We start from the raw sequence: 55488 nt of genomic DNA, 5'->3' as shown, positions 1-55488 counted from the left end.
TGAAAGAGTATATTTTTGAGTGCGTTACAGCGCCCACTCTGGGCCCAGTCTGTAATGCTTTAAAGCTTTAGTTGAGTGGTGAAGAGCAAGAGACTAAACTGGGGATCATAAGAGTCAACATCAGTACTGTTGATCATCTCTCTACTCCCGGCAGTCTGGCACTCCAATTTTTCTGCATTTCTCTTCTTGGATCAACAACTCAACTATTCAAAGGAAATAGGTACGCGTTAGCTGCCCTTTGCAATCGAGTTCCACACAATTCTGTCTTTCTTTTGTCATAAACTCACAATATTTTGCTGAAGCGCAGTTAGATTTGTTTCTTTTGCTGTCCTACTTTCATACCAAAAGAAAAAAAAAAAAAAATTACTTTCCTACTTTCTCTCCTTTTGCTTCCTAGTTATTGTTTCATCAATTCAAGTGTTATGTGAATCTTTACTCATACAAGAAGAAAAAAAAATAATATATATATATATATATATCCTGCTGTCGTTTGTAGTTCCTTCCTTCCTTTCTTCAAGTCCTTGTCTTTGCAGTATTCATTCATTTATTCCATTTCTGATCCTTCCTAGTTAGCATCAAAAGCAAAATCGAGTAGACAAATGGCAGATATTGTTATTGCAGTTGTTGGAAAGTTAGCAGAGTACACAGTGGAACCTGTTCTGCGACAATTTGGTTATCTGAGTAACTACAAGAGCAATGTTGAAGATATCACCATGAAGGTTACAACTCTGACTGCTACAAGAGACGGGGTACAGTTACGTGTGGATGGAGCAAAGAGGAACTTGGAGGATATTCTTCCCGAAGTTCAGAACTGGTTGGAACGAGTACAGCAGACCATACAAGAAAAGGAGACATGTTTTGAAGAAGGAAGAGTAGCCAAGGCAACAACATGCTGCAGCTCCAATGGATGGTGTCCAAATCTGAAGGGTCGTCATTCCTTGAGTAGGAAAGCAGCGAAGATGGCTGTAAAGCTTGATAAGCTTATTACAGATGGAAATTTCACCACAATATCATGTCCTGCTCCTCCGCCGAAGCTTGATTATCCTGCCATACCATATTATGAGGATTCCATTGAGGCACCGGTGAAGCCCCATGAAGAGGCTAGCTCCTCCTCAGGAACATCCAATCCTGCTAAAGCACATGTACCCATGGATCTCTCTGACCGTCTGGAATATAGGCTGCCTTATACAAAGGATCTCTTGACGGCTCTGCAAGATGACAAGATCAATATCATTGGCATTTCTGGGACATTCAGAGAGTTGGATACAGTAACAACTAAAGAATTCATCAAAAGAATGAAACACAGAAATCTCTTTGAAGAGGTTGTGATGGCACTTGTGTCTCAGGATCCAGATTTGAAACGAATACAAGATGAGATTGCAGAAATGCTGGACCTCAAATTGGAGAAGGGGAGTTTGGTGGAACGGGCAGAGAGGCTACGTACTGTGTTATTGGCTTCTGATTCTAAGAGGTTTCTTGTGATACTGACTGATGTCTGGAAAATTCTTGATTTGGAAGCAATTGGAATTTATCATGTTGATATCAAGAAAAGCTGCAAGATAATGTTGATTTCACAACTACCAGATGTGTTTGGTGAGATGGGGACACGGAGCAATTTCAGATTGCTATTACATTCCACACCCATAGCAAGACCCGTTGAGTTTGAATCAAGGAATTCTGTCATCAGAGATGTAATGGATGCACTGACAGATGATGAATCCAATCCCATTGTAATATGTGGGATGGGGGGTATCGGCAAAACAACTTTGGTGATGGAGATTGGTGCAAAAGCAGGTGAAGTACAACTATTTGATGAAATTGCAATTGCAGAGTTCACCCAAGAACCTGATCTCATCAAAATTCAAGGTCAAATTGCCAAAGCTCTCCGCTTGGAACTTACAGGAGAAGACGACAGAGCAGCTAAGTTACGTGAAAGATTATCACGGGGTACTAACAATGTCCTTTTAATATTGGACAATGTTTGGACACAATTAAATTTGTGGGAAATAGGGATTCCAATTTCCCGTGATCAAAAATGTTGTAAACTTCTGGTAACATCACGGAACCAAGATATTTTCAAAGAGATGAAAACCAGAAAACATTTCCCCATTGGTGGTTTGCCAAGACATGACGCCTGGAGTTTGTTTAAGAAGGTGGCAGGAGGTTCCATTGAATCTGATCTCGAGCTGTGTCCAATAGCAGAACAAGTTCTTGCTGAATGTGATGGTTTACCAGTTGCAATTTCTACAGTTGGAGGGGCACTACAAGGTAAAAGCATTTCAAGATGGAGAAATGCACTTAGAGAACTAAGAAATGCTTGTCCCGAAAACGTGCCAGGAGTGATAAAGCATGTGTATGGAAAAATAGTGTTCAGCTACGAATGTCTACCAAGCGAGCAAGCCAAATCATGTTTTTTGCTATGTTGTCTATTTCCGGAAAGTGAAGATTTTGATATTGAAATGTTGGTTAGAATTGCGATTGGGCTCGGGCTTTTGAAAGGCATTGATTCAATATCTGAAGGAAGGGATTGCGTAGAAACATTGGTTGACACACTCAAAGATCACTCTTTATTGTTAGACGGTGATGAGAAAGACTCTGTTAGAATGCATGATGTGGTGCGTGATGTAGCCGTGTATATAGCCTCCCAAGAATTTAATCAAAACAAGAATGATAAGTCTGAAAAGAGAATCGTGTTAAGACATGGACCGGAAGTGAACTATTGGCGCAGGTATAATGCTGTCGATGAATCTGGATCTGAGGAATCTGCATATTGTCGTTCACTGACAACCTGTACAAGTTCTACTGAACTTTTACTAATGGGGGTCAAAGATTGGTTAAAGCTGAAGTTGAGGCTGCTGGACACAATTTTCGATGGAATGGAAGACCTTAAGGTTTTATTGATCTCGTGTTCAATCCTTCCATCCCTTCCACTTTTGAAAAATATTCAAACACTTGTTCTAGTGGATTGCCATCTCAATTTTGATGTGATTGGAGAGCTACGGACACTTATGATACTCGATGTAAGTGGGTCTGACATTAAACATTTGCCTGATACATTCAAAAATTTATGCAATCTGAGACTGTTAAATTTGACGGGATGTGATGAGCTTAAAGTAATCTCACCCGGTGTTATATCGAGTTTATCTCGACTAGAAGAATTGTACATGTGGGATAGCTTTCAAGATTGGGTGGTTGAGAAACTGGGCTCAGCAGAATCAACCAATTGGGTCTCTGAATTGGAGGACGGGGATGCCGAACCAGAACAAGTCGACATGTGGAAGAGACTCAACAGGTTGGCGGTTGAGAAACCAGCCTCAACAGAAACAACAACTGATCGGGTGTCTCAACTGGAGGATGACAAAAGCAGCGAACCAGAGGAAGTCAACGACCTTGGATGTCTGTTCCGAGGCTTTGTTTATAAAGTTCATGCTGTAGAAGGGAACTACGACCAGGTCACAAGGTGGGCTAACTCTATGGACTGGAGAGTTGGGTTACTTTCAGAGCTGCTTTCCTTGTCCCGTTTGACTACTTTGGAAGTGGTTTTACCACCTCTTGAGATTCTGCGGACCAGTAAGCTCTTTCATAATCTTGACAGATTTAAGATCTCTATAGGATGGAGGGGTGATGCTTTTTTGTTTGACTTGGACAGTATTCACTTGAGTGTTCAGGATCTAGATCTTGCGGGTACTGGAATCAGCTTGTTGTTAAAGAAAACCCAGAAACTTGAGTTAAAGATGAAGAAATTGACAGATCCTCTCAATGTGTTGAATGTAAACTGTTATGCAAGCTTGAAGTCACTTACCCTTGAAGACTGTGATTCTCTAGAATATCTGATTGACACGACACTTGAGAAACATACTCCACGAAGTGTCTTCCCTGTCTTGGATTATTTGACAATCACCGGAGCAAAGAGGCTAAAAGAGATTTTTCATGGTGAACTGCCACCAGGCTCGCTTCAGAAACTAAAAGGGTTATGGTTAAATCATCTTCCTGAATTGACGACCATTTGGACTATTGAAAGTCAATCTAGATGGATGGGAGATCTACTGGCAGTTCTCGAGTCCATAAAAATAAAGGATTGCCAGTCCGTAGAAGCAATTTTTGGCTTGGAAGGATCGGAACATCATGTCAAAGAGATCAACTTCCTCAGTTTGACAGAGTTGGAACTTGTACGTCTACCATGCTTCACCAGGATCAGCAAAAGTACCTGTAAAGGGCTGAATAGGCAACTGGAAGTCAGCAGTGTCTACCCGGATAGTTTGACTGATGAGCAGTCACTTTTCTCCGACCCCAAGGTATCTGTTCCTTTTCTGAAATAGTTTTCTTTTTACATGCTCACTGTCACATCTCATGTTTAGAAGTAAATTTTCATCTTTCACTTTTTCAAATTACCGGCCAATTGTGATTTGACTATCTGTTGCTAAGGTCATGTCATCCTTCTTTTTTTCGGTTATGTCATTCCTTTTTTTCTTTTTTTTTTCTGTACTTCATATGAAGATGGAGATTTGAATGGTGAACAACATGTATAAATCCAATGTCTACAGTATTTTGCCTTATTTCTAAGTCGCAGTTTAGATTTTAGATTTTTCTTTTCAATTTGAGTCTCAGAATAATAAGAAATTCTCTTCCGTTCTAGTTTTAGAGATTTTTTTACACCGTAACCGAAGACTTTCTCATTGTTCTTTACATATTTATAATTTTAGATGATAGTACCTACGCTTTTTTGTCATTTTCGGTTCAAAAAATTGTTTGCGGACTAAGCTACCATAACATTTTCGGATCTCAAAGATACAATTTTGTTTTTTCGTTTTCTATTTCAAAATTTATTTATGAAAATAATTCTTAAAAACGTTACCAGATAGCTAAAATTCCCATTAACCCTAAAGACTATAAAAGTATGTTTTCAACCTACCCAACCAATCAAACATTCTCTATTTTTTTATTGATTATTTATTTTTGAACCATTTACCCTCACTCTTTAAATAGGGATGGCAAAAGTCCGGTTTCTAGTCGTCAAAATCCTTTCACTGGTCGCCTGAATCCGGTCACCGGCCCTCTATTGACACTTATTGCCGAATAGACCCCTCTATTGTTCAATGGACCATCTCTTTCCCAACAGACCCCGTATTGCCCCCCAAATCCCCAATTGACCTTAGCGTAGAATAGTACTTTGACCCGAATAACCAATCAAAGTACTTGTATAGGGCTGGATGGTCACTTTCTTTTTACTTTGTTACATCTTTGCAAGTAAGTTTCCATCTTTTACGTTTTAAATTACTAATTACGATTTGATTATCTATAACTAAGGTTATATCTTCCGTTTTTTCTTTTTTCTAACTTTGGATGAAGAAAGTGATTTGAATGAACATATATAATGGATTAATTGAATTCTTAAAGTAGTTCAAATGATAGTGGTTGTGTCATTTTAGTGATTTACCTTCTTCTTTTTTTCTAAATAAGAGAGCAAAATCTATTAAAACTAGAAACACTATGGGAAACCAATATTTACAGCATGCATTACCTTATTTCTAAGTTGGAGTTTGGTTTTCCATTTTCCTTTTCAGTTTAATCTCAAAATAATTGAGTAAATTGAGGATCTTTGGACAAGGTTACTGTGTATTGTTTTTAAAATAAAAAATTTCTTAAATATATGTATTTGTTGTTAGTTTGTTACTGTAAACCATTGTACAAGTAAAATTGGGAGACAGTACTATTACTACTATATTATTATTAACTGATCTCAATGTATCTGCAGGTTGTCTTTCCAGTCTTGACAACCCTATCCATTGAACGCTTGGGCGAGTTGAAAAAGATATGGAATGGCCAACTTTCACCCACCTCCTTCTCTAAATTAAAAATTCTCATTGTCAAGCAATGTGACAAACTACTGCATTTGGTACCGACACAAATGCAAAATAGATTGCAGACATTGGAGTACATATGGGTAAATGAATGTTCTTTACTGGAAGGGATTTTTGAAGTGACAAGATTGACCGTCAAAGAAAGGATTGCTTCAGTTTCTCGGTCAGACAAATTACCTTCAAATATTTCCGAACCTGATCAAGGAATGCAAATAAATGATATCATGGGTTGCAAACAATCTTGCCAAGGCTTTCAGAATTTAACCGATGTATATATTAGGTCTTGTGGTAGTTTGAGATACCTGCTCTCTCCTTCGATTGCTAGAGGTCTTGTCAAGCTCCAAAACCTAGATATAGAGAATTGCCAGAAAATGGAAGCAATAATCGCAGCAGATGAGGGTGAAGAAACAGAGAATGAAAGCATGCTCCCTCGGCTAGATAGTTTGGATCTTAAGAATCTACCAAATCTTGGAAGCTTTTCGCAAGGCAGATATACTTTTGATTGGCCACTAGTGAGACGGATCTATATTATCAAGTGCAACAAAATGAACAAATTTTGTTTAGGATCCCTCCGCATGTCAAGGGCAGTACACATAACTGTCTGTAATTCTGGTGAGAGTCTAGAGCGTGAGCTCAAGGATTGCAGGAAAAAAGGCTGACCAGGTATGCAATTTCAATTCGACTGCTGTAGAGTGCAATCATATGTGTTTTGACTTGGCATCAGAATAAATGTGTAATCTGTGCAAATATGTTTCAATGTGGATCGAATTTTGAAGATTAATTTGGGCATGGTGAATATCTGCTTGTGCAGAGTAGCTTGGTATCATGTTGCTTATGTCTACCGCTTTTTCCCCTCGAGCCGACTTCAACCTGAGGAGCGGTGGCGACATAGTTCTATCTAGTTATGTGATAAATAGAAAAGAAAAAAAAATGTAGTTGGTTTACTTTGTAGTTTGAATCCTTGTATCTCAGAGTTTCTGTTATAATTTGGAATGTGGTCAGAATTGGGAAGCTGCTTGAAGACCTTGATGCTTTAGCTGGTACCATTTCTGTCAAGGTAACACTTTTCAGTCTTTCTGTGTTTTGTTGGAGTCTTATCTCTGTGTTTGGATATATGGGTTTTGCTTCAAATGTGGTAACTTGAACTGGAATGTGATCGGTTGTGGATTCATATCATATCAAATGTGTTTTTCTCCGATGCCATTATACCAGTGCATTTATCGAAAATTGGCGATAGTTAGGCTGAACTGCACTTTGAATCAATAAGCCTGAGCTTTCGAACATTCAACAATTGTAGCCTTGGAGAGAATAAATGAGGAATGTGTCTTGTTTGCTGGCTTGTGCGGCTGTGTTCAGTTTTCTTGCTGAGTCTTAAAGTAGTAAGATGGCCGTACGCAATATCCAAAGAAGCAAGAGTTATGCTAACAGACAGTTGCTCCAGTTTATAATCTACTTCAATGACAGAGCACTAAATATGCACCGGTGTTCTCTACCACACAATATTCACTAAATGGAGCTATCCAAGCTATGTGCCATGTTGATACGTATCCTCCATTTCAAATTGAGTCCAGTCAAATCAACTTAAATGTGCTTAGCTATAATTTGCACATAGTATAAGCCTCTAAGGCAACCAAAACAACAGTCTCATCTACTAAAGAGACTTGAGAATGATGAGATGAGTTTCTAGCTTACTATTTGCATGTGCCTTTTGTGTGGTAATCACCTTGAGTTTATGAAATGTTTTTGCTCATGGATTAGCACTGCTATGCTGTTGATACCACAACAAGGCCACTCTTACTAGTCACTGCATCTGTTGACAAAATTGTCCTGAAAAAGCCAATTAGTGTTGACATTGACCTGAAAATTGTTGGTGCTATTGATCATCTTTCAAGTTGATAGAACTTTTTTCCCCAGCATCATCCTCTAAAAAGTGTATGTGATAAAGTAGTATGAGGTTCACATCCAAAATCAATTGGTAATGGGTGAAGAGGCCCAAACTCTTATTAACCCACATGCAATGTCTCATATTTCCGATGTGGGATCTAAAAACAAAACGAAATTAACTGATTGTGGGAACAATAGCCTTGTTACACGAGGAGCGTAGTTGTGGATTGTCAGAACCATAGAACGTTCCATTTTCCATATCAATAACTTACATCAACATAACTGAAATTCAGAAATGAGTCATAGTCTGTAAACTTCATTGATATATAATTTTGATTTTTGGTTTTCACTATCTTTTTAAGTTTATGGTCGTTAGTCTTTAAAAATTGAACATTTTGTTTCCCTAACATGTGAAATGAACTTGGTGGAGTTCAATAAAACCTTCAACTTAGGGACAAGCGTGGCTCGTATATCATTATTATACCGATGCTGTCTCAACTTAACCACTTTTAAGGTGTTGAGTTTTATTCAGAAAATGTCTCGGTACAATAAAGTGTGATCCATTCACTTATAAGTTGTATTTTATATATCCCTTTTCTAATGTGAGATCTTTCCTCTCGAATAAAATAAAAAAAGGATTAAGGTATCACCTTACCCAAGTCTTTCCATTCAAACTCAATATTTTCATAACAAAATAATTTCCAGTAGAGAACTGCTCTCGGGAAATAGAATTTAAACAGAGAACTGTGATCAATCAGATCCGTATACAATATACAACAAAAAGCGGTCATAAAATGAAAGAATCAATGGTAGTAATACAAGTATGTTCAACTGGAAAAAAATTGAAGCTGGCAGCTGCTACTGTTTTCCGGTAGTCTTATGGTACTTGTCCTTGATCCAGTGAAAACCAACATGAGCTCCTGTCTTCACCTTCTTCATCCCACTCGACGCTACCGATTTCGTCTTCTCAAGCCCTTCCCCTGCCTTCTTGGTATACTTAGCCTTTGTACTCGTCTTGGACGGATCGTAGTTAGCCGGATACGGGTCAGGGCCCTCGTCCCATTGATCCGCCCACGAAGTCACCTCGTATGAGTTACTTGCTGCCATTGATGAATCAAACGAAACGAAGATGATCGAAATGGATCGAGTTCTCTTGGAGGTCGATGAAGTTGTGTGTTTACAGGTGAGGAAAGCTTTTGATGTTAGGAGATGTGGAACTCTGCGTCTATATATAATGTGATATAGCCGATGAAAGCGTGGTTCTGATATTCCTTGTGTTGTAAGTATTTTCTATTTGTAAGACCACACACGTTTGTAGAATATCAGACACTATATTCTAGAATAACCTTCCGACGAAGACATAAACAGTCATATTATTCAAACCAAACGAACCTTCTTTCGACGCTGTTAATTAAGAAATGATTACTCTTGAAGCTTCTGGGAACAAAAAAAACTTGTTGCAGCTGTCACTTGTGGACTTGTGGCTTTGTGGAAGATTCCATTTTCCTTGGCCAAAAAACTAGAACATTATAAGCCTACACTGTAACTATTAACGTAATACATGATGTGTATGTCTAACCAAATATGTAATATGCACGCGTTGAATATCCAAAGTTGAGTTTGACTTTAGTTTCTTTGCAGCTAGGAGCTTGCTAATTGCTTGTTAAAGCCATGACCAAGCATATTAGTATAGCCTGGTGTGGTTGTTTTCATACTCTTTTATCCATTGGTTTGAATTTAGATACCCATGTTTGACATTACGTCTTATATTTAGCAGTTTGATTCTGTTTCTTCATACTTGTTTTCATATAGTGATGATGTATATATGATCACACAGTAGTGTTCACATGGTCAGTAATTGACAAAGAGATTCATGATCAGTTACTGTTAGATTTACATCTAAGTGTTGAAAACAAAACAACTTAACTTAAAAATAATTCTCTCCACCATTGGATATAAATCTAACAGTGACCGACCATAAATCTCTTGATCAATTATTGATCTGGTAAACACTACTCTATGATCACATAATTTGTTCCTTATTCAACTGAGTTGTTGGGCTGCTCGACTGCTGGGCCTTATCGTCCAAATCCAATGGGTGAGAGCTCCATTATAGTTTTTTTTTTTTCGTCGAAGTATCAATTTTTTTTTGTTTGAGAGCTACGTACATGGTAGTTGGTAGCTCTTATTTGGTATCAAATGCCAACTAACATTAAACAAGTAGCATCTCCCCAACACTAATAAGAAAGGTTCACATTGTCCTACCAGTTATCCCACATGTGACATGTCATGTGTTATTGTTTGTCTTAAATCTTAGTTCTTATACCAAAAGTCAGATTCAAGATCGTATTCTCTTATGTCTAGACCAACCAATTCTGTTCATCGTTACAATTTGGTTAACAAGAAGGGGCGGCCGCAAGGCAGATAAGGTTTCAATCTCTCTTCCAGGTGGACTACATCCATTGGCTAATTCCCACACGCAAAGATTTCAAACCCCAACTTTGACCGCACATTTCACATACCTCGCAGTCCTCGCTCTTATATATTGTCACTTAGAACCAAAGTTACCTCGTTCTTTATTTGACAAAACAAAACAACCTGCAAATATATCAACTCCATCATGACATCAACTATAATGGTGAAGCCCTATAACAAAAAAAAAAAAAAACTATAATGGTGAAGCAGTCATACCTACAAATCTGTGTGTAACAATTCAATAACATATTATAACCAGATGCATTAAGCGAAGACTAAAATTGTTTGCTAATGTAATTGAACTGTAAATTTCATCTTGCTCTAAAAATATAATCTAGAAAGTGTAGAAAAGTAGAAAGAAACTTCCATCCGATGTAGAAAGAAAAACAAAGTTCAGCACGCATTATCAATTCAATAATGGCATTGACATGGACTTCCATGGCGACTAAATCAAACTCCATGCCGGCTCCTGACTTTCCTACCTGCATTACTTTCCTAATCTCCTCCAACACCTTCCTTACACCTCTTCATCTCATCTTTTCCGAATCCCGACACCTCCTTAAAATCTCACTTTCTAAATCTCCATACCAAGCAAAAGAACCCGCCAAAATTCAACCATGAAGTTCTCCTTTCACCTCTTCACCATCGCCATCTGCCTCACACTTTCACACGCCTCCGCTCGCTTCTTCCCTAACATAACCAACATACCACCGTGGCTCCTCCCTAACGTCACCGTCAATACCACACCCACCACCGCTTGGGACGCCTTTCAGAAGTTCGGTAACTGCCGCCCGGGTGAGAAAGTCGACGGTTTGGCCAAGCTAAAGAAGTACTTCAACTACTTCGGCTACATTCCCAACCTCCCTACCAACTGCACAGACGAATTTGACGATGAGCTTCAGTCGGCTCTCAAGACCTACCAGAAGAACTTCAACCTCAACGTCACCGGCGAGCTCGATGACCAGACCATCAACCACCTCGTGCGTCCCCGCTGCGGCAACCCCGACATCGTCAACGGCACGACCACAATGCACTCCGGCAAGCCGGTGACGTTTAACAACTCCAAGCTCCACACGGTCGGTCACTACTCTTTCTTCCCTGGAACTCCGGTCTGGCCAACAGGCCGGCGTGACTTGACGTTCGCGTTCTTGCCGGACAACGAGCTTTCAGACGAGGCAAAATCCGTGTTCGTCGGCGCCTTTCAAAAATGGTCGACGGTCATTCCTATGACCTTCACCGAGACGACTTCGTACTACTCGGCCGACATTAAGATCGGCTTCTACGTCGGCGACCACGGCGATGGCGAGGCCTTCGACGGCGTTCTGGGGACTCTGGCGCACGCGTTCTCACCCCCGAGCGGGTTGTTCCACCTCGACGGCGACGAGAACTGGGTCATCGGAGGTGACATCAGCACGTCGACGGTGACGTCAGCCATCGACTTGGAGTCAGTAGCGGTTCATGAGATAGGGCACTTATTAGGGTTGGGGCACTCGTCGGTAGAGGAGTCGATCATGTACCCTACCATCACGTCGAAGACAAAGAAAGTTGATCTTGCAAACGACGACGTTGAGGGGATTCAGTCGCTCTACGGCGTCAACCCCAGTTACGACGGCACCACTACGTCGTCTACGCCGTCCACTCAGGCAAGGGAAACGTCGGCAGGTAGGGACCGCAGGGCTTCACGGTGGGGCGTCGGAGGAGGGCTTGTGGCCGTTGGATTAGTGCTGCTGTCGTTTTGATTCTTTTATTGGTTTGGATATATTGGAGTATGGGGTATATTAGTCAGACATTAATCATTGATATTTGTTATTGTTTTGGATTTTAGATTGTAATACATTTGACATTTCTGTATATATACACACGGACGTACACCTTCAGAAATATCTGGTTTCTTCAAGATTTTGAGGTTGTTATTTCTGGTAGAAGAAGGTTTAATTTGTTATTTACAAGACGACACAGTATACTATACAATGCAAATATTAAGAAAAAGACCTAGTCTGGAGGTTATGAAGAACTTAATATATCGAGAAATGGTCTTGAATTAACTTAATTATAAGGTGGACATGATGTTGCTTTCAATATGGGCGTTAGCCTTCAGGTTTGGTTTTACAATCTCTCTTCTTCATATTCTGCCGAGTTAACATCTGGTTTGGACTTTACTATTATCATTTACTATCTTGTTTGCCAAGTTAGAGCAGAGCACTCTTACAACGGGATCGATGGTGAAGCTCGATGGTGAATTTGTGTTTTTGTTAGAAATTACAACATCTAAGATAGACTACAGGCGTTAGTTGTAGAGATTGTGAGCTGCTAAATGTTATAAAATTCGTCTTTTTAAGTTTGGGAACTGATGTCTACTGTCCTCAAATTACTTATCTTTATGCAGAATCTGGTCTAGACCCTTGTGCAAGTCACAGAGCTAGGAAACCTCAAGGGTGCTTGATGAAATGAAGCTTCCCAATACAGTACTGAGCTGAAGTGGTTGTTTGGTTATGCCTTCGATAGCCTTATTGGTTCTAACTTCTAAGTGATTCGTCAAGCTGATGAAAGTCGATCTGTACGTTTCTCACCCATTTGCTTAACATAATCTATTCTTTGAATTATATATGATTCAGTCTGGTCTAATTGGAACCATCAAACTTTTGTGTAGACTGCTTCCAGTTCTTTAAATGTTTGGTAATCAGCAGAAGAGGTAGTGCCTTCAGCGCCTCTTCACCCACTCTTTCCATTTTTGAAGAATTACCGTACTTGCTAGTGCTTCTTTGCACTCAATAAGTCGCTTCAACAAGATATAATGCGATGCAAATCTAGTTTTTGCAACTTTCAATAACTCCAACTTTGATTGAGTTCTAAACATGGCCAAGGCATGTGAGTGGTTCAAGAAGAACTTAACAATAGCTTTTCCAATATTGTAAATATCTTCGAACCACTCAAATTCCTTTGCTAAATCTTTAAAAATAAGATTTAATGTATGCACTACGCAAGGTGGCCAAAATATGTGTTTATGTACCTGTTCAATCGCTCTCCCAGCACTACATTCACAGTTTGCTGCGTTATCAGTGACTATCTGTAGGACATTAGACGATCCCACCTCTTCAATTGCGGCAAGGAGAAAGTCAGCAATCACCTCACCGGTTTTTGGAATCCCAGAAAAATCGTGAGCATACAAAAACATAGCTCCTTTACTGTTTGCAGCAATAATGTTGATAAGTGGTTCATGCTTCACGTTAGACCATCCATCTGATACAATCGAAACCATGTATCTTTCACAGGAGCTAATTCGCTTTCCAAACTTCGTTTACACTCATCAAGCAAAGTAGTCCTTACTTTTTCATAAGATGGAGCCTTGTAACCCTTGGGTCGTCCATTACTTATAGCTGAAATCATCTCATGAGACTGGGGATTTCTTAACACATTGAATGGAATTCCATTAGCACATAATCCTCTCATCACCTTCATATCAACATCTTTTTTCTCCATAATTTTGACCATGTCACCGATAGCACTCGTAGTGGATTTTTGCGGCTGTTGCTTCAAGATTGTTGAGCTTTTCAAAGATGAAGAAACTCCTTTTTTTTTCAGCTTCCATAACCATTATGCGAAGTGCGAACCCTCTTGTACCCCTCCCGATTATTCATCAATGATTGACATCGACGAATCTCTGATTTTTTTTTTCCAGGAATACCACCAAAAAAGTGGAAGTGGATTCGAGTATATGAACTCTTAAACTCACATTTACAATGATTGCAAGACCATGTCTTTGTTCCACCCGGATTTTTTCCTTGTGCTTCGCCTACGATAACAACCTCATTTAGTAATGGCTTTGCATCAGAATTCATCGGAACTTCATGAGATCCTTGAGCTTGTTCGTGGCTGTTTCTACTCGATGATTGCACTGTGTTACTTGTATGTGTTTCTTCAAAAGAATTATTAACTTCGTGCCCACCGACATCATCTTCACAATTTTCTTCCACAACTGATCTTGATGTGTTGGTTTTCTCTTTCCAGACACCATTGCTCAGCTACTCTAAAACTTGTATAATTTAATTTTTGCTTTGTAGTTTGTACGTGCAAAGTCCAGGATTGTTTGCATAGCTCTCCACTCCGATTGTGCCATTCATTGGGTTTCAAAGATTTCGATTTGCCGGGGGTTAGGACGGAATCCGACGGATCTTGATTTTCCATGACCTCCTTGCCAATAATCGAGATCGCTCAAAGTGGCGATCCTGATCGCGAACGCTGGAACGCGGAACGCCGGTAGGTGCAGCGTTTCCGGTAACTAGTCAGCCAGCGCTTCATTTGTTGAAGGTATTGTTTTGAAAGAGCACATCATTGTTTGCAAACGGCAGAAACTCAATAAACACAGAAAATCAATCACACAAAAGAGAGAAAATGAAACACATATACATACAAGAGACGGTGCTCAGAATGAGTATGAATGGATGAGAAGGTTTCTCCTCATGTTAAAATCAGATTAACGAGATTATAATTCTCATCATCATCGCACCTTTAGGCATAGAACTAACAGATACATAGAAGAAAACAAACAGACACAGACACAACAAACATAGAACTATGAAAACAAATAGAGAGATTAGGGTGATGGAGCTGGAAGCCAGGAACTGGGTTATTGTGTCGGCGGAGAAGAATTAGCAGGCGAGCGTGTAAGGGGTATAGGGTTTCAACTGGATACTAGTATTTATAGCCAAAACATACAGAACCCCACCCATTGGGCCAAGCCCATTTTCTGCATCCATATGGACCTTATGTTTATACCACCACCCAAATAAAATACGTAAAAGGACTATTTGAAACTTTAATTTTTTTTTCTCTTTAATTTCCTCATGCTACATCCATATTAAATTCTTCCATGTCTTTCCTCTATATTTTTTTAACTAAATCAGCTCAAAGTTACTACTATGTATTGAGGTTCATATTTATGAGCAATAACAAACCGGATATATTGTTCTTGTATAAAGTTTGAGAAAAGGGTCGGCACTCATGGTAGCAAAGAAAATGTGATCCCGCAGATTGCGGACGGAAGTGGTGTGGTGGACAATGACGAGCGTGACTGGGAGTAAGAGTAGCTACTTCTTTCAAGGCTTTAATTTGAACTCAAATCTCGAATCTCCATAAATGCGTATAACTAGTTAAGATGACTTTCTTTGTGCGGTAACTACTATATTCGGAAAACTTCTACTATGTTACCGCGGCCAGAAGTATTTTTATTTTTGTTAATCAAGATTATTATCAAACATTATTCATATTGTATTAATACATAGATACCGTGATACCAACCTTCACAAATTTATAAGAATAAACGAACAAGTGCCTGAAAAAAAAAATTGTTTGTCTTCATCACACAAATGCCAAATGAATATATTAACTTGTGCAAGGTCAAAACTTATGTCATATTTTGAACCAATCATCTCATGTATTCAATCCGAATCCCATCAATTGTTGTGTTAGTGCATGATTTATTCCTCGGTAGCAATGTGACCAAAATGCTCTCATCTCTATCTGCCTCCAAATCTTCAAGCAATTCTGAAATACCAAACTTCATATTGGTCTTTTGGTCACCATCCATCTTTCCATGACGTATGTGGACAAAGGTTCCGGCAAATTCCTTGAAACCCGGTCCCATTTAGCTCTCATTGACTACATTTATATACACATCAAATTTGACATACTCATCAATTCTCACAGCAATTCCATGAACAACCAAAACCTCTTCCTCGACATCTTTCTCTACCTTTCTTTTGTTAAATTTAGACTTGCTCACCCTCACTGTAATGGAGCTGTTGAGATTCTGACCACACCAAATATGGTGAAGGAGATCAATTAACAACTTGTCAAGAATCACAACTAGAAGGGGTTTTGGGAGATTTGCCCAATCGGAGTGCCGGAGAACTCACCGGTGTCGAGAACAGTCCGACGAACCGTCGTTATTCGATTCGAACTGGAGAGGACCCCGAACGCCTGAACCAAAGTTGGGTTATGGTTGAGGAAGGAGAGAGGGCGCGAATAGTGTGGACTGTGGAGCGAGCTCGAGATGTCGCCGGACGGTGGAGGAAACTCGGCGGCAGCGTGCTAGGGTTTCGATTCTAGTTTCATTCATTCTCGTTCACGGCTGAAGGAGATGGAAAAGGGAACCGACTGAACATTGGAATAGGGTTTTTACCTTTTATACTTGAGAGCAATGGTCCATACGAGGGGAGAATGAGATCTAACGGTTACGATTAAGCTAAATCCATGGCTCCCATGCGGTCGCAAAGTTTATTAATTTTTTGCCACAACTCTATATCGCAGTACGTAAAATCTTTTTTTTTTTTTTGTCACGACAGGAAATTGCCGTCACAAATTGGTTTTAATTTAGTGACTGTTACTTTACCGTCGTAGCTCCGTCGCAAAATTTAGACCAAATGGCCACGACAAATCTATGCCGTGGCAATTTAAAGTGGTTAACTGAATTCTTTTTTATAGTGCAGCCACCAAATTATAAGGATATTCAATCATACTGAAACTTGATGTCGAGCATATGAGACAACATCAATGAAATACACAATCCATTATCACCTATATTTCCTTAGCAGATTGTAAGTAGGATTATGTTTCCATATTTGCTATGGATTCTAAGTATTCTTCTATATATAAAGGCTCCTATTCGTCAGTAAAATACACGTACAACTCGTTACCAAAACATAGGAACCCGCCAAAATTCAACCATGAAGTTTGTCTTTCACCTCTTCACTATCGCCATTTGCCTGCTCACACTTCCACATTGCTCCTCCGCTCGCATGACTCGCTTCTTCCCCAACATAACCAATAATCCACCGTCGCTCCTCCCCAATGTCACCGTTTTCGACGCCTTCCGAAATTTCAGGAACTGCCGCCCCGGCGAGAAGGTCGACGGCTTGGCCAAGCTCTAGAAGTACTTCAACAACTTCGGCTACATTTCCAACCTTCCAACAAACTTCACAGACGATTTTGACGATGAGCTCGAGTCGGCTGTCAAAACCTACCAGAACAACTTCAACCTCAACGTCACCGGCGAGCTTGACGACCAGACCATCAACCTCCTAGCGCGTCCTCGCTGTGGCAACCCGGACATAGTATACGGCAGGACCACAATGAACTCCGGCAAGCCGTTTAACGGCTCCGAGCTCCACACGGTCGGTCACTACTCTTTCCTCCCCTCGGTCTGGCCGAAGCGTGACTTGACGTTCGCGTTCTTGCCGGAAAACGAGCTTTCCGACCAGGTCAAGGCAGTGTTCGTTAGCGCCTTCCGGAAGTGGTCGACTGTGATTCCCATGAACTTCACCGAGGCAACGTCGTACTACTCGGCGGACATCAAGATCGGATTCTACGACGGCGACGACGATCAGGCGTTCGACGGCGTTGGAGGGATTGTGTCTCACTCGGACCCTCCCCCGAGCGGGTTGTTGCACAGTACTGGGTGATCGGAAGTGACATGACCACGTCGACGATGAGCTTAGCCGTCGACCTGGAAACGACAGCGATTCACGAGATAGGTCACGTGTTAGGGTTGGGGCACTCATCACTTGAGGAGTCGGTCATGTACCCTCATTACAGGCCGAACACGAAGAAAGTTGATCTTGCAAACGACGACGTTGAGGGGATTCAGTCGCTCTATGGCGTCAACCGCAGTTACGACGGCACCACTACGTCGTCTACGCCGTCCACTCAGGCAAGGGAATCGCGGTGGGTAATCGAAGTGGTTCTTGCCGTTGGATTAGTGCTTCTGTTGTTTTAATTGAAATCCCACAACAACTAGGAAATTTTGATACTATTAGGACATCTCGATCATGATGAACAAACTTCCTGCCTTGCAAATCAAGTCCAAATCTTTTAGTAGATTCAGTATACTAGCCTTTCTTCCTAAGATCAGTTCTTTGCAAATCCTTATGTTTAATATATAGTTACGTTATAAGTTATAACACCTAGCTTGTGTCTGATGTAATATGATTAGCAATACAATGGATAATCCTGTGTTCTCTCTGTTATCCAATTCATATGTTTATCTGTTTAGTTTCAGTGTGAAAGTAGTTAAACAAATTTCAGAGTTATAAGAGAAACAAACCGGCTGCCATCCATGTAAAGATGTTCATACCGAAACTAAATAACACTTACAAAAGATTGATTATTCTTCCTAAATATGGCGTGCAGTTTCTTTTTGTTTGCAAAAGACAATCATGTATGAATAAACGAAGTTAAGACCTCTAATACGGAAAAGTTAATAAAACTGTAGAAGGAAGCCCTTGCTAAAATGTCAGTGACAATGACAGTGATGTTACTCTGATAAACAATATTCTCAGAATGTTTGTCAAATCCCTTGCTTCATTGGACCCATGCAGACCAAATTATCCAACCCTTTAAACAAGTCAAAGAATAACTAGCTAGCTACATTCCAAATACTTGACACATTCCACCTAAAACTTTTAACTAAATTTCAAAACCCCCTTCCCTGTAAAAGTTAAGAGTGGGTGAATTAGAATCAATGGGTCAATTTCACATTAGGATACATCAGGTAAATGTCTCAACTTATTCAGCTAGTTACATCCATAAATATCAATTTTTCTACCAGCTCCAGGCCCCCAGCTGTATCAGCACCATGATCATGAAGATGCAAGTAGCTAGGAAGCTGTATGAAATCTTATCTTACCCAGAACTTTGGCCCCGCAATCGACACCAGCATCTTTAAGCCAACGCAAAAGCCATTGGGAAAAGGCTGAGGGACTTCACCAACTTGTCACTCCACTAGCCGCTTTGATGGAACAATCTGGCTTTCTCTTGGCATACAAATAATGAAAAGACAGAATGTTCGAGTCACCTAGCCTCTTTCCTCAACCTCAAGTCTTCATTTCTAGGCACACACGGTTTCTCACTTTCTCATCCTCCGCCCATATATATATATAGTCGCTCTCTTTGATTATATAATTGTACTTATTGTACTGCTTTGCATTTCCATAGACATTATCTTAATGGGACTTGTTCCATGTCCTTTGCCCTGCCGCTTACACAGTACAGATTCCGAGTCCAACTCTAGTTACCACCTCCACTCCGATCCTTCATCCTCCTCCTCAATATCTTCCCAGCCAAGCCTTGCCTCTCTTCCTTCAACCTCCTCAATATCTTCCCAACTAAGCCTTGCATCTGTCCCGTCACTATCACAACATGTACTACAACAAACCCCAACAACCCAACTCAACTGCATAGCAATCCTGAAATCCGACTCCTCCTCTGTCTGTTCCCTATTCATCTCCGGAGAGTTCCTCTACACCGGCTCATCCGACGGCGAGATACGATCATGGAGCTGCAGAGACATCTCCTCAAACACTTCCAAGCTGCTAGCCACAACCAACTCCACAGTCAAGTCTCTAGTGATTGTGGGCGACAAAATCTTCAGCGCTCACCAAGACCACAAAATACGAGTTTGGAAATTCGATACAGCCAACCCAAATGACCACAAATCCAAATGCAAATGCATGGCGACCCTGCCGACACTGAAAGACCGTCTCCCACGACTGTTCTCCCCCAAAAGCTACGTCGAAGTCCGGCGGCACAAGAAGTTAACGTGGGTGCATCATGTGGACGCAATATCAGCTCTGGCTGTATCGAAGGACGAGTCTCTTGTCTACTCCGCTTCATGGGACCGCACGTTCAAAATCTGGCGAACCTCCGACTTCAAGTGCTTGGAGTCTGTGAGCAATGCGCATGAAGATGCCATAAACGCAATAGTGGTGAGCAATGACGGATTTGTATACACCGGCTCGGCGGATAAGAAGATCAAGGTGTGGAAGAAGCTCACCGGAGAGAAGTATCACACACTTGTTGAGACACTAGAGAAGCACAAGTCGGCGGTGAACGCCTTGGTTTTTAGCTCCGACGGGGGAGTGTTGTACTCCGGCGCGTGTGATCGGTCGGTTCTGGTCTGGGAAAGAGAGAGTGGTGGTGGTGGGATGGTTGTGATCGGGGCGCTTAGAGGTCATACTAAAGCAATATTGTGTTTGGCGGTGGTGGGGGATTTGGTGTGCAGCGGTTCGGCGGATTGTAGTGTTAGGATTTGGAGGAGAGGGGTTGGTGATGATCGGAGTTACTCGTGTTTGGGAGTGTTGGAAGGTCATAGGCGACCGGTGAAGTGTTTAACGGCGGCGGTGGGTTTTGACGGTGATGATAAAAGTGGTTGTGTTGATTCTTTTGTTGTTTATAGTGGTAGTTTGGACTGTGACACGAAGGTGTGGCAGATACAGGTCCCTTATTTGGTTAATTCGAGTTAAATAATTTTAGTAAGATACTTCTGTTTTTTTTCCGACAAGGTGTTAGATACTTATGTTGATCCGCAATTTGTAGACATATGATGATGCATGCATGTGGGTTTGACTGCTATACACATGTGTATGATATATATCAAGCCGTGTGTATGATATATATCAAGTCGTGAACTGTCTGATCGTTTAGTAATTCAAAATTTAAGATGATCGGACGGCTCACGACGTGATATATGTCATACACATATGTATAGTAGAAAAATCCCATGTACATGAAAATAGTCTTAAACCTTGACACAATTAAGTACTGTTGTTTCTCACATGATTTCCACTATTTGCATACCAACAACACAAGAATAACAACGAAAGTACGAACTAAAGAAAACCCTAGTAGAGCGGTCGGGGACGGCTATGTGCTATAGCCTATACGGCGATCAACGGCGGAAACCAAACCTGTCTTGGTGAAGCAAACCTGTCTTTCAGCTGGAAAATTGATATTTATGAGTGTATTTTTGAAGTTCATTGCCCGTATATGATGGATTCGACAATGGGGATATTGGATCGAGTCGGATCTGGCCCGACCTTGCTTGGGCCAAGACTGTGGGTGGGTTGGGCTTAGATAATCATTCATCTTTCCGAGTTTCCAGAAAGCGGACAAAATAAAGTAATTTAACGACTGCTTTGACATTCTATCTTCTTTACTTTACGTTAGGGCTTCGATCAGCTATCTCTCTCTCACACACCACACAGAACACCAAACTACAGAGACCCATCAACTTACTTTCTAACCTTTAACCCAACATTTTTACTGTACCCCAAATTCATCTGTTTGTCCGAAAATGAGACTTTGAGACCCACCTCAATAACCATCAAGAAAAATTACATGAGAAGCGAAAAGGGCATGAAATCATTGTTTAACACGAATGACTGTTTGCAGGCTAAGGGTAAATAAACAAGGCAAGAACTGTGTTGGACTAAATTGGTGTGTGAACCAAAATGTGGGTCTGTTTGTAGTTTGTACTTTGTACTGATGTACTCTGTGGCTCCTCCGAATTCATGAAAAGAGATACATTTGATTCCAAAGATGAAGTCTTTTCGGGTTGCCCCAGAAAATGGAATCATAATCATTACCAGGCCAAAGTAAATGACTTGACATGATGATCACCCTCTTCTACCTTCGATATAACCATTTTAAAATGAGCAAAGTTACCGCCCGGGGCTACCTGAATTGACTGATTAAGATGAAAAGTTACTGCTGGTTTACTGAAGTGGGTCTTTGCTTTTTGCTGATCAGAAGCACTACGAGCTAGCTAGCTCGGCGGTGAAATCAGTTATCTGCCTTTTGAATCAGGAAGATAGTGAAAGCCGAGCGAAAGTGGAAAAGATTATATAAAGTTCATGTAAAAGTGGAGACCTTAATCCAGCATTTTATCTCAGGGTCAAACATATATAGTTTAGTTTGATATGTATAAAGCTCAAAACGGTGAAACTCATCACTGTGAGCTTTGATCTGCTCGACAAAGAATATACAATATGAATTACAAGACAGAGTTAATTTGTCATTGCGTGCATCAATTTCTTCGGACATCATAATTAACCATGCTTTGCCTCCTTGATAAGACAGAGTAACTTATCTTCCTAATTAAGTTCCTAAGCATCATCATTTTGCAGTTTTAAGTGTTCTGCAACCTTCATCAACATGTCATCATTGGCTTGGCCCCCTAACACATTATCTGATTGATTATATTCTAGGTACATGCAAGGATTTGATCAATTAATTTGTAATTGGCCTCTCCTATTTTTCCTTACTAACCTCATTCCCCTAAAAAAAAGTTCTCGAGTTTAATATCAGAACGTTTTTTGAATTCAAAGGGGCTGCTGTTAGCTATGGGGTAAATGGTTACAGTCAAATCAGAGCATCCATTATATGATCTGGAGCTTGATTATCCAAAAAAAATAAGTTCCTGAGTTTTTTTTTTTTTTTTAACTCAGAAATAAGTTCCTAAGTTCCTGAGTTTAGAACGATGAATTTAGAGTCTGTGGAATAATTTGTGCAAACTTGATTGCCTCGGTTTCAATTTCAAGGTACTTCTTCGAGAAGAAAGAAATTATTTAATTTCTGAATTGAAAAAGCCACTTAATCGTACGTAATTAAAGGATAATTTATACATGCATTTTCCTTCTTTGTTTCCTGGAGAAGAAAAAGAAATTGACTTCGGCAGGTTAGGTTAATTTGGAGTTTAGGACTTTCTGGGAAGAGAGAGAGAGAGAGATAAAAGAGAGAAAGACAATATGATGATGGCAGCTTTATCATGATAATTATAGATCTCCATGTGGTACCTAGCTCCAAGTAAAATTCGACCGTAGCCATCAAATTTTAGCACCTATTGCGAATTTTAGTTTCACTTTCTTCAACGCAAAAAACACAAAACGCAGCTGCACCTTCATCATCATGTCGTCTAATTCTCTCCTCTTCACCTCATCATTATCCTCTCACTCTCCTCATCACCACCACTACTCCTCCTCTTCCTCCTTCTGCTTTTATCACCCACCATGTACTGCACCAAAATCGCTGCTACTCTCGAAGATCATCAAAACAAGAAGAAAGCGAAAGAAGAGATATCGAGAAAGGTTAGAGTAATCAAGATGGGTTTCCTGGAGAAGAAGAAACCCTAGCTGCCAACCTGCCTTTCGTTATTCAGTGATCTGTATGTTCTGATAAATGAAGGCTAGCTAGCTTTGGTGCTTGTTTCTTTGTTCTGTTCGATCTCTTGGGGAATTGAAGCATCGTGGTCCGATTGTTTGCTAGATCTGATAGATCAAGCAAATCTACTAGGCAAGTTTGAGAGCTTTCGTCCATGGATATGCATGATGAACTGCTTTAGAAAATTTGCTGGCATCTTATCATAATTAGTTATTATATGTATAATTAATCTGCAAGACTTTTCAGCGTTCTAGATATGCATGTTTGGGTTTATTTCTTTGTTGATTGAATATATGTAGACATATATGTGCTTCCAGTTATGTAGAGATCCAGATCTAGCTTTCTCTCTCTTTCGGGATCAGTATGAAGTATCCATCGTCGATCTCTGTCATATATGTGTGTGTATTGGTAAATACAAGTCTCGATCTGTACAAATATGAGTATAGCAGTGGCCGGCGCATAAATATATATGTTCCATCCCTACTGAAGGTAAAACTATCTGGATTAATTCCCAGATTTTTTTATTTTTTATTTTACTCAAGAAAAGATTATGTTGAAGAACCTTAATCAGGTTGGGAAGAAGGAGCTAGCTATTTCTGGCTTCATAAGCTATACATGCATGCAAGCAGCAAGCCTGTGGGAAACTCCATTATAAGTACTTGGAGTATGACACACCCGGTGAATATGAGCTAGAACATCTGCGAGCAGATATCTATCGATCATGCACTCTGGCCGGTCTGGTCACGGTGATTCATACCCAGTTTTCATTAGGGTTTGGTCACTTGGTGTTGTTTTGGTCTTCAATTCGTACCCAGTTTTCTCTTTACTTTCTTCTGCTTTCTCCAGGCCTGTCCAAGATTAAAAGCCTATAACTAGCTCAATCCGGGCACATAATTAAGAAATGAAACAGCAGCTGGTATTGACCGGTAGTCAATTAGTGCAATGATCAAACTCGATCCATATTCCATAGCCTCTATCATTGTCTGACTGAGGACATGTTCACGAACTGCGTGTGTTTGTTCTGACAATATTTCGTACATGCAGGTATACAAAATTACAAATCTCCCTGCTTCAACCCGACCAACGTTATCATTTTGGACACAATTTCACATCTGCTGATCAAGTTATGTCATGTCACACTTAGAATGGCTTACTCAAACAAAAAAGATAATTCATCCAAATTGCACCCCATAACCATACTCCATATTACAAAATGAGCCAAGTTAAGTCATATTCCGTTACTCACATAATTTAGATCTAAGCAAAATTGACTGTAATTACGTTTAATCATTTATGAGATAGATAGTCCGAATACTCTCAAAACTAACTTATCTACAATACACATTGATATTTCAAATTTCCAACGCACGTCTTATACATTCTTCAATCTTGTCCACCGCTATCGATTATTCGAACATTACTTGTGACCTGAATCACAAAATTTACACATATGTTGAGACCATTATACATATATATTAGATTCATAGATCTTAATGATCCACATGATGTCATGAATCTACGCATGTGTCGTGTATTTAATTACGACTGTAAAATTGATAATATTTACATTTTCATTGGTTGGGCCTGGCCTTACCTGTGCTTTCTGATCGGGCCTCACATCACAAATTGTCTTTTTGACCTTTCGTTTTAAACAGGGTCAAAAAGTTATATCCACCAATAAAACCAAAAAGAGGTCAAAAGGCTTCAGACTCTCTCCAGTAATCGGACGTCTGAAATCGGCCGATCAAAATAAACACTTCCATTTCATTACAACTCCAAAAAAAAAAAGCTCCCTTTTTTATTTTCCCCTCTTTCTTCTTCTCACCCTACGAGCTTCGCTTTTGGCCGGAATCGCCAATGAGATTAGGGTTCCTCCTCCGGTGATGCCTGGTTTTCCTTCCCTCACTGAAAGCCCTAATTTTTCCGATTGAAAAAAAAAAACTAGGGTTTCCGATTTCGAACATGTCAGGGTCTTCCAGGGGAAACGTCACCATCACTCTTGGGCGCGGCCAGGTATGTACACACCCATCTCATCGATTATATGATTCTGCTGCTAAAAATTGTTACTTTGTTTGGTAAATTTGAAACCCAGTTTGAGTTTTTTCACATTTTACTTGTTGTTACTGAACAAGGTTTAGGCTTTGATCAGTTTGATGGTTTTGGTGGAGGTGAAAGTGATTAACTTGTGTTGATTATGTGACAGGTTGTAAAGAGGTCTGTTACGGGTTCAGGTGCTGAGTCTCTTCCCACAGCCGGGGCGAAGCGGTCGGTTAGAGATAGGTTAGGGAGTAATGCAGATAGCTCTGTGTCGAATGGGAGTTCACGCAGCAGCAACAAACGGTGTGTTCTTGTTTACTTATGTTTTTGGTGTGTGGATAGCTACTGTAGCTTTGAATGTTGTAATGTGTGTGCCGTAGGAGATTGTAGTGTTGATTCGATTAAGTTATGTGTTTATGCTATGTGTGAGTGTTATAGTTTGCTGACAAAGAGTTAAACAGTTTACTTCCTATGTGCATGAACTTCTCGCACAAATCATACTAATGATCTTATATTACCTTTTCTGCAGGCAGCGTGGACATGGTGGTATGTCAAGTATGAACTCCAATGGTTTTGATGGTAATAAGCTTACTGTGGAGCAATTGCATTGTCACTACCTTACTGTATTAAATTTCTAAGTTCTAACCTCTGCCTTTAAATCCACAAGATGCGCGCATTGGTAAAGATGACCTCCGGTTTAAACTCATGCAAAAAAATGCATTTAGACGAGCTTTGAGTGATGATGATGATGATCAGAGGCATGGAGATCTTCGTGAGAAGCTGACAAAGGCAGTTCAGCGTCCTGTTCCTAGTGTTGAATCACGGGCACAGCAGCGCCTGCCTGAACCTCAAGAGAGTGGTTTCTTTAGTCGAGTTTCTTCTACGAGAAGTGCCGATGATTTGCCTCATATGGACTCGTTGAGAAATTCTTATTCTCCTTGGACACTGGACCATTTACGACGAAGATCCCCAGAGAGAGTTCAAGTCACTTATAGGGGTCTCTCCCCTCAGAGGAATGTAGAAGACTTGCAGAGAAGGCCATTAAATAGGACATATGATGATGTCAGATCTGTTCCATATATGAAAAAAGATGTTTTAGATGCTACAAGGCCTGCGACTACTGCACCTTTCATGTCTAATACTGCATTGCCTCCTGGACCTGCAAAGCATATGGCACCCGTCCCGCCCCATATGAACCAAGTTCCTCCGCTGAGTAGCACTGTACAGAAACCTCCATACGTGGTAAATGTCTTTTAACTTTTGCTGTTTGCTCTTATGTTTTGTTGCTCCACTCTAGCTTAGCCCATTGAGTATTGATGTTGTGGTAACTGAGTTGAATAGATTCTTTAATCTTATTTATGTTTTTGGTTATGTTTACGGTTCAAATATACATTTCAAAATATTGATCTTACTAGCTAAGTAGGCATTATCTAGAATTGAAGTAGGATACTAGGATTGAATATTAAGTTCTGTGTGCATTCTGCATGTCAAACTTCTTTCCTACAATTAGAAGCATCCCTATCATTCATGTTGCAAGCTTGCCCTGTCAAGTTGGTAAAGAAATGACTTAGGACAGCAGGCCATCTTTGACGTTCTGTAAATGGCAATTGCATGGCCAGTTTTCTGAAATAGATGGCTTTCAACAGGCTGATGATCACTTTAGTAAAAAGTAAATAGTATTGTTGCATCTGATCTTAGAGGGTGAGTCCCAGAAGCCATAGTTTTTGGTAGGCTCTGCAGAACCATCAAAATACAAGTTGGATACGCTGGTTTCTGGAGGACTGATCCAAAACATGCACACAGGCATTGAAGGTCAAATTTTTAATGAGTGAACATTTTTTTTTTTCTAGGCTTATGCTTGATGGTTTTTGTCTATGAAATTTTTTTGCCTTTGTCCTTGGAGATTGATGGGAACAAATTACCTTGCTTTAATTCTGTCCTGAGCTTCTTTTGCACTATAATTACTATTACTTAAAGGTTGCTCATATATGACGTAGTGTCATCTCTTTAACTGATAATTATGCTGTGCTAGAATATGTTAAACTTGAACTGTTTCACCTTTTGGTTATGGTCCTATTACGCAATTCATGTGCTAGTAATCTGCTTATGTCACCATGTGCCTGTAGCTACTCTTTTGTTCACCTCTATAATCTTTGTTTCCTACCTCAGTCTTATTATTTTCGTTGAGTTTTTACCTTTTCTGGGTGTTGTTTGTAGGGTGATGAACAGCAGACAGTAGATGGCTTGCTGCAACATCTCGGATTGGGAAAATATGCCATTATATTCAAGGCTGAGGAAGTATGTTTCTTGCTCTCTGTTTCTAGTATGTTTTGAGGATGTTTTAGATTTTGGTTTCTATTTCATTATATCTTGTATTATATCAATCTCTCATGTGTTCATTACCTCACTACTTGGTAGTGGAGTGGTCTTATGACTATCTTAAAGCTCGTCTGGTAGTTGTAGGGTCCAACATAGGAAATAAACAATATTTCCCAAACGAAGCAGCGTGTGTTTCTTGAATAATATCTGAAATCATCACTCACCTAGATGGTTAAATATTGGAGTTTTATTAGGTAACACTAATAGTGAGTGAAGGAGACAATAAGTTTATGAAAAATTTTCATTTAGCTTATTGGTAACATCTATGTCATCTGCAGATTGATATGACTGCATTGAAGCAGATGGGAGAAAATGACCTCAAAGAGCTGGGAATACCTATGGTACTTACATTCTTCTTTTCTTTTCTGTTCTTCTGTTACTTTGGTCACATATGGATTAGCTGTGGAGTTTTCTGAGACTTTGTCGCATTAATTCTGTAGTGTACTTATGTTTCTCTCTGATAAAACATCTATTGAATTGTTTGTCTTACTGCTGCATTGCATTGAGATATTACAGTTGGTAGACGTCACACTTTATCAGAAGTCTGCCTGTGTGACCATGCATTTTATGACCTATGAGTTGGTGGTGATGAATGTAATATAGGGTTTATGGAGTGGAGCTCCATCTATTGTTGTTCTAGTTCTTACAAGAGTGATATTATTGCAGGGACCTAGGAAAAAGCTCCTGCTTGCTCTCTTGCCTCATTCCAAGCGGCCACTGGCCACAAATTTACGTTAGGAGCCGATTTGTTGCGATTACCAGTTACTTTGCTATGATTGAGAGATCTCGTGCCTCATTCCCAGCAACTTTCGCCATAAATACAAGTTAAAGGCTGATATGTTGTGAGCATTAGTTAGTGTCCTATGACTGAAAGGTCTATGTTAGGAAGTCTTTTACATGAAATGATGCAGCTTATGTACTAATCATTTGCCATAATTTAAAGTATGGAAAACTGCTTTTGTTTATACTAATTGATGGTAACAACAAATTTTGCGATGTAGGATTTCATTCCTTTTTCTTTCTTTCTATTCAAACTGGAAATTGTTATAGACTGCTGTTCATATAATTTATATGTGATCTGATGAAGAGCTTGAGCATGAGGATGAATGTTGTTTCCTGTCTTTCTTCTGTGCTCACTTACAGTCACAATGGGGGCTTATTAAAATCTCTGGGTTTTATGTAGTAGAAGTACTAGTGTACTACTGTACAAAAGAAATCAGATTATTATGTTCTTTTATAGAATTTATTGTGAAGTCTGTGGATGAAAAACTGTTGGCTATGACTTTTGGGATTAAAAGTAAAATATATTGTGATACACATGTATGAATGATCTGCTGCATCTCTTGGCTGGTTCTGAGAAATGAGTAACCTACAGATGAACAACATTTTTACGTAAATGTCAACTGTGTAGTGCTCCATTGTTTGCCACCACGAGCGAATTAGGGAGATTTAAAAAACATGCTTAAGAAAGTTCATCCACTAATTGTTTTGATCGATCAGACTGCAACAGCTTAGTACGAAGTTTCTTATATCAATCATACACAGAACTGATGTGCTTTCCTTTCGGCTTCAAACAAAACTCTAGTAAGAAAGTAATATGAAAATGAATTAGAGTATTTACGGCATGTGTTTTATTGTTTCAATTCCACTATGAACTTTTCCACCCCTTTCACCTTGAAATGACTGGTCATCAAATTGGACTAATCTTTGGTTCGTTAACTTGAGTCATGTTGTTTTCACTAACAGTGCCAGTAATTGGTGGAAGCAATTAAGAATTGGGGTGGCAAAACTTGCTGACAGTGCTTTAATGGTTGAGGGTTTAGAGTTTAGTGCATGTAATAGCTATCCACACAGATCCTTCTGCGTTCCAAAAGGGCCTTGGATCGATTCAAATTCAGCTGCATACCACGCACAGAAAGACAAAACTAACATCAAAGCTACATAGAAGCCTAACATAGAGATTTCAAATTATCCACTATCCAATCTCACAAGTGTGTATAGGATCCCATCTTTGGGGATGATATGACTCGTATACGTACAAACACTACACCTCATTTAACTTTTCCAGTTCTGATCTGAACTAAACAGATAAACTAATACTCATAATGAAATGCTGCCTCAGTCAACTTTGGCTTTCTTTGTGGATTAATAAACAATTGAGATTTGTTTGGAGATTAGTCCAGAAGGGAAGCAATCAAGGAAGATTGTATGGGAGAAAAGGGTTTAATTTGGGGGGCTTAGCTTGATGGTAGGGCCAACAATTTCCTGATGATCATAAACATTAATCAACCCATTTTAGGATAAATGAAATGGAATTAGATGAGATCAATCAATCAAGTAAACCAACCCACCACCCACCTATATGGCAGTAGCATTAGCAATAGCTAGCCACCATAACCCAATTACCCAATTACTAATATCTAAGTATCATCCTCCTCATAGAGTCATAGCCTCATATTATTCCACATGTTTAAGATAATTAGAAATGCTTGATGACAACATGCTTACTTGGAATTCTTCCCCTAAGAATATACGCAATTTGAAATTTTGGGAATTTTGGAGACTAGAAGTTACAAAAGCAGTGGGAATTTGATGATCATATCAGCATGAGAGATCTATTGGTGGAAGAAAGTCCACCCAATATGGAGATCTAGGCTAAAGACAATGGAATAACAACACAATCTAAATTAGTTTCTAAAATGTGTAACCCAAAGTTACAAAAAGTGGGTCCAATTAGAACAACTGTCCTTCCTTAATGCCTCACTTATTCATAGATTAATATTAGATGATGACTTGTTTCACCTGAAAACATATGCTTTTGGATATTTTAAAATTGGCTTGTGCCTGCTTCTCTATGAAGATATGCCCAGATCTCATCCAAAGACCCTTATTAGTATATATGCTGACCTCATTTGCCCACTTCCTTTTTCTTAATATATATCTTCCTTTGTTTAGCAACTACTCTCCCTTACTATAATTAAGTGCATCAATTCACAAACATGGTCAAGATCACACACATATTCTAGTTTATCAATTAACCACATTAATAAAATGGGTTTTAGGATAATCACCCAGAAGTTTCATCAAGTGCTGAATAATCACAATTGCTACACACCCAAAAATTGTTAAACTAAATTACATTATTGGTGTTTCTTGTAGTGGATGGGACTGGGCACCAACAGCTGTAAACTATAGAGTTATATACTTATTTATGTCAAGCTTTTGGGTAGATGACAATGCATGAATCCACTGACTCATTGAGTCTTTGTAAAATAATCTACTTAACATATTCATTTCAGTACAGTAAGTTCTTTGACTTTGTGTTTAGTTGCAGTTAATCTATACCATAGTAACTTTAATCTTTCTCTCTAACCCCTTTAAGAATTGGAATATATAGCCCCAAGTGGTGTATATATTCTAAAGTGATTAATTTAGAAGCTTTTGGTTTGGCTTTCCTCGTTAACAATTATGAAACAGAACAAGTCTGAATGATGGAGAAGTTCTTGTTTCATGTGTGTATCTAATCTAAGTATATCTACCACATTTATAAACAAGATTAGAAAAGTAATATTGCATGAGACGGCTTCTCATGATCTGACTTTTCTTTTGTGTCTTTTTTTATATGCCCCATTCATGAATAAAAATGAATACCATTTATTTACTTAGAGATGCAATGCATCGGTGGAAACCATAGAGGTTACTATAAAAGGAACACAAGCTAGCCAAACTACAAAGCACACAGAGTTTCCCACAATATATACAAACATTTACAGAGAAACCAACAATGGAAAACACCTGTGAATCTGAAGATCAACATGGCTACTCTGCAGGCTCTTGCGTCGATCATGAGCACAAGAAGCTCAGGCTGTTTGGTTTTGAGCTCAATCCGTACAAGAACGTCGACGAAAATATCAAAGCTGAAGGAGACGAGAGCGTAAACTCGTCAAACACATGGAAAGCATCAACCAGCAGCGAAGCCGAGCAACTTGACAACAAGAAGTTCGAGTGTCAATACTGTTTCAAGGAGTTTGCGAATTCACAAGCGCTTGGTGGACATCAGAATGCGCACAAGAAGGAGAGGATGAAGAAGAAGAGGCTTCAGCTCCAAGCAAGAAAGGCCAGTATCAACTATTACCTTCAACCTTTCCAGACTTTGAATCATCCTCATGGTTCTGCTGCATCAGCTTCATGGTTCTATGATCCCTCCTCGTATGTTAACAATACCGAACACTTTACGCTCCATGAAGAATCCCAAATCAGCTTCAACCCGTACGATCAAAATGGATCGAACGAGTCTGCTGCCCAGGTTTCTAATTGGTATGCTTTCCCTGGAGCAGCTCAGTTTCCTTACCAAGAACTAGATGATCAATCATCTAGGTTCACTTTGACACAAACAGATAGATCAGGAGAAAGTAGACCTGTGATCTTCACTAAGCCTAATTCGGCTTTACCTGCTTCGACTACTCAAAGTTCATGTAAACCTTTGGATCTTCAGTTAAAGCTTGGCTTGCCATCGAAGATACGAAGATCATCTAGAAGTGAAGTTTAGCTCAACATGATGGTCGAGTACTGATTGAACAATCCCATGTCTTCTCCAGAATATACTATTAGATTTATTTTTAATCTTCCAACTATAGTTAAGAAAGAAAGCAGAAGAAGAAACTGATCGAATCACATTTGCAGTTTTCATACGTACAAACACATGATTTGATATCTATATATAATAGGCAGATTAAATACAGATGTAGTTGATTGCAGAGATATATATATATGTTCTTTGCTGCCAATTGGTTGTATATAGTACGTATATTTGTACGTAAGTACGTACGTAGTACTAATTACCTAACAATTACGTACAGTGTTGGAATGAACTTCAAATCTTTACTCATCGGTTTATATATTTTTTCTTTCTCGTCTCTCTTTCACCTCTTTCATCTTGGCACGTGGTATTGAAATATATATTATGCAATCTCCAACTCGTCATATGTAGATTATAGACCAACAATAGTGTTCACTTGGTCAGTAATTGACTAAGAGATTCATGATCAGTCACCGTTAGATGTTAATCTAAGGGTGGAGAGAATTATTTTTAAGTTGAGTTGTTTTATTTTCAACCTTTGGTTGCAAATCTAACAGTGACTGACCATGAATCTATTGATCAATTACTAACTAAGTGAACACTACTGAAATCCAGTAGTGTTCACATGATAAGTCACTGACCAAGAGATTCATGTTCAGTCGCCATTAGATTTACATCCAAGGGTTGAAAACAAAACAACTCTACTTAAAAATAATTTTCTCCGCCCTTAGATTTAAATCTAATGGTGACTAACCATGAATCTCTTGGTCAGTCACTGATTAGGTGAACATGACTGTTGATAAATCTATCTCTAACTGCTACTAGCTAGGCCCTCAAAAGTTTCACCAAATTGTAAACTTTCATAATTATCTTTAATGAACTAACTAACACAAATAAAAACAAGGGCTGTTATAGTAAAAGCAAAATAAAAATCAAAACAAATTAAATAAATAAATAATTATAAAAACTATCACGAATAAATGTATAATACGGTAAACTTATTTAACCGCTCACGCTTATATTTAGGTGATCGTGATCGTGATCGTGATTTTGTGCAAATATGCACGGGTAGAAGGCTAGTATTAATAAAACCAGAAGGCTTTTGCAATGATTAAATTTTTGAGGTACCACAAATTGTCCTTGATTTATTAAACACTAAAAAACTTGAATTTAATGTCTAAAGGTTTAAATTGTAATTTCAAAAATATAAAACAGAAAAAGAAAAAATAATAAAGCAGAAAAAAACGTGGAGATCAAAGATTTTTGAAAATGCCAACTGTATTCTAACTGCACAAGCAGTTAAAGACACGTTTACTAACTTGCAATGGAAATTATCATGAATCGGTATCAACAACAATCGGTATCAACAAGAATCGGTATCAGAATATTTCATACCATTCTATTGTTTACTTACCATAAGGAATCAAAATATGAATGGAAATAATTATGATTGATGTTGTTTACTTACCATATGGAATCAGAATTAAAACTAGTTTGATTACTAAAATACCCTTACAAGAAATGAATTGAAAATACCCTTAAAATATAATATATATATATATATATAATATATATATATAATATATATATATATATATTTTAAGGTTAGGTAATTTAGAGATATTATAATTATGTGAGGATATTTTAGAGAGAAAAAATTGATTCTATTACCTTGATTCTGATACCCATCTCTCCCCTTGGGTATCGAATAAGGGGTTTCATCAGGAATCGATTCCTGATAAGCAAGTGGGACCCACATCTATTCCAATACCTTGATATGTTAGTAAACATCGGAATTCACTCATTATGGAATCAATTACACCACTCTCAATTCCATTCCAAGTTAGTAAACATGCCCTAATTGAAGTCATAGTCTGAGAAAAAGGAAACAAAAATCAAACCATTTATATAAAACAACAAAAAAAGGCAATACTCTTTGTCAGTAAGTGCTTGTCTAAATATATGTATTTTATAAAAATTCTCGATATTATTTCAGGACTTCTAGATGCTTATTGTAATCAGGGGTTCAAGCTTCACGTCATCCTCCCTTCAAAACGACAGATTAATTAAGGCTTGAGGGCAGCCACGCTATCCTTTTAAAAAATAAAATAAAGAAAAAAAAACAGATTAACGCTAGTAAATATTATGGTTGATACATTTTGCTTCATTATGCAATATGTATTGCACTAACGCTACTAAATAATAAATTAGTTGAAGTGTGTTCAACCAAAACTAAATACTCTTGGTTAACAAACTCATCAGCTCATCAACAAGGAGGTTTTAGTTGTTTTACATCATGGTATATGACAAGAAAAGTTTGTTCTTAATTTGGTTTTGACCCATTCCAGCAGAATCGTTAATATTCTAGAAGAGGATCTCAAATTTGGGGCATGGAATGTGGATCTTATAATACACAAATGAGAACACTTCATAGCCATCCAATAATTAATTAACAATGGATGTTCATGTTATTGTTTAATTTGAAGTGTTTTGTTTGAATAACCTTTGTGATCATTATTACTAATTAAACAAGTTGTTTGAATTATTCTTTGTCACTCGAATAAGGGAGATGGCTTTATATCGTGACAAACGAAAGGTTTTGATTCGATGGCTTTTCTAACACATTTGCTTAGTTTTATATACATGGACATGGAGTTGAATTCGACATTACGATATACATAAAGCTCCATGTACGTTCATAATATAATCGTAACAAACTCTCAAAATCAGTTTGTTTTAATTGTTGTATTTAAACAGGTAGTGGTAGTCGATCGGTCCAATAATAAACCGCGCGCGCTCACCTAATTGATATTAAAATTGCTAATATATGCTATAACTAGTACTTTGCTTCGTCATCATCAAATATTCACCTAAAGCAGGCTAGCTAGCCAGGAGATCATTATATGTTTCGTAACTGACTTATTAGCCTTGCTAATCTTGATTAATATATCTACTTTAATTGAGTTACGTACAATGACAACCATATATACATATCTGGTACATGCACTGATGCACATTGTATACGGAAACATGCACGTGCTGTGTGACTCATACTCTTGTGTTTTATTTTTCAACGTACGTATCTGCTAAAAATGTATATTTGTAACTTGTGAAATGAATTATAGGCATTGAAAAATATAGTCCATTAGTCATAGCCTCGTGGGTGAGAAACGGATTGAGAGAAAATCAAATCAGACCATATATTCAATAAGCGGACAGCATTAGTCGTCCGTTTTCAGGTTCGGCAGTACGTAAGTCTTATTTTTATCTTTCAGTTTGTTGTCAATTGAAAACAGAGAATCGATATCTAATGCAAATGATGGAGTAATTGACCTAAAAACTTTAGCAATAGAAAAACTAAGACATTTTCTTTTGTATATGCATTTCAAGAAATTAGAGGCTATTCTAGTCGTCTATAGAGAACCTTGAAGCAATATTTAGCACGTTTTTAGTTAGTGGTATTCTTCAGGCCGGTGTGTACATTTTGCCTAACACACTAGATCACAGATCATAATTCTCAATCTTGTCTTTGGGTCTTCGGCTATATAAAATCGTTGCTTTGCAAAACATTATTTCGAGTTTCCTTTTTTGGGCCGTTACGTAAGCCTGGTACAAGTTCGTGATGCTTGGGCCTGTTATGACTGGCTTGGCCTCTTAATCGCAGTGGCACCTGATGATGATCATGCTATCAACTTATCATATATATGCGCATTATCGGGAGGTGTGCTCTTACTTGGCGCAACTGTATTTTGACGGTGGTGTCGAATGTTGGTGATAAAACCCTAGCTAGCTAGCTAGCTCTTACATGGTTCAAGGTGCATTCTATCCCGATGTGATTGAACCCTCTCCGGCCACCACCAGCTGGAAGTAGAAATATTTGAAGGTCGACTACTCACTCCCACACCCTCAAGAGCCATCATAATGTCGGAGCAGGCTTCCACGAGGACATGAAATTCAAGCTCATCAATTGAACTACTTAAACAGTTAAATTTCTCTTCAAGGACGATCGAGGTTCGCCAATATATATAGCGGTGAGAGTCGTTGTAGGTGGTGATGTTAACAGCAGAAAATGCTTTGGGAAACTAAGAAACGTCCACTGAGATCTCTTTAATTCTACAATCGATCAAAGTAGCTTGCCATGGATTGTATGATGAGAACTGGCAAGCATTAGCATGGTTTTCGGCTTCGAGATCAGTTGAGAGTTCAAAGGGCCGGATCAAAGAACATGTACATGCATATATTCTCACGACGTGTATGGTGTATCTCAGAGCTGTAAGATCCATTGACAGCCAAACCCTACAAGTTCAAAAATGATGAGTTGCTTGAAGATAGGTGTCCGCTGTGTGTAAATGAAGTTGTTTATATATGATCACTTTACATCAAAGCCTCCTTCAACAATCGCGTAGGAATAGTACGTGATTTGCATTTTACGCCTTTTACCCAAATGCTCGAGTCGAATCTGCTGTACTGTGTATTGTAGCTGGTGGATATATATATCTGGACCAGAAGATATATACCTAAACCACACACCATGGTTTAGAGTTATATTGTACATTTAATTTCTTCTTTAAATGATATATGGCTTATATAGTTTAGTCAATCATATGATGGAGATGAACCAAGAAGTCACTTCTCATGTCTTTGCTGTGAATAGACAAGAAAAAAAGGTTGCTTGGTTTCAAACTACGAGGTTGTTACTTGTTAATTAGGTTGTGAAATATCCGAGATCCTTATCAACGCCTATAAATTGATTAAATTCAATACAAAGATCAATATCTGTGGTAGAGGTTAAGAATGAGAAGGAGTTCCATCGCATCTCTGTATCTGTCACCCTGTCAAACGTACTTGCTCCCTTTGAAGTCTTACTGATGTTGAAGACAGATCCAAAATAGATTTACTTATAGCAGCTAGATCTTGGTTAGGAGAGGGGTCACCCTCTGGATCCTGATTCTTAAAGAACATACAAATCTTCCTGTCAAAGCTCATAGCAGCTAGCAAGTGCCCAACTCAAAACAAAACAAACTTGACAATATGATTGAGCTGTTTTAACTCTTAAGTTTAACAAAGATCTTAAGGAAAATGAAAGCCTAATTAGTTTAACAAAGATCTTAAGGAAACTTGACAATAATAGTGTGAATCCCACCAGCTCATATATGTAAGCATAAATAGTTTAATGATCCAATAATGATTTCAGAAAATGTATTAATTCGATCACGAGTTTGGATTAAAAATGAATGTATGTGGTCGTTTAATCACCATGTAATCATGCTTAGTAAAATCTAAATCGGCAGAGAGAGAGAGCATGTGGCATATGCAGCCACCCCTATGAGGTCTTAAACCAGCATTTTCTTGCTGTCTCCATATCTTTTGTGCAGCTAGGGCAGTTCAAAACTTCAAGTATGGTTGCATATTTTTATACATGGAACATGACACTAGGCACTTGCCTTGCTAGCTCCTTTTGTTTTTGTTCTTTGTTTTCTTGATGTTTTAGCATCAACCAATGTCCATGGGGCAACATTAGAGCATCTCCCACTATAAGCCAAATTTCAAGCTAAATTTAGCTTACAAAACAAGAATATTCTATATAATCTTTTTCTAACTTACCAAATTCTTTCACCATAAGTTAAATCCTTGGTCAAATTAAGAGTATTTTAGCTTACGAAACACTCTCACCGTAAGCCAAATCCTAAGGTAAAACCATTTTTTTTCTTTTGTTATATATTTGTTTAATTCAATAATTAACCATGAAAAAAAATTTATATAAATATATTTGATATGGGGCTCATATGAAAGATCTCGTCGAGATCGTCGCGATGGTATAAAATTTTGTTAGTAACAAATTTTTAATTTAGAATTTTTAATTTAGATGCTAGTGTAAATTAGAAGAATAATATTTAAAATTGAATAAAATAAATTTGGCTTTTTAGCCTATGGTTAGTGATTGGTCTAGCTAGCCTGTCCTCTATGATCTCACTATATTGGTTAGATTTTGTACCAAATAAATAAATAAATTAGGTTTTCAGCTTCATTAGGTAGTGGAGTTGGAGCAATAAAAGAGAAAAAATGTAGATGATAGCAACTTCATCAACACTAATTAACTAGAGTCAACTATTTGGTGATGAGATAGTTATTCGGTGATGATATATCGTTGATCGATTGTTTTTTGAGAGTCCACTTGAACTTATTTATAGTAAAACTTTGATAATAAAAGAAAAAATGATAGATTGTAAAATGAAAGCTGACATTTAAATAACAGTGAATAAGATGAAAGACGACACGTAAATGACAGTTGTATGACATATAATCGTGCATAGACATACCTTTTGATCTAAGAAACGTCCGATCGTGATCGAATCTAAGATCGACAGTAATTTTTTTTTATAAACAATTCAATACCATACCTAAAAATGTGAGATCAATTTCAGCTAGAGCATGATGACATATTTCCCAAAATTCATGACAGTAATAATACTTTCCCAGAAAATATAAAAACCAATAAATATTATCAACCATAATAATAATTACTAATCAAAATCACAAGGTCAAGTTTCTCACTCAAACCCACCCCACTGATTGTGATTTCAATTACTTAGCTTTTCAGCATTGATTTATCAGCCAATAACAAACCCCCCCCGTTTTTGAACCGAGAGCATCTCCTTACACACCACACGCGCCGCTCACGTGCGGCCGATTCCAACCGAAGACGTCAACGTCCCCCGTGTGCACTACGCACCCCTGCGCACGTTACCCACAGTCCACTCGTTTTCAAATTTCAAGTTGGGAAAAATTAATTAATTAATTAACGAAATTGATGGATTAACAATATTAACTAATATGACACCTAATTTCCCCCTCCAATTTCTTTGTCTTTTCCCTCTCTGCTCTAATCTCCAATCTCTCTCTCTCTCTTTCTCTCTCTCTCTCTCTCTCTCTACAGCTTGGATGAGCATGGAGTCCATCTCTCTCCAGCGATTCTAGGGTTTCCAAGGCTGGCCTGATGCTACAGCTCTCGGAAATGAGGCTGATTTCCACTTCGGAATCGTGAAAATTTCGCGGTGTAGGGTTTTGGTGAACAGCTCCTCCTCCGCCGGCGAATTTGAATTCGGAAAATGCCGTCGAACAACAAATCGAAATCGGAGAAGCCCGAAGCTGCGAAACAGCTCCGGCGAGACCCCTATGAGGTCCTCGGCGTCTCCAGGAACTCCACCGACCAGGAAATCAAAACCGCTTACCGGAAAATGGCCCTCAAGTACGTTCTTGGTTTTGGTTTCAGCTTCTTTGAGCTCAAGATTAGGTTTTCTGTGTTTTTTGATATATCAATTTCTGAAATTGGCAGTTTGGATTTTATAGTGTATATCTTTGTTTGGGGTTTATAGCTTATGTAAGAGTGAATGTTGATAATTTTTGCCTAGAATTTACGAGTTCTGGAATAGACTTTGAGCATTTTGTTGAATTCTAACTAGAAATGGAGGTCTGGGGGTGTGTTGGTGAGTAGTTGTAGGTTAAAAGAGAGCAGATTTGTGGTGAAAGATTCAAGATTGTATCGGAATGGAAGATAAGCTTGGGATTTCCGGAGAGTATTAAGAGTTTAGATTTCTTTCTTGTTGGGTGTGGACTGTAATACTGAGTGTAAAGACCATAGAGCTTTGGTTGTGGGAATGAAAATTGGATAATTGGATTGAAAAGAATGATGAGATGTTCTGCGAGGGATGTAATTAGTCTTGTTTCTCATTATGGCCAAGGATCCACCATTACGGCATTGCTGACTGAGTCTTAGTATCTGGTGGGATTAGTAAACTCAAATATCTGGTCTTTAGTATGGTGATCTCTGTAAAATACAATATCCAGTTTACTCTAAATGGGGAGAAGTGACCCCAGTAGTTCACTCTGGTCGAACTTAATGACCTGCCAACAAAAGTAAGAATAACTTTGTTTGTTTTTATTTGGTTGAAGAATAACTTTGCATGAGAGCATCTCCTTTCTTTCCAAGAAATCAGAGAATCTACTTTAGCAGTATTGTTCTTCCACATTACACTGAAAGCAGCCGCAATGCCAAGGTTGTTTAACTATTTAAAGTATCAAGTTGGAGGAGAAAGTTTAGACGTTTTGGACTTGGTTTTTGAAAAAGTTGGTGCCGTGTGTCTTTGTTCGTTGTGCTTATCAGTCAAAATGTGATTTTATGTAATGTTAAGTTGTATCAAGAAATTTCATGTTCTCTTATATTATGTGTTGATGTCTTCTTGCTATTTTCTTGTATACTGTAGAGGATTTGAAATTGTGTGTTGGCCTTAGTCTGGTGGTAAGGTGTGTTTTGAGTTGGCTTGTGAGGGTTCAAATAGAGATAAAGAAATAGAAAATACATATATTGATAATGTTCACAATTCGTCATTGCAGGTACCATCCTGACAAGAATGCAAATGACCCTAAAGCAGCTGATATTTTTAAGGAGGTCACATTTTCTTATAATATCTTGTCTGATCCAGACAAACGGCGGCAGTTTGACACATCTGGCTTTGAGGTGAGATATTTTTGGCATGCTGTTGGACTATTGGATCTTAATTTCCTGTATTTTGATCAGATTCACATCTTATGGCTGTTGGCATGGCATTTGTTCCTCTTCTTAGCATTTATTTAATATGGATTCTTAGCATGTATTTAATATTGATTCCTAGTCAAAACAATCTTTTTTCTTGGCTTAGCATGAGTATTTGTTGCTGAATATGATTCCCTTGTTTGTTACTCAGGCTGTTGAATCAGAAAGCCAAGAATTGGAGTTGGATCTTTCAAGCTTGGGTGCTGTAAACACCATGTTTGCTGCTCTTTTTAGGTTGGGTTGGCTTATTTTCTGCTTATTTAATCTTCAAAGTTACCTTCTCTTGGCTCTTAAGTGTAATAACTCCTTCTGATGGGGTCTTATGTACTTATGTTTTACACATTAGTAAACTCGGGGTGCCAATCAAGACTACTGTGTCAGCTACTGTCCTTGAGGAGGCACTAAATGGCATGGTCACTGTTCGTCCACTTTTATTGGGGCAGCCTATAACAAAAAAGGTATAAAACCCTTTATTTGGGCAAGTTATGTTCATTGTTCAGCTTATTTAGTGTATCTTATTGCAGGTTGAGAAGCAATGTTGTCACTTCTATTCAGTCGAAATATCTGAAAGCGAAGCACGAGCTGGATTGGTTTGCCAAGTGCATTCATCTGACAGAAGCAAGTTCAAGGTTCAATCTTAGATTCCTTAGTATATAATGTGGGATTTTATGAATTCTGTCTTGATTTGTGTATGTATCTTTATTCTGGTATCTTCTTGTTAATTCTTTTCTTGTTATCCACCGGTCTTGTAAAGTGTAGCTTTAAGTCTAAGCGACCCTTTAAAATTTAAATGCATTTGGACATTTTCCCTTTAATTAAATGCATTGGACTGTAATTTTTAGCCTGTGGTTTGGGGGAACTGTGCATTTTTCAGATGGTCTTAGTTTAAGTTTTTTATTTTACTCATACCATGCAATATATTGATTTTATATTTGATGTATCATATTACGGTTACTAGAATTGGAGTTCATATCTTATTACTAAGAAGTTCTGCATATGCTGTTTTCTTCACTTCCGATCATGGATAATCAGAAGTTAATATGCTGTCCTTTTGCAGTTGTTATATTTTGATCGGGAAGACAATGGTGGATTGGGCCTTTGCCTACAGGTACAAAAGTTGTCGCCTTCAGTTCTATTTACAGTTATGATATATTGGGTATTCAGGAATCATATAACGAGTTCCTTAACCCTTCCTATGAGCTTTCATCTATACATGTAAATCTTCCTAGCAGATGAGAATAAAAGAATAGGACAATTTTCTGAATCTGAATTCGACTTGTCTGTATCTGTGTCTGAATTTTGTTTACATGTGAAGAGACTAGAGAGGATCATTTCTTTTTCATCTTTCATAATTTACTTTGCTTTGGAGAGGGGTGGGGAGTGTGGAAGGAAGGATAAATAGGGGCCTACAGTGTTAATCCTTTCTTTCAGTAATGGACCCCTTACATATACAGAAATTGTGGTTGCAGAATAGCATTCTTTTCACTTATAGATCACATGGTCCAGTTTCCACACTTGTCAGTATAGTTGTTTTGGGAATGTACCTGTTTATTGTGTTTGGTTTATGCTGCTCATTTGTGATTATTATTGATACAGGAGGACAGTGCAAAAGCAGGAAAGGTTACATCTGCTGGGATGTATTTTCTTGGTTTCCCTGTGTATCGGTTGGATCACACATTGAACTCGGTGAGCCATTGGAATTGTGATATATATTCTGCTTTCAAATTTCATTTATCTATTGGTTGTTGATATAGTTTCATGTTTGTAATTTGAAATCGTTCTTAGTATGGGTTCTGGAAATGTTTTGTTTTCAGATGGCTGCTGCAAAGGATCCAGATTCAGCCTTCTTCAAGAAGCTGGATGGGTTTCAGCCATGCGAATTAACCGAGCTGAAAGCTGGCACCCATGTGTTTGCTGTTTATGGTCTGTAATTCCTTTTTTGACATAGCTTCATATGTTATGATTCTTGGTGTGGAACTTCAGAACCAACCTTTGTTCTATTGCAAATTGATTCCAGGTGACAACTTTTTTAAAAGTGCAACCTACACAATAGAAGTTCTTTCTTGTGAACCCTTTCTAGAAGAGAAGGAAAGTTTAAGGGCTGTGGAAGCTCAAATACTTACAAAACGTGTGGAGTTGTCAAAATTTGAGACAGAGTACAGAGAGGTAAACATCTTTGCCCAAGTCTTTTATCTGCTTAAGCACTGCAGATGCATCTATAAATTGCAAGAATCTTTGTCTTAGTTTCTCACATGGTGTATGCACAGGTTCTGGCACAATTCACAGAGATGACCAGTAGATATACACAAGAAATGCAAGAGGTGAAACTCTTTAAAAGTTTTTCCTTAACCCTGTTCAAGAATGGTGTTACATAGATTTGAAATACATCAACTAATCAGCATTTGCTCTTTGGGTTTCCTCAGATTGATGAGCTTCTCAAGCAGAGGAATGAAATACATGCGTTGTATACAACTGCTCCTCCAATAAAGCGGAGTTCAAGCAGGAGTAGAAATAGGGGTCATTCTAAGGAGGAAAAAGAAGATGCTCCAGTGAGAGAGAAGAAATCTACATTCAGAGATCGAACTAAGAAGAAGAAATGGTTCAACATTCACTTAAAGGTTGACAAAAGAAAACCTTGCTGACACAGTAAGTCGCAACATTTACTATTTACATTACAGTCTTTCCACATTGACTTGTAGGTTAGTTGCCTTAAGATTTCCATGTGCTGCAGTGAAGTACCCAATTTTTGGTTGTGGTGGTCTGGCATCCATTGAAGCAAAGTACAAGTCTGAGCTTTTGGTACAACAGAGTGTTGAACAATGATTTGGCTTCATTACTGTGGCATGGCAAAGTTTACAACAGCTCATTGTTATTGTAAATTTCTTTATTTATATCGGTATGCCCCTTGTCATTCTTTTTTGATCAAGTATGCCCCATTTATATTCACTTGTTCCTACTTTCTTTACCTCCCCGCCGTATTTATCTGTATATGTAAATTAGAAAGATCTATCTGAAGAAACCATGAAGATTTTCTCTTATTTACTCGGTTCTTGCTTCTTGGCATGAAAATTGCTTGCAAGACCTGGAGCTATCTTGAATATACATTTTGTTTCTCTAATCCTTACAACAACAGTAATTACATGTCCATGATCTTTAACGCCACCTCTGTTCATGTCAGTTTTGTCTATGATTTTCTCATTCTTTCTAAGTTTTGACTTTTGAGATTGTTGCCGGACCTTCCCCTTCCTTCCCTTTATAGCGTTCGAACCACCTGGTCTGGTTCGCCGCGTAGAGGTGCACGATCGGCCTTGTCCTCCGGTCTACCGCCATGGCCTGGTCGGAAGGCAACAACCCTAGCATCCTCTCCAAGTTTCTACAGTACATGTTGGTGTCATAATGTCAGCAACACGGACATGTTGGTCGTGGCGAGGTTAGCGGCGACGGCTTCTGCTTTTGAGACGAAGGCGTCTTTGTGGCCGAAGCGGACGGGGTAGTAGGGCCCGCCGACCATGTTGATCAGGTTGAGGGTGGCGGCGGAGAGGATGTCGCCGCAGGAGACAATGCCGGGGTAGGTGAGCTCGATGGTGGTCTTGATACGGGTGACGACGTCGAAGGAGTCGCCGGCGAGGGAGAGATTGAGTTCGGAGGCGATGAGGATGGAGGCGTCGCAGCCCTCGACCATGCAGTCGTGGAAGAAGAGGCAGAGGGTGGCGGCGGAGGCGAGCTGCTTGTCGGTGACGACTTGCCGGACGATTTTTGCGAAGTCGGGACATGTTTTTGTCCTAGTAATTTAGGGTGAGGCGGGAATGTGTTTGGGGGAATATATAAGAGAGGTTAATAATAGGAGGAAGAATTGTTTTGTGAGAGAATGGGGAAATAGAGAGAGGTGTTACATTTTGGGTTTGTGGGGGAGTGAAGGGGAGCAAGAATGGCTGGTGGTGCAGTGGAAGAGAGGATTTAGAGGAGGGAAAAGGATGGCTGGGGAAGAGACTGGTTCATCGGCCTCAGCCCTCTTCCCTCATTTTTAGTATGGAATGTGATATTTGGGCCGAGTGGGATAGTGATATTTGGGCCAATTGGGATAGTGTTTCCATCTAGCTCAAGGAAAAGACTTCGTCCCAACAGTGTTTGTGTTTGTGTTTTTTTTTTTTTTTTGATAAATGTTTCAGTGTTTTGTGCTCACAAGTAAATGGTATTGTTTTTACACACAAAGCTATCATGACTTCTAGTTCTCAATTAATTCGTGTGTTCAAATGTCTACAGCTATGCATGTAGGAGTTGTATATCTATATGAACTTTGTATTAGCATGCATTTATGTTTGATGTTAGAGACCTTGATGTTGATAATATTATATGTATTCTCTTTTATAAAATGTTGGAGGAAACTAATTATGCAGATTGTTATATGAAAAATTATGATAGAAGTTTGAGAACAAATATTTTCAGAATCTCACATCTTCTTTGTAAAATAAGCTGGTACTAAGTTCATTGAGAAGTTTATATAAACATATGTTTGTATAGTTATTTTAATTGTTTAGAATAAATTTTTGAATAAGCTCTAGAAAAAATTATGTTGATATAGAAAATCATAATTCCAGTATATCAGTATTAGAGATTGTTTTCTGGTGTAGTTTCTCTGTTTTTAGGTTTGATATGTTTTTGAAATCTAAAATCTCAAACATTCTATGTTTGTAATGTAACGATCAAAGTCATTGTAAAAATGATTGTGATTCATGATGATTATGATGAACTCAGTTTCGATGAACCCAGTTTCAGCGATGCGGCCTATGGGTTTGGCCCCATGGCCACTGCCTCCTCTTCAAAGTATCATTGGATCCTGTTGTAGTAATATTTGATTGAGATATCAATAAGATTCTCTTCCTTGTTGATATAGAACAGTAAAACTGTAGAAATGATTTTGAGAAATCAATAATAATCTATTCCATAGGTCATAATTCCCTATTTTCTCTCTTGATTAGTTAGTGTTTAGTCTGACTCTTTATTTGTGTTGTATTTACTGCGATAAAAACATAACTGAGACATACAGTATTGACATACTTCATGAAAGCCACCACATGGTGTTTGCAATTTTCTCCCCAGGAACATCCCACGATGGATGATATGAATCAGACAGTAGAAGCCATATTGTTGTTGCCACATGAATCATATCTTTCACATGCAAAATGAAAACAGAGACTAATATGATGCACGGGAGGCAAAAGTGATAGGACCATTCGACTGTGTCTATTTCCAGCAAATATGCACGTTTATAACGACTCAAAGTAAGCAAATATGCACGTTTGAGTGTGACCTTGTCTTGCCTTAAAAGCACAGAGCCACTTAGTCCCTTCTTGGTAAACAGATCCCCTTGTCATTTTGAATTCTCAGCCACCGATCCATACATACACGTCTCTTTTGTATTCCACCATTCCACCACGTTGTTCTTAATTTCCATCTCTTAGTCAATAGTCCCTGCTCAACTACAATGCATCCGATTTCTCTTTTACTTGTTAGTTGTTACACTCGGAATGTGATTTCTCGAATTCTACTATGCTCGGAAGTTTCACGATTCGTTTGACTCAACTAAATATAAATTTAACGATTCAATATCACGTGTTGCGAAACATGATAGAAGTTCTTGTTACACCTTGTGTATATATTGATACCACCGCAAAATTGACATGAGTCAGAAATGAACAATATTGACTTGATCTACGATGTCTACACCTGCCCCCTAACTGACCTGGTTTATTGACAGAATTCTACGATAAGATGATGTAGATCGCACAATTTAAAGGCATTGTGAAGAATATATACCACTTTGTATAGTTTTATTTTTCGCCGTGCACTTTGATCCTATCTGCAGCAGATGACAATTTGGCTGCAGTCAGTTATTTTTCATATTTGTTCAAAGTTTTAAACAGAAATTTCAAAGTTTTAAACAGAAAAGTCTTTCACACATTGGATATATGATAATATAAGTTACATCAGTTTCCTTTCTTGTATATATAACTACCTACTTGAGTTATTTAGTACATCTACCATTTGGCAACATGGACCTCCTTCAACTCTGGTTCCTAATCTCCCTTGCCATACCATTGTGCTTTTCTCTCAACCTCCAAGCACCTACTGATCTTAAGCCTTCCACCACTTATCAGAATCACTCAGTGAAGGATGAGATAGTGAGGCTGGCAAAGGAACCCGGCACAGCAAATTGGATGAAAGATGTGAGGAGGGAAATCCATGAACACCCAGAACTAGCATATGAAGAAATCAAAACAAGTGCAGTCATTCGGAGGGAGCTTGAAAAATTAGGTGTTTCGTATAGATGGCCTGTGGCGCAGACTGGTGTTGTGGCCACTATTGGCTCTGGCTCTCCTCCCTTTGTTGCTCTAAGAGCTGATATGGATGCTCTGCCTATGCAGGTAATTAGTTTCTGTCTTAATTCTATTACCATTTCTAATTTCAATAAGGGTAAATTGCTACCTATATATGTAGGGATTTTGTTGTCAAGTAATGATGGTAAAGGACTAAAAGTACTTATTGCCCCTAGATTCAGAGGACATTTACCCTTAAATTCCTTTTCTGAGGAACATTTGAGGTGGTACAGACTAGAGAGAAACCCTTTTGCCTCTTATCATTTGCTGTAGTTTGGTACCATGTGTGGGAAAATAGAGGGACTCAAAACTAGAAGATGTGATCTTGAAGTTGGTTTTCTTAAACACTACTCAATTATACTGATAGCAGTTTCATATGGAATATTTTAGGAATTGGTGGAATGGGAGCACAAGAGCAAAGTGGATGGGAAATTTCATGCTTGTGGGCATGATGCACATGTTGCAATGCTACTTGGTGCTGCAAAAGTACTCAAACAAGTTGAAGATAAATTGCAGGGAACTGTTGTTCTTATATTCCAGCCGGCTGAGGAACGTGGGGAAGGCGCAAAGGACATGATCAAAGAAGGGGTACTTGACAATGTGGAGGCCATATTTGGCATTCACATTGTGAATAGGTACCCTAGCGGTGTTCTTGCGTCGAGGCCTGGAGAGTTTCTAGCTGGATGTGGGAGCTTCAAAGCAAAGATTTTTGGGAAAGGGGGTCATGCAGCCCTTCCACAACAGTCCATTGATCCAATTTTGGCAGTATCAGCATCAGTAGTCAGCTTGCAAAGCATTGTTTCTAGAGAAATAGACCCTCTAGATTCCGGGGTAAGTTTTCATTCATCTTGTTTTTGTTCAATTCTGAAGTAAAAACTAGAACTGACTGAAGTATTGAACTTTGCAGGTGGTTTCTGTAGCTATGATCCAAGGAGGGTCTGCATTTAACATCATCCCAGACTCGGCTACAATATCTGGTACTTATAGAGCTTTTAGCAAGAAGAGCTTCAATGCTCTCAGCCAAAGAATAGAAGAGGTGACAAATCTACCGAAATCAAAGTTTTACACTTGAAAAGTAAAAATATATATTGAGATTTTAATCCATATATTTTTGAACCGTCTCAGGTTGTGAAAGGGCAGGCAGCTGTACATAGGTGCACTGCTGAGGTTGAATTTTTAGGGGAAGGACATCCAAACATTCCACCTACCATAAACGATGAGAGAATTTACAAACAAGCTCGAGGATTATCAAGTGAACTAGTTGGAAATGAAAACACCGAGTTAGCTCCTACCTTCATGGGGAGTGAGGATTTTGCTTTCTTCTTAGACAAGGTACCTGGATCAATGTTCTTCCTAGGCACAAGCAATGAGAAGATAGGAGCTACATACCCACCACACAGTCCTTACTATTTCATTGACGAAGATATCTTTCCAATTGGTGCTGCATTACATGCTACCTTTGCCTTTTCGTTCCTATCAGATTCGGCTGCGAAGTTAAATCTCCAATAGAGAGAGTTTATGGATGTTCTTAGTTACCCCAATTATTTCATTGATTATAGATTAATGTAGTTGCTCATTTGAGCTTAATTAGGCAGTTCTATTTGGAATGGCAAATTATATGCGTTCCTCCATTACTGGTAAACTGGTGCACAATCCCCTGTCCTAGAAGATATGCATGATGTCGATCTTATGATTTTTAAGTTAATTGAAGGATTTAACCGATCACAGAGATCAGAGATGTGGTGTGGAGCTTGACAGTGATAGTGTGTGTTATGATTTTAAGATTCATGTACTCACGTGCTGCGCATGTGCTCCTTTCTATAGCCTATCTATATGTACTGCTCGTTGAGCTGTTGCTCCTTATCGAAGAAAAATCAGTATTTCATTTCTTAGTTGTAGTTTCTTCCCAGTTAGGGGTAAAACCCTAACAATTGGTATCCAGAGCCATGAATCTGGGAGCTGGGCAACCGGCGTCTCTGCCTTACGGCGTTGAACCGCCGTCGTGGTACTCAAACCAGTACCCATACCACTCAGTGCAGTTCTCGTCACCTCCGCAACAGTGGGATCTGCCATTTTTCTCGCCGGGCTATCACCCACCACCACCGAGCTATCACCTATCACCACCGCCTAACCCTTACCCCGCGTATGCGTATCATCCTTACCAACAAAGCTACCCACATACTCTGCATCATTTCATTCCCACAAACCAGTTTGTTCCACCACATACCGCTCATGAGCCATCACCTCCAATTGCATACCCAAGGCAGGCTGAGCCTGATCTTCATCCTTGTTCAATTCCACTGCAAATTGATTCAGAGGTCCCAATCACTGATTCTAAACACTGAGTTCAATTTCTCAGATGCAAAGGTGAGCGAGTTCCTAGAATCTGTGAGTAGATTGTGGGATGCTTGCATGTCTAAATGTATGAAGGGGATACAGTCGTCTGAAGGTTCATCGCCCTCGTTGCTAGATGATGTTCCTCCGCCGACTCACACTCCCAAAATCCAGAGCTCAGAGCCCAAGATATGCTCCCCAATGCGGCCACAACCCACCTCCAAGCCGTCTCATCTGGGTGACGCTCAATCTCTTTCAGTTGCCAATATCTCAATGTCTCGTACCAAACAAGCCTCTAGCAAGTCGATTCCAGCCACTGGAGGAGTGAAGAAGTGCAAGTTTCTGCAACGTAATAAGCTTTTGATGCGCAAGCTCGCATTCAAGACAAATTTGAGGGTCCAGAGCTCAGTTGCGCCTCCTCTCCTTGACGATGTCGTTTCGGCTATATCGAACAACACTCATGCATCCTTTTGTTCAGGACCGAATTTGGGTGAAAATGGGAGAGAATGCGATGCACTCCACCTGCTTGATGAAATGTCCAAGTCAAAGGAGTTGTGTAATGCAGGAAAGATGAGTGTTGGCTATATGGGCATTAGAGACAAAGGTGGGGGTCTCGCAACTCATTGTGCAATTGTCTATGAGTATTTTCAATTGCCAGACAAGAAAACTACTGCTCACTTGGACTACAAGCCTTCTGTGGTTTCTAGAAACTTCGGTTTGAAAGATAAAACGGCTAGAGCTCTTGCGCCAAGTGAAGCTCTCACAGGTGTCCATGGATTCATGGAGTTTGGAGATTGCAAATTGGATTATTTTGGGAAAGGTGTCCTTGCGGTTGCAGGGAATGTGAACGACATAATTGGACCTGCCTTGATTGAGAATGATCCGGTGGAACAAATCCTAGTTGACAATTATATGGTTCAACAGCTTGAGAGATTTAGAAATGAATGGGGTTGGTGCAAACAAGAGCTCGGAGAAAATGCTATATCAGCAGTATCTCTTTATGTTCGTAAAGCTGGTGCCAATCTTGCTGGAAACAAGACCTTGATTCTGCATGTTCCAACTAAATCTGATGGTTCATCTATCACATTGCTTACCAAGGATATATGTAACAATGTGTGGGTGAGTTCTGGTGCACTAAAGCTTGTCCAATCTGAGTTCAGGACTGCATTTGTTCTTGTGATGAATAAACCAACTGATATTGTGGATGATAACTATGAGAACATACAAGCACATTCTAAAAGGGTACTGGAGTTATTATTAAAGAAGTGGAAATCAAGAGTTATTGCCAAAACACAATCTCAGGCAAGATTAGTGCAATGGTTTATTCTTTCCTTGCAGCTTTGTCATTGCAAAAGGAAAGTTCCTACACTTGCTTGCACTCTGAATGCCTGTTCGAATGGTAATATGTTGTGCTTACGTCTTGAGATTAATTTGGAGAAATGAGCTTGTGTCTTGCTGAGAAGTGGGAGAAAGGGACAGAATTGTAAAACAGATGTTTGATGGCAATTGGGAGAGATGGAAATTCATAGTATTGCTATAAAAAATGAGAGTGGTACTGAAGAGTTGCATGTTGAATCTTTACTTGTTGTGTTGGGAGTATGGGAAAGAATTTTCTCAAGGAGGGAAGATAAGGAAGCCACGATAGTCGATCAAAATTATTCATGTGCTTCTTGTTTTCAGGAAAGGGATTGTTTTGTAGTTTTAAAGTTGGTGTTGTTACCACTTTTAAAACCACTACAGTTGCAGAGTTGGCCTACTACTGAGGACAAGTTGAAACAAGGAGGCATCTCAGACAAGTTTTGTGAAGGCCTTAAGTTATTATGGCTTCTATTCTTCTCTGATGTCATGTCTATTTTACTGCTGTTCAATAAAGGAGTTATTGCATCGGGAATGAGCACAAAGATACTATGTGAATGTCTTGAGTCCTTATTTGATGTCCTTGATAAGTTTGGCAATGTTATGGCAACCTACCATAAGCTTTCATTAGGTGCTCTTTTATCTCAGTGGAGCTCTAATCAAGTCATCATGAGGAAGAAAACTAAGTCTTGCGCTGCATCTCTTGCTTCACGTTTGTCAGATGATTTGTTGGCGAAGGCTGCTATTGAAGTTGTTCAGCACTTCAGTAATTCAGATAGTAGTAGCTTTACTAGCTCTCCAGATGGATTTGGAGTGTGCTTTGAGGACTTCAACGCTGAATTGTGGTTCCTTTCCTTACTAGCTACTATGCAATCTACTGTTCAATTCCCTAAGTACAGCAAAATCATTTGGAGTCTGGACACACTTGCCTATTCAAATGGCTCTAATTTTGCTAAGCTCCATTGTACGTGATCAAGGAGTTGGAGTCGCCATACTCATGAACTCAAAGACCATTCTTGTTGCTTTCTTCGGAAAGGTAATACCAGGTAGTTCATATGTTCTATTGCTTGCCCTTGTTGATGGTATAGTGAGATTATGGGTGTTGGAGCATGACCATGCTTTTGTCGGTTGGCATTCGACTAAAGATATTAAACATGACTCGTATTCTGTGATTTTATCTGTACTAGCTAAATATGTTGAATCTTTAAATTCTACTTCAATTGCGGCCTCTTCATATGTTTGTGGAAAATTGATTAGTAAGGCAGCAAGATGGGATATGATTGCTGACGAGGTGAGTCACCCTGAAGTGCTTCTAGTGATTGGGAAGTATAAGTCTCGGATGGATGGGATCTGTGGTGAGCATGGTTTCTTGCATGATAAAAAATGGGGTGGCATTGTAACAGAACATGGATCACTACTGAGATGCCTTAATCTGTATAAATTGCATTCATGGGAAGCAAATGGGACTTGCAAGGAAATAATGCAGGGTGATTATGGTACTCTGAAATTCAGGTTTGAGATTATCAACTTGCTTACAGTGAAATTCATTACCTATGTTACCATTGTTGCCGACTCTTGTATAGCTGAATCTGCAGAAAATCCTACATATCAAGGAAGTGATTAGTATTGCTTTGAGTTGCAATTTGAACTAATTATAATTTCAGCAGAGGTTGGGTATTAGTTCAGTAAACTATTCTTGGAATCAGCCTATTCTGAGATGAGAGGTACTGGGCAAGTGATTAGGGATGTTACAAAGGACTTGAAAACTGAGAACACTGATGCATTGTGCAAAGATTCCCAAGGTCTCAGTTTGCCACCAAGTGCAACAGATTCATATTTTTATGGGAAGCTAAACGCAAAGGGAGAGAGCTCTGAAGTGATCTTTATTTCACTTGGTATGGAAGAAGAGGCATTTGAGCAAGATTTTAAGAACATGGACCTTATCATTTGTGACTGCTTGTATGTGTCTTATTTGAAACTTGAGGTCAAGTTTGCTTAATGGGGATGGATTGTTATGATTTTAAGATTCATGTACTCACGTGCTGCGCATGTGCTCCTTTCTATAGCCTATATGTACTGCTCGTTGAGCTGTTGCTCCTTATCGAAGAAAAATCAGTATTTCATTTCTTTGTTTTCATTTCTTAGTTGTAGTTTCTTCCCAGTTAGGGGTAAAACCCTAACAGTGTGATACGAATAATATGATCAGGAAGTACATGTAGCTTGCTGATCAAAGCCCATGTATTATTCCCAGGTTAATCATAACTTCCCAATGAAATTTACGACTAAAGTACTCCTAGTTTCCAAGTAGTTGTACAACCAGAGGAAATTCAAGATTTTGATCCAAGTATTTCTTAAATTTAACAACAACAGAAAAAAAAATTATTAGAAATATCCATTCAAGCCAAGTATCCTTTATCTAGTGGTATAGTATCCCCTTCGTGAGTACGTAGGAGATTATGAGTTCAACTCACGAAAAACTAATTTCATCTTTTCGTCACAGCTTCTAAAATTTTACTCTACCATTTGCGAGATTATAACATAAAAGTACAATTTATTTAAAAAGAAGATATATGAAAGTCCCAAATTCATCTGCAGTATACATGAAGACGAGTTTTGCGTCAACAGTCTATACCTTCTCAGCAACATAAAGATCGACTTCCACCGCCATATGCAAAACTTTGTGATGATCATGCTCGCAATTCCGTGATGCATTCGAGGCTTGGAACAATATTCTGTCGATCAAGGACGAATGAGTCTGGACTGGAACCTGCAGGCCAGACAGTGCGTCGGAAATGGACTTCATGGCAGCAACATCATCATACTCTTCATCATATTCGAATTCGATTGATGCTTCTTTTTCTTCCACATTCCAGTTCTTTTCTGTTAATAACATATCAACATCAATATCCATAGTAGCATTAGGCAGCTGCGCCTCAAATCGTCTAATGATGGCCTTGATATGCATCAAGAACTTGGTGAATGACAGTTGGTCGCTTCCATCAGGCTCTGTAACTCTGAGAAGATTTGCATTGCAGTAAGTATCTCCCACAACTTCCCAGCGCTCTTCCATTACCATTTTCGATTCTTAGAAGAAGAAACCTGAAAAGGAAATCATCAAACCTTTTAATAGCTCTTTTATAAAATGGAATTGGAAGTTTGGAACATAGCAGAGATCCTGCAACTGTGAAAAAAGATGAGTTTCTATACTAGTTTTAACAGAAAAGATATGTATGATTTTGTTTTTTGTTTTTTTGAGTAATCATAGGAGATATGTATGATTTTGTTAACCTGATTCAAATTTGTTTAATTAGCTAATATCTTATCTAAACAAGAAAGGAGAGCGAATCAATGAATTCTCGTTTTTGATAGGGAGGAAATTAAGAATGAATTCCATTGATGGTGAAAAACTTACAAGAAATAAGGGAGACTTGGAAACTATTTGTTTGTTGGAACCTTCACTCGATTAATTGATGAAACCCTTTTTTTATAGAATTTTCGAAGAAGCAGTGTGAATTCAAACCAAAATGAACTTGGCAGAGCTGTTTCCGTTCATATGTATATTGTCCATTTGATTTAAAGTTTCACACGACTTTCATGGTGTTGTTTGTTTTCATTTCATGTGTGTGTGACTATGTATATAAATCTAGTGTTTGGTGCGGGGTGGGAACCGTGACGCCGGCGTGGTATGGTTGATCAAGTTTCTACCATTGGCCCAGAAAGAAGGACATCAAGGACAGTAGGACACCATGTATTGGCCTGTAGGGCCTTGGATTATCTCTGCGGCCCCAACCTGGGCTGGAAGTTAGGCATGAGTTAATTTCTTGCCCCTGCCGTAGTTGTCCCTTTGTGTTGCAGTAGTGTTTACTAAGTCAATAATTGATGAAGAGATTCATAGTCAGTCATCATTAGATGTAAATTCAAAGGTGGAGAGAATTATTTTTTAGTTGAGTTGTTTTGTTTTCAACCTTTGGACGTAAATCTAACGGTGACTGATCATAGTTGGTGCATCATGCATTTGTTGAAATGCACGAGAGCAACCTATATATATAGGTGTTGTGGGTGGCTGCAAAGATTGAAATGGAAGAGCATGTATTAATGTGGCATGGAAACATTGAGCATGAAAGAAGGAAAACTTGTGGAATTCTCTTTCAAGTGATGGAGGTGCATGAAGAATGCATGCATATATTTGCCTATATACAGAGGCATTTGCAATGGTGCAAAATATAGAAGAACCAGTGAGCTCATCTTGTGTGATCATCAAGAGTGAGATAGAAAACTCCTAAGTAGAGAGTTTGGGTGTGTAACAAAACAAAGTGTGTGTGTTAGAGTGTATCCCTTCAAATGTGAGTCTTGAAGTAATATTTCTCTCCGTGTAACCTTTATTTGTATAGTGGAGGTTCTTTGTTGTTGTTTCCCTGTGGACATAGGCACTTTGCTGAACCATGTTAATTCCTGATGTTCGTTATTATTTTATTTCCGATACATTTTACATTTATGATTGTGAGTTTCCGATTCCATTCTACAGTTTATTCTTCCGCATAACCCAATACATTGGCGGATATGTTAAGCTGCTTGAGTTGGGGGACGGCCCCTGGGTACGTACGTAGCTAGAATCAGGCC

At 38.9% G+C, this 55488-nt stretch overlaps 7 protein-coding genes and 1 pseudogene across 7 annotated transcripts; all 8 read left to right on the top strand.

Annotated features, from left to right (window-relative positions):
• Positions 1-2992: 2992 nt before the first annotated feature.
• On the top strand, positions 2993-7022 carry LOC101296950. Its single transcript, XM_004297628.1, has 3 exons — positions 2993-4295; positions 5756-6524; positions 6673-7022. Exons 1-2 carry the CDS (start codon positions 3009-3011, stop codon positions 6518-6520), a joined length of 2052 nt encoding a protein of 683 aa, XP_004297676.1. The 5' UTR covers positions 2993-3008; the 3' UTR covers positions 6521-6524; positions 6673-7022.
• A 3678-nt stretch (positions 7023-10700) lies between these two features.
• Positions 10701-12120, top strand: LOC101297530 (metalloendoproteinase 1-like). The gene has a single exon (XM_004297630.1). It carries the CDS (start codon positions 10838-10840, stop codon positions 11957-11959), a length of 1122 nt encoding a protein of 373 aa, XP_004297678.1. The 5' UTR covers positions 10701-10837; the 3' UTR covers positions 11960-12120.
• A 4825-nt stretch (positions 12121-16945) lies between these two features.
• On the top strand, positions 16946-17994 carry LOC101308963 (annotated as a pseudogene).
• A 1155-nt stretch (positions 17995-19149) lies between these two features.
• LOC101296371 (outer row dynein assembly protein 16 homolog) lies at positions 19150-20528 on the top strand. Its single transcript, XM_004297626.1, has one exon. It carries the CDS (start codon positions 19223-19225, stop codon positions 20516-20518), a length of 1296 nt encoding a protein of 431 aa, XP_004297674.1. The 5' UTR covers positions 19150-19222; the 3' UTR covers positions 20519-20528.
• A 4402-nt stretch (positions 20529-24930) lies between these two features.
• LOC101296091 lies at positions 24931-28725 on the top strand. The gene is made up of 7 exons (XM_004297625.1): positions 24931-25226; positions 25417-25553; positions 25780-25829; positions 25918-26492; positions 27468-27548; positions 27908-27970; positions 28296-28725. The coding sequence occupies exons 1-7, from the start codon at positions 25176-25178 to the stop codon at positions 28365-28367; spliced, it is 1029 nt and encodes a 342-aa protein (XP_004297673.1). The 5' UTR covers positions 24931-25175; the 3' UTR covers positions 28368-28725.
• A 2556-nt stretch (positions 28726-31281) lies between these two features.
• LOC101295802 (zinc finger protein 5-like) lies at positions 31282-32517 on the top strand. Its single transcript, XM_004297624.1, has one exon. It carries the CDS (start codon positions 31414-31416, stop codon positions 32176-32178), a length of 765 nt encoding a protein of 254 aa, XP_004297672.1. The 5' UTR covers positions 31282-31413; the 3' UTR covers positions 32179-32517.
• Positions 32518-39117: 6600 nt separating this feature from the next.
• LOC101295511 (chaperone protein dnaJ 16-like) lies at positions 39118-43939 on the top strand. The gene is made up of 12 exons (XM_004297623.1): positions 39118-39457; positions 40603-40726; positions 40953-41035; positions 41148-41259; positions 41326-41430; positions 41859-41909; positions 42398-42487; positions 42616-42724; positions 42819-42967; positions 43069-43122; positions 43225-43447; positions 43533-43939. Exons 1-11 carry the CDS (start codon positions 39318-39320, stop codon positions 43441-43443), a joined length of 1236 nt encoding a protein of 411 aa, XP_004297671.1. The 5' UTR covers positions 39118-39317; the 3' UTR covers positions 43444-43447; positions 43533-43939.
• Positions 43940-46841: 2902 nt separating this feature from the next.
• Positions 46842-49062, top strand: LOC101295221 (IAA-amino acid hydrolase ILR1-like 1-like). The gene is made up of 4 exons (XM_004297622.1): positions 46842-47226; positions 47569-48009; positions 48086-48214; positions 48304-49062. The coding sequence occupies exons 1-4, from the start codon at positions 46855-46857 to the stop codon at positions 48685-48687; spliced, it is 1326 nt and encodes a 441-aa protein (XP_004297670.1). The 5' UTR covers positions 46842-46854; the 3' UTR covers positions 48688-49062.
• Positions 49063-55488: the final 6426 nt, after the last annotated feature.

Source organism: Fragaria vesca, linkage group LG4 (assembly GCF_000184155.1).
Source record: "Fragaria vesca subsp. vesca linkage group LG4, FraVesHawaii_1.0, whole genome shotgun sequence".
NCBI lineage: Eukaryota > Viridiplantae > Streptophyta > Magnoliopsida > Rosales > Rosaceae > Fragaria > Fragaria vesca.
Note: the sequence above shows the minus strand (reverse complement) of the source record. Positions and strands in the feature narration are given on the sequence as shown.

Excerpts from the sequence above, each read along its gene's own strand:
- LOC101296950 (XM_004297628.1), top strand. The coding sequence starts at position 3,009 with ATGATACTCGATGTAAGTGGGTCTGACATTAAACATTTGCCTGATACA. Across the intron at positions 4,296-5,755 it reads CACTTTTCTCCGACCCCAAG|GTTGTCTTTCCAGTCTTGAC; the intron begins GTATCTGTTCCT and ends ATGTATCTGCAG.
- LOC101297530 (XM_004297630.1), top strand. The coding sequence starts at position 10,838 with ATGAAGTTCTCCTTTCACCTCTTCACCATCGCCATCTGCCTCACACTT.
- LOC101296371 (XM_004297626.1), top strand. The coding sequence starts at position 19,223 with ATGGGACTTGTTCCATGTCCTTTGCCCTGCCGCTTACACAGTACAGAT.
- LOC101296091 (XM_004297625.1), top strand. The coding sequence starts at position 25,176 with ATGTCAGGGTCTTCCAGGGGAAACGTCACCATCACTCTTGGGCGCGGC. Across the intron at positions 25,554-25,779 it reads TCACGCAGCAGCAACAAACG|GCAGCGTGGACATGGTGGTA; the intron begins GTGTGTTCTTGT and ends CCTTTTCTGCAG. Across the intron at positions 27,971-28,295 it reads AAGAGCTGGGAATACCTATG|GGACCTAGGAAAAAGCTCCT; the intron begins GTACTTACATTC and ends ATATTATTGCAG.
- LOC101295802 (XM_004297624.1), top strand. The coding sequence starts at position 31,414 with ATGGAAAACACCTGTGAATCTGAAGATCAACATGGCTACTCTGCAGGC.
- LOC101295511 (XM_004297623.1), top strand. The coding sequence starts at position 39,318 with ATGCCGTCGAACAACAAATCGAAATCGGAGAAGCCCGAAGCTGCGAAA. Across the intron at positions 42,725-42,818 it reads CCATGTGTTTGCTGTTTATG|GTGACAACTTTTTTAAAAGT; the intron begins GTCTGTAATTCC and ends AATTGATTCCAG. Across the intron at positions 42,968-43,068 it reads TTGAGACAGAGTACAGAGAG|GTTCTGGCACAATTCACAGA; the intron begins GTAAACATCTTT and ends GTGTATGCACAG.
- LOC101295221 (XM_004297622.1), top strand. The coding sequence starts at position 46,855 with ATGGACCTCCTTCAACTCTGGTTCCTAATCTCCCTTGCCATACCATTG. Across the intron at positions 47,227-47,568 it reads TGGATGCTCTGCCTATGCAG|GAATTGGTGGAATGGGAGCA; the intron begins GTAATTAGTTTC and ends GGAATATTTTAG. Across the intron at positions 48,215-48,303 it reads TCAGCCAAAGAATAGAAGAG|GTTGTGAAAGGGCAGGCAGC; the intron begins GTGACAAATCTA and ends GAACCGTCTCAG.